Here is a 72,089-nt window from a genome sequence, read left to right on the forward strand (position 1 = left end):
TTAAAAGAAATTATTTTAAAACATTTTGAAATTGTTGTTTTTGTATTTGTTATAAAATTTTATTGAAACTACTTTTATGTCAATAAAAAGGGGTTGAAGGGATTTTATTTCCTATATTTTTGTTTTTGCTTTCCCGGTCTTTAAAACCAAAATTTTTACTGATTGGGGGCTTAAACCTCTTAATTTGTTTTTAAAAAAAGGTGGTGTTTTTTTAAAAAAAGTTAGATTTATTTTTATGGGGTTTTTTTTTGGAAAAAAGGGAATAGAAGTTCGAAAATTTTTGGGATTTTTTGAATTTGAAGAAAAAAAAATTTGGGGAAAAAGTTTTATGTTCCCCAAATCACCATTGAAAAAATTAAGCCTTTTTTTCCCCTTTAATTTTTTTTTAAATATAAAAAAAAAAATTTTTTAAATGATTTTTGTTAAAATTTGGGGGCCCAATTAAGTAATTCCCCAAACCAACGAACCCTAGGTTTTAACAAGAACTATTTTTAAAAAGTAACTTTTAAAATTCCTTTTTTTAAAAAAAAAATGCTACCCCAAATTTTTATGTAAACCCCTTAAAAGGTTTTTAAAACCCATCTTTTGGGGGTTTTGGGGGCCCCCAAAAAATCAAATTGAACCAAATAGGGGTCCCCGTCAAAAGCGGGGGGGAAAAAAATTTCCCCTTTAAATTTTTTTAAAAAGTAGGTTAAGGAAAAGGTAAAATTTTTTAATTTTTTTTATTTGATCTAATGGGATTTGATTTTTCATAAATAATATTAAACCCCCCATTCAATCCTTAAGAAATTTTACTGCAAAAAAGGCTAAATAAATTTTTATTTGAAAGAAAACCAACACTTGGAGTTTTTTTCAAGAATAAATTTTTATTTTATTTTTGGGGGTTCAAATAGGGTTTTTTACCCTTTTGCATCCCCTGCTAATCAGGTTGATTATTAATTTTTATAATTAAAAATATAAAGGTTCAATTCCCAATTTTTTGATCTAAGATTGGGTAAAAAGGGGAAATTAAAAAAAAATGAAAAAAAATTAAAAATTAGAAAAAACTTTGTTAAAAATAAAAAAACATTAAAAACCCTTGCTCCCCTTAAATTTGTAATCCCCTTGAAAAGTCATTGTTTTAACCTAAATTGTATTACTTTTCCATTAAAAAAAACCCAAGTCAAAAAGGTTTGGATTTTTAAAAACTCCCCCAAAAAGAAACTTTTTCTGTTTTTAAAAAAAGTTTAAATTTTAAAAAAAATTTTTTTTTTAATTTTCCCAAAATTTGGTTTTACCCCTTTTGGGGGGAACCCCCGGGGAAAAATTAAATTGAAAAATTTTAAAAAAAAAGCTTTTTAAACAATTTTAAAAAAAAAATTTTAAAATTTTTGGATTTTTTTTTTTTTTTTTTTTAAAGCAGGGTTTGATCAAAAAAAGGAAAAATTTTTTATTTTTTTAAAATTTTGAAAAATTTAAAAATTTGTTTTTTTGTTTATATAAAAAAAGGATACAAAAAAATTAAAGATTTTTAAAAGGGCAGCTTTTAGTAAAATTTTAATAAATAAAATATATGTCTTTTCTTTTATTTTTATTTAAAAACCAATAAAATACCCTTTTTTTTTTCAAATTTTTTTTTTTAAAAAAATTTTAAAAATTTAAATGGGTAAAATTAAAAAAAAAATTTTTTTAAATGGAAAAAAAGGGGGTTTTGTATTCCTAAAAAAATTCAATAGGTTAAGAATTTTTTTAAAAAAAATTTTATTTATATAATTTTAAAAATTGGCCCATAAAATTTTTAGGGTTCGGGAAAAATTAACCCCCTTTTTGGTTTAAGTTTTTTTCCTTTTGTTCTTTGTTAAAAAAAAAAGACTTAAATTAAATTCAACAAAAAAAAATTTTTGCTTAAAATTTTGAATAAATTTCTTTGGTTTTTTAAAAAAATTTAAAATAAATTTTTGTTTGTTCACGGGGATCAAGGTTAAAATATTAAAACTTTTTTGGTTTTTTCCTTTTTCCCTTTTTAAAAATATGGTGTCCCCTTTTTTTATTTCAAATTTCCCCTTATGAAGTACATGAAACTAAAAGTTTTGGAATTAAATAAATTTCATAAAAAAATAGAAATCCAATGGTTAAGTATTTTTTTAAAAAAAAGGGGTTTTAGGGAAGGGAAAAGACCTACCCCCCTGCAGGTTTTTTTAAAAATTTTAAAGGGGAACAAAAAAAAGGGGGGTTTTTTAAAAAAATAATTTTAAAAATTTTAAAGGTGGGGTAAAATAAAAAAGGGAAACGTGATTTTTTCCAAAAAAAATTTTTGGGGGGGGAAAGAAAAAGTAATTTTATAAATTCTTTACAAAATTTTTAAAAAATTTTATTGTAAGTATCCCTTTTTTTCCCCAAAAGGAATTATTACCCCAATTCACCCAAATTTTAGATTTTGTTAAAAACCCCTAAAAACCATTATCGGGGTCCAAAAGGGGAAAAAGGGGGGTTTTTGAATTTTTAAAATTGCTGGGCAAAAAATCCCCAAACCACCTTTTAAATTCTTTCCCAAAAACCCAAAAGGGGAAATTGAAAAAAAAAAACCGGGTTTAAAAGTCCCCAAATTTTTGACCAGGGGAAAAAGATTAAAAAGTAAATATAACAAAATTTTTGGGAAAAATCCGGGTACCTTTCCCCTTTTTAAAGAAAAAAAATGAAACCCACCCCAAAGGGGATTCCCAAATCCCCCCGGGCATCCCCCCCAACCCAACTACCCCCCCCAGGAGAAAAACTACCCCCCCCCGGAGCCAACCCCCCCCCATGGGACCCCCAACATATAAAAAACCCCCATCCCCCCCCCCTCGGGGCCCAAACCCCCAAACCTCCCCCCCCCCAAAGAAACCCATCCCCCCCCCCCCGGGAACCCCCCCCGCCCCCCCGAGCCCCAAACCCCCCAAATTTTTGGCCCACCCCCCCCCCCATTCGAGAAACCACCCCCGGCTTGGGCCACAAAACCCCCCTTTCCCCCCACCCCCCCCCCCACCCGGACCCCCAAACAAACCCCCCACTCGAGAACCCCCCCCTTTTCAAGCCCAACCCCCCCCACCCAAAACCCCCCCCCCACCAAGCCCATCCCCCAAAAACCCCTTTTTAAACCCCCCATAAAAACCCTCCCCCCCAAAACCCCCATCCAATAGACCCCCTTTAATGAGATCCTTTTAAAACCCCCTTTCTGCCCCCCTTTTGTTCCCCCAAAATTCTCGCAACCCCACCCCCCAAAGCCTTCCCAGGGGTGGAAGCCAAACCCCGTTTTTCCCCCAAAGGGGTTAAACCAAAGCAGTTTAGAAAAAGGGGGGAGGGGAAAAAGGTTTAAAAACCGGGCCCCCCAAAACCCCACCTAAATTACGAAACCCATTTTTCACCCATCATACGTTAAAACCCCGGCTCAAAGAACCCCCCGTGGGAAAAACCCCCCCCCGTAGAAACGCCCCGAGTCCCCTGTCCCCCGTCCCCCCCGGGTTTTTTTAAACGGGATGGGGAAAAGGTATCCCTGAACACTGAGCCCCCTTACCCTCACCAGATTCTTTACCGCCTGCCGACAAGGAAAAGGAGGAGGGGGAAAATTTTAGCAACAAGAGGAGTGTTTCCCCCAACACCAAGCTCTCTCCAATCTCCAAGGGCGCCCCCGGGGCCCCGGAATTACCTAACTTTTGTACGGAAAAACATTTTGTGATCTGTTTTTAAATTTTGTTTTTTTCTTTGGGTATAAATTTAAAATTGGTTTTTTTATTTTATTTTTATTTTTTGAATTTAAATTTTTTTTTTTTTATTTTGTTCTAAAAATTTTTTTTAAGGGTTTTTTTTGTATGAATTGTTTTTTCTTTTTTTTCTGTTTATATTTTTTTTGATTTTTATTTTTTGTGAATTATTGTTATTCCTTTTTATAATTTTTTTTATATGTTTTTTATTGTGTTTTTGTGAAATGGTTTTTTTATATCCCCTTTGTAAAAAAATTTTTAAATAAAAAAAATTTTTTGGGTTTTTTTTACTTTTTGGGGTTTTTTTAATTTTTCCCTCAAAAAATTTTTTAATATAAGTGGAAAGTTTTATACATTTTTCCTCTTTAAAAAACATTTTTGCATTGTCAAATTTGTTTGAGAACCCCTTTGGGGTTTTCTTAAAGATCCTCCGGGATACAGGTTTTTAAAAAAAAACCCCCAATAAATTAGGAAAAGTTTTTGACTAAAAATTTTTTTTACCTTTTTTTTAAAAAAACCTTTGCCAAAAAAAAGGTTAAAAAATTTAAAGGTTTTTAAACCCGCCTTTTGTTTTCCAAAAAAATGGCCTTTCTATTTTAAGGCCAAAATTGTGGGTGGTAAAAAAAGGGGGGGGGTTAAATAATTTTAAAAAATTTTTTTTTTAAAAAAAAAAAAAATAAAAAAATTAAAAACTTTTTTTTTTTTTTGAAGGTAAATTTTGATATTAAAAGGTTTCAATTGGGTTTAATAGATCTAAAAACCCCTCAAAATTAGTTAATCAAAAAAAATTTTTAAATTCAAAATTTTTTTTAAATTTTAAAAAAAAAAAAAGAAAAACAAGATGGTTGCTAAATTACTGTTGTATCTTACTCATTTGAATGATGTCTGTTTAATGTTACCTGAGATGTGTTATCTACCATGTAATTTTCTATGTTGTGTGATTGTTGGAAATTAGTGTTTTGTTCTTGTTTGATGATAACATTTGTAAATAAAATCTTCACATTATTGACCTTTGATTTATTGTTTTTTTTTAGCTGTGATTACTAGTTTTAGGTAATGGCTCCTCTCAAAATTTTTGTAGGTGGAGTGAAGATAGGATGTATATAGAGCATGAACCCTACTTGGTCCTTAATCCAAATCAACATGGTTCAGCATTGTACAAATTACCCGGTTGATGAACCATTATCAGGGAGAGTCATCCATTACAGGTATTAAGATAATTCCTTGTTTTATTTTGACAGGCGATGACAATGAGTAGTGAGATGCATAAGAGTACTACATTAGGAGAAACGGTGAACCTGATGTCTGTAGACTGCCAACGTATCCAGGACACGTTTAACTTCCTCTGGTCATTGACTACGGTGCCACTCCAGACGGCCATCGGTATCTACCTACTGTGGACGTACGTGGAGCTTGGCCCCTCCTGTCTGGCAGGACTGGCTGTCCTAATGTTCATGGTTCCTCTCAACTCATTTGTGGCTGTTAAACAGAGGAAGTTTCAGAGCCTTGTCCTTGCTTACAAGGGTCAGCGCATCAAATTGTTCAGTGAGATTCTGAATGGCATGAAGGTACTGCAAGTCCAATTGATTCATTATTTTGAATATAAATGTATTGAAGTGAATAACTTAATGATAAAAGTGACATTTTGAAAATCTTTAGAATATGGGCATTAATTCAGATTATTTGGTGAGTAATTCAAAATTTATATATTCATGTCACCATTTTATTGTAGTTTCCCTGAGATATCAAAATGCATTTGTTAATTGTGTCCCTCAGGCTCATAGTTCCTCGTAGATTTTAGGAATTTACTCTCAAGGTTAGGCAAGTTCTCGGGCATCCTACTTTTAATCTTTGTAGAATTGCAGTTCATGAACATTTTATTTAATGCTGGTTGTATATTATAGTTATTGAATCTCAAAAGATATGGATATATATCTACAATAATAACAGATTTTATCCCTGTTTTGCTACAGGTACTAAAGATGTATGCATGGGAGCCATCATTCACAGAGAAAGTGTTGGAGATCCGCCAACAGGAGTTGAGGAGACTTAAGCACATTGCCTATCTTCAGGGGATTTACTACATTCTGCTTTTTACTTGCTCCTTTTGTGGTAGGTATTTTGAACTAAATTCAGTATTAGGTCTTGCAAGGTCAGATCTAAAGACATTAAAGGTCAAATCTTAGTTCAAGGTCAGATATGAAGTAGTTCAAGGTCAGATCTGTTGTACAATATGTCAGATTGTAAGTTCAGCTCTGTAGCATCTTTCACATTTTTCAAAGATAACTTTTCTGGAACAGGATAGAACCATAGGATATGCTATCAAAATATGCAGTGCCTGACTGCAAGTCTTAGGCTGGTAGGTTGATTCTTCTATTGGTACCGGATATGAAATTCTTAAGAGAAAACCACATTAAAATTGAGTTAATTTTGAAATGTAAATTTTAATATCTTGATAAGCTTTGAATTTAAAGTGATGGCTTTTGGTTAATAGCCAAGTATAGAAATCGTGCTACTCAGAAATATAAACAAATAAGATATAGAATAAAGATCAGGGGGAGATAACTCAATGTTATCTCCTCCACCCCCTAATTTCTGGTATTTTTGTAAAAAATGAAGAAAAAAAGGCCGAACGAGAAAAAAAATTAGGAGTGGAGCCATTATTTAGATAAAAGAGTCGAGACACAGAACACGGAACCGGGCAAGTGACAACAAAAAATAACCAGATATATCACCAAACACTGAACTGGGGTAGTGACAACAGAACAACCAAACATATCACCGAATACCGAATCGGGGTAGTGACAACAGAACAACCAGACACACACCCACACATTGAACCGGGGTAGTGCCAGCAGTACAACCAGCATACCACCGTACCCCGAGCCACGATATATACCGCTACAATTGAAATATAGAATGTATGTCCGTATCTGTCCGGTCTATGGTCCTCCTTGTAACACTACATGTGTCATTTCCATCATCAATCCCCCCTGAATCTCAATTTCTCTCTAAATTCTGCTACAATGCCTCCAAGATGAGAATCCCGTCCGAAAATGTGCTAGTCGGTCCCATCATCTGGTTTCCAGGGACGCTAGATGGCACAAAATGTCATATGCGTAGCTATATGTAGAGACCAACCAACCAATTGTTTTCCCATAGACCTTAGTGTTAACGTTTTGGATTATTTCATTCAAATTCTTGAATTGAATATGACGATTATGGTTTATAACAAAAGTTTAGGGTCTGATATAACACCTAATCAAAAAAAAAAGTTGGGTCCTTCAGCTCAAATTTTCTCCAGGGTAGCCATTTTGAAAATAGGTGAATTTCGCAGTAAAAATTCTCAAAAATCTTAAATGTTTACCTGTTTACTATTATTACGTGAACTTTTGGGAAAAAAACCAATCGGACTTAAGAAATTTATATCAACATTTCTTATTGATAGTTACCTATCAGGCTACATATCTATTTTCTCACTTCATAACATACTGGCCAATCAGTGGCTGCCAGACATTTTATCCTTGGCACAACGTTCTATACACAGGGGCTGTTTCAAAACTATATTTTTTCAATTGGTTGGTTGTTCCCTTAAGTAATGGTACATGGTCAGAACATTATTGCAATAAGTTGAGATTATTGTTCAAGGTTCAAAGTCAGATCTTAAATGTATGCTTAAGTTTTCATCAATACCACACTAAACATGTCAATGTTAAATCTCATACAAGATGTGAAAAGCTTCACTTCAACTTAAAAAAAACCCTGGTAAAGTCAACCTCATTACAATATATATTCAATACTAAAAGATCAGTATATATTAAGAACGTGTACATTTTTCCAGTAAAAAAAAAGAAGACAATTTCTTTTAGAGTGATAACATTTTATATTGCATGATTGCATATGTTATATGTTGAAAATATGTATGAAAATAATTATTATCTTAGCATCTCATGAGTCAATTTTGGCTGGGTTGGACAAAATATATAGTTTTTTATGTTTTCATAGGTATCTTTTATGACATGTATGACCTAAAGATTGTAAATATATATTGTGTGGCTCTTTAATAAAAAAATGATGATGATGATGATGATGAATCGATCAGACTCCATGTGTTTTAACATATGTAGGCCGACTTTGGTCAGCTAATAGTAACTGGTCTGTCTATTAAAGAAGAAGTGACCACACTTTGATTACATTTAAAGTGCCTGTGTAGAAAGAAAAGAACTTAAGATGTGTATGTCTTGTTGACTTTGGCGCAACCACCAATTTACTTTGGTCTGACTACATCAGCTACACTTCATTTGCACATTGTGTCCCCATTTCGAAGCACAGCAGTGATTGATTGTTGTTTATACACATATATAATCACATTAGACGGAACAGCCTGACTGTAGTAAATAGTTGATGCTCGAAGTAGGCCATAATATACCTCATTTGTACTCAACACAGTCACAAATGAAGCTCAGTACTTCAGCAATTGAGATTTAGTGTTATGACAACTGACATTTTGCTAGCTTGAAAAGTTTGAACTCATGAGAACAATTTGAATTTTGTAATACCAATTTTATGGTTGCCCTTGGTTGCAGGTGATGCTGGCGACCTTTGCGACTTATGTTGTGACCTCTGACAGCCACACACTGAGGGCAGATCAAGCTTTTGTAGCCTTGGCACTCTTCAACATCTTAAGGGTTCCAGTAAACCTACTGTCTCAACTCATCTCCTACGGGGTCCAGGTAACCTTATCTTTTTCCTGTGAAATGTACCCGCTATCTTAAACGTGTTTTACCTTATATTTATCTTTAGTCAACTTTGAATAGAAGGAGATATGTCAGGACCATCGAATAGCATTTCAAAGCATTTTCACTCAAACTGCAAAATAATGTTGAGTAATTTTGTTTCCAGATGTTATAGTCGTTTTGTATAATTAAATATGGTCATAGCTATGTATTTTTGTTTGTATCCACAGGCAATGGTATCCATCAAAAGAATCAGAAATTACCTAAGTGGTAGTGACCTTGACCCCAACAATGTGCACTTTACAGATAGTAATGGTAGGTGATATTTACGTCAATAATTGTTGTAAATTAATGTACTCACAAAATTATCATTGACATGTAAAAATGTAAAGGCGAGCTAGGTCCACCTGTGAGGAATAATTTACCAGAATCATTTTGTCCACTTGTCCATTTTCTGTATATGACTTGCTCATGAAAGATGATTGTTTTTAGCTCAACTGGCCTGAAGGGCCGGTGAGCTTATGCCCTGGTGCAGTGTCCGTCTGTCGTCCGGCATCCATCAACATTTCTTTAAATCCCTACTAGTCCTTAATACCTGAATGGATTTTGATGAAATTTGGTCTGAAGCATTATTGAGCAAAGGAGATCAAACGTTGTATAATTGGAGGATGTGGCTCCCCTGGGGCCGAAGGGGTAGGGCCAAATAGGGGAAATTGAGATAAATCGTTTAAATCCCTACTTGTCCTGAATGCTTGAATGGGTTTTTAGGTCACCTTAGACGAAGTCTCAAGTGATCTTTTCTAATCGCCTTTTGTCCGTCATCGTCTGACGTCCGTTGTCCGTCGTGCGTCCATAAACAAACTTGGCTGACATTATCAGCTTGGGATGGCAGTTTGATGGTGTGCACATGTTGGCCCTGACTGGCCCCCAGGGGCTGAATTAGGTGGTGCTAAAAAGGGTCAAATTGACTGAAATTTCCAAATTCTTCTTCTCAAGACCCAAATAAGGTAGAATCAAATACTCTTCATAGATGGAATGGCTTTAAGGTGCTTTACAAAAATTATGAATGTCATGACCCTGGGGTCACACATTTTTCCCTGGGGAGGGGGTAAATTTAACTATAATTTATATATATTAGGGAAATCACAGTTTTGACTTTGACTTGTTTGATTGGAATTCATTCTAACTTTGTTAACATTATCAGCATGGGATGACATCTTAATGGTATACAGATGTTGGCCCTGACTGACCCCTAGGGGCTGATGGTTGGGGCCAAAAAGGGTCAGTTAAATTAACTGAAATATTTCAAATCTCAGGTGACCGTTAAGGCCCATGGGCTTCTTGTAATGAAATTTGGTCTGGAGCATCATGGGACTAAGTTTTTTTTATATACAGTATCTTTTAAATCATTGGGATCCTCACTCCATAACCATGTACATGTATAGCATTGTTGGGCATATAGAGATAAACACAATCATGATTGAAAAAATATGCCCTGGGGTCTTTTTCCACCCCTAAGCATTGCTTGACATCAACAAATATAGGTATTAACAATTAGAACATGAACATTATTTTGATGTTTGGGCAAATCCAACCAGGTCAGCGATACAGGCCCTATGGACCTCTTGTTTTTTTTCTCACCCAAACTCTTTAGGTAACCATTGTTAGTCATGTTAGGGCCATATATGCTTTTCGATAATTCATGGTTAAATATATTTGTTGAATTTAAACCAGTATGAATTAAACAAAGTATATATTTGTTGAATTTAAACTAGTATGAAAATGAACTTGGCATTTAGGATAGTTCTGTTGGTTTTAAGTTGATGTTTAGTAGAAGGAAGCTCAGGTTTGATTCTGTCTACAGATTATGCAGTAGAAGTAAATCATGGTACATTTACATGGGACAGAGAGATGCCTCAGCCAACACTTAAAGAGTAAGTATCAGCTTTTCTCTATAACATTACATAGTCCTAGACCGAGGATGAAAATCTACAAATCAGATGACAGTAATACATGGCAGTATTTCACAGACCGAGGATGAAAATCCACAAATCAAATGTCAGCAACACATGGCAGTATTTCACATATACCAAGGATGAAAATTCATCAATCTAATAGTTTACATTTCTCATTTATGTACAAGACTAGAAAAAAATCTGTGAGAATTAATAATTGATAGAAATCATTTGTGATGGGAATATTCTCCAGTTAAATGCTTTGTCTTTCACCCCAAGCAAATAGTGGTACAATCATTGAAAACAATTATCTGATAAAAAAATATGGCACTTTTTTTCAAATTCTGCTGATTGTCAATTTAGAGCTGGTAGGTTGGAAAACATTTTCAGCTCACCGGTTACGAGTAACCGAGAGCTAATGCTGTCACCCCGGCGTCGGCGTCCCACCCCAAAACTTTAAAGTTTTTGGAGTAAGTTTTTGGAAAGCTTGTAAGTCCAAAAGTATACACCTCATGCCCTTCTAAGTTGGTTTATACATTCATTAGAGGTCTAGGTATGATATTATGGCAAAATCATGCAGAAAACAATTGTGATTTTTTCGCATTTTACCATTTTGTGGACTTTTTTTGCACCAAAACTCACTTTAAAGTTTTGGAGGTAAGTCCAAAAGTATACACTTATCACCCTTCTAATTTGGTTTATACATTCATTAGAGATCCAGGAGTGATGCTGTGGCAAATCATGCAGAAAAAAATTGGCATTTTGGTATTTTACTATTTAGTGGACTTACTTTTTTTGACACAAAAACTCACTTTAAAGATTTTGGGGGTTAGTTTTGAAAAGCTTGTAAGTCCACACCCTTCTTATTTGGTTCATACATCCATTAGAGGTCTAGGAGCGATATTATGTGACATACAATTTCAAAATGACATGCTTATACATACATGAAAAATGAATGCATAGTGTGATTGCTGCCGCCGGTGAACTTTCGCAATCATTGATTGCACTTGTTTAGCTCACCTGCCCTAAGCGAGGCGTCCGTCGTTCGTCCGTCGTTCGTCCGTCGTCAGGCCAGCCGGCGTCAACTTTTCCATTTAAACAACTTCTTCTCAATAACCAAAAGACCCATGGACGTGATATTGGGTCTGTAGCATGCTGGAGTAAAAGGCTACCAAGTTTGTTCAAATGAATGTCCTTGCCCTTCATTCAAGGTCACAGGGATCAAGTAGGCTGAAATCATTAAACGACTTCTTCTCAATAACTAAAAGACCCAGGGACTTTATATTGGGCCTGTAACTTGCTGGGGTGGGGGGCTACAAGGAGTGTTCAAATGAATGACCTTGACCTTCACTCAAGGTCACAGGGGTCAAATATGCTAAAATCATTTAAACGACTTCTTCTCAATAACCAAAAGACCCAGGGAGTTGATAGGTGAAGGGCTACCAAGTTTGTTGAAATGAATCACCTTGACCTTTCAAGGTGAGAGCAGTCAAATAGGCTAAAATATTTCTATGACTTATTTTCAATAACTGAAAGGTCCAGAGACCTTATATTTAGCTTTAAGCATTCTTGGATGAAGGCTATAGTAAGTTTGTTCAAATGAATGACCTTGATCATAATTTAAGTTTGAAAGAGTTAAATTGGCCAAAATATTTAAAAAACACACTTTTTCAAATAACTGCCAGGCCCTGAGATCTTATACATTTTGTATCTGGTCTCTGATACACCTGTTCTTAATTATGTTTATTTATGAAAAGGATCACTAGATAGCAGGTGAGCGATTCGGGCCCATTGGGCACTTGTTTTTATTATTATTCTTAGTATCATCTGAATGGAAAACAAATGAATATTTCCCATTGCAAATTTCAACCACAAACAAATTCCATTGGATGCTGAACCTTGGTTATTGAATTAATAAGTTAGGGCATGTTTACCTCTAAAACTGAGTTATATGCATGTACAGTTAAAAAAAAATTGGAAAGATAATTGCATTATTATACCTCCAACCTCAAAATTCAATGGTCAGGATTTGGAAGCCAAAAATGTAATCATGGAGAATAATCTATATTATTTGATAGTCTATAGATGTACATTATTATGAATGCTGATTGTACAAAGACATATGTTTTGCCTACTGAATTAAAGAATAAATAAATAAACATAATATTATACATTATTAATCTTTTATTGATTTCTCTAAGTTTACACAAAGCTATGGATTTCTATAATTCTTGCGTCTGCTGTAGTATTCACTTTCACATCCCGGACGGCCAGCTAGTTGCAGTGGTTGGACAGGTCGGGGCCGGCAAGTCTTCTCTCATATCCTCCTTACTGGGAAACCTCAACAAGCTCCAGGGCAATGTCACAGTCAAGGTCAGTTTAAGGTCAAGTCTAGTATATAGGGGTCAGTATTAATGTTTGTACATAAGATTTAAAATCCGTTACTATTTACTGAATGATAATAGAATATAAGAAAAGTCAGGTTCTAGGTCATTTTTAAAGGCCAAACATATTAAAAACTGAGTCAACGTTAAATGCTAATATATGGAAAGAATCAGTGGATTGTTTTTGTTAAACTGCTGAACATTGTGATACTGTAGTGAGATTATGTAATTTTCAGTTTTCATCCTATAATTTTAGATATGAATATAGAGTGGTAGGCTGGCCACCAGCCCTAAGTGTTTTTCCTACAATTTGTTTGTTTGTTTGTGTTTTATGGCCCATCGACAACTAGGGTCATTAAGAGCCAAACAATATACCGTATTTGACCTAATAAGGGCGCCCCTACCTTTTTTTTCAAGGAAATGAATCTTTGACTGAGTGTCAAAATGGTGTTCAAAAGTAATAATTCATAATAAATATTTTGTTACTTTAAGTGTTCAATTTTCTTCAGCATATTAAGTAACTGAAACCCAAGTTTTGGCCACATTTTGTCTATTCCTACAGATGACATGTCAGTGCAAAGAGCATCTGAAACTAAACACACATACAAATAATAACTTACCATCTTTATTTGTAGATAAAGTAAATGACTTCATTCTTGTTGATAAATAACTTTTGTTCAGAACAGAAAGCTAGTAAAAGACATTGTAAATCAAGTATTAGGTCAAAGAAAACAATGTCTGATATGATCTGGGAAATCACCTGTGTCTATATATATAAATAGAACACAAAAGAGTTCCATTTGAACATAAATGGTGGAACACAAGTTCTCTGTTCTAAAGATCAGCTGGCATGGTTTACAAGTTTACAGGAATATTCAAGTGATGTTAAAGCTTAATATATGATAATGAATAGATATCTTCATCTGGAATATTTTTTTGACTGAATATTTTACCGTTTCCACAGCCTTGGGTATTCTGCTATAAGGTATAGTCTGTTTCATAAAACTTTAGAATAACTAATCTTAATAAGGGTGCCTCCACTGTCAATTACCCGCGCCCTGCGCCCTTAGGTCAAATAAGGTACTATCGTTTTTATTTTTTTCGTTAAAATCAGATAAAATTGGTCATTTTTAAAAGCGTTTGTATTGTATATTTAGATCATTATGATAAAAAAGTTGATTAAGAATGGTAAAATATATTATGTATACGAATAGAGTGATATATATAGAATGTCAAAGAGAGTAACGTAAAAGACATTTTGCTACAAATTGCTCCTGACAGCTAAATTGTAATACATTGTACTACATGTAGTTTATCTTCCCTTGGTTTGACTAGAGGCCAAAAAACCATAAACCTCAATTTCATTTATGATCTTAATATTCTAGAGACAGGGCCAGTCTAATAGAGAGAGGTATTGTCCCCCATTAGACAGCATTTTGATTTTCAAATGCTACATTTTCATATGTGATGTGACCTATTTTTCCTACTCCTGCAGGGAAAGGTAGCCTACGTACCACAGGAAGCATGGATTCAGAATGCCACACTTATGAACAACATCCTGTTTGGTAAACAACTGCTGGCCAAAAAGTACAAAAAAGTCATAGAGGCATGTGGACTGGGACCGGACCTGGAGATGTTACCTGGTGGAGACCAGATTGAGATAGGCGAAAAGGTAGATATAATTAAGGAAGATGTCAGACTATTTTCATGTTTATGAAGCATCAAAAAACTTCAAGATAATCTCTGCTGACTATAGACACATGCTAACAATACAAAATGTACTGAGTGTTGTTATGCTGATAACTGGTGATGTACTGGATACTGTTAGGCACATTATTAGCTCACCTAGTCCAAAGGACCACGGTACGCTTATGCCATACCTTGGCATCCGTCGTCCGTCTTGTCGTCCATCTTGATATAAACAGCTTCTTCTCTGGAACTAAGCGATGCATATAGCTCATATTTGTCTTGAAGCATTGTTATGTGGTGGGGATTCAAAATTGTATAAATGGTGGGACTGACCCCCTGGGGGCCTGAGGGGTCGGCCAAAAGGGGTCAGTGTGGCTAAATTGCTATAATCAACTAGTTGTCTTGAAGTAAGCGATGAATATCTATCATATTTGATTGGTATCATCCTTATTGGGTAAGGGTTCAAAATTGTACAAATTGTGGGGCTGACCCCCTGAGTGCCTAAGGGGCGGGGCCAAAAGTGGTCCATTTGGCAATATTGATATTAATGACTTCTTTTCTGGAACTAAGCAATGTATGACATTGATATTTCTGTGGTAACATCCCAAGGAGGCTGGGATTCAAATTTATACAAATAATGGCTATTAGCAAATAGAACATAAACATTATTTTGATGTTTGATCAAATAAACCAGGTGAGCGATACAGGCCATCTGGGCCTCTTGTTGGTAATAATTGTCAGGATCTACTGCCATTGGTATGGAACTTCTGTATGACAAGCCAAGTTGTCATTTATTTGTGGAGCAATGTTAAACGTTAATAAGATATCTTATATGTTTGTAACATGTATTATTTAAAGTTTATTAGATATCTTATGTAATATACAAGATATCTCATAAAAGATATAATATCTAATAAACTTTTCTTTGTGATATCTGATATAATATATAAGATATCATATATATTATATAAGATATCTTATATATTTTTTATAAGATATCTTATAAACTTTTCTTTCTGAGATATCTTATATATTATTTTAAATATCTCATTAAAGATATAAGATATCTTATAAAGAAAAGTTTATGAAATACAACAAAAATGTATCTTATAAAGAAGGAGACTCTCGCGAGACCAACAAAAAATAAAAGTCCGAAAATGAATGCTCCCATTGTAAGGTCATTTCCGTTTTTTGTTGGAAGGCCAGAAGTATGGCTAAAAGAGTGGCGACTGCTGCAATAAACTGAATACAATGATAACATTTTATAAATATGACAATTTTAAATCTGTATCAAACCATTGTATGATGTTTCAGCTTCTGTCATGTGTTCCGATAAGATTTTCTCGGCTCCATCATCGAGTGGAGGAGAGGAGTGTTCCTTATCTCAAATTCAAATATCGTTCTTTTTAAATATCTTTTAAAGGAATTATATAAGATATCTGATATAATTTTCTTTATAAGATATCTCATTTAGTTTTCTTTATAAGATATCATAACTTTTATGAGATATCTTATATATTACATTATATAAGATATCTTAAATAATATATAAGATATCTCATCAAGAAAAGTTCATAAGATATCTTATAAAATATATAAAATATCTTATATAATATATATGATATTTTATATATTATATCTGATATCTTACACAGAAAAGTTTATTAGATATTAGATCTTTTATGAGATATCTTGTATATTACATAAGATATCTCATACACTTTAAATAATACATCTGACAAACATATAAGATATCTCATAAACATATAAGATATCTTTGTTATATGATTTGGAAAATTCCTAGATCAATGTTGCTACGTGAATAAATGACAATTTGGCTTGCCATACTTCTGTGTCACTTGACTATGACATAAGCCTTTACAGAATATTTGAAAATACCAAGATATTTACATTAAGAAAATGACAAGGGACCATTAAACCCCTTAAGACAATTAACATACAAGGCCATTGAAATCTAAACACACAGAGGGTGTTAAAAACACAATCTAGTGCGCTTCATGGAATTTGCCTCTGTCCAGTTGGCATTCATATTGACTATGAATGCCAACTGAAAGCCGTTCAATGCTTAAGTGACAATGATGGTGTTATAGTGTCATTACTGTTCATTGGGAAACTGGAAACTGGTGTCATTTAAATTTTAATGAATGGATATAAATAAATAAATGTAACATTGGCATAATTTAAAGACCACACCAACAAAGATGAGAAAACTAGTCTCTAGTTTGTTGGGACTGCAGATGTACGCCTTTTCAAAGTTTTACCCTTACTCTCCAATCGCCATGCATACCATAAGATAACGGAAACACACTGGGACAACCTATCTGCCACTTATCAACCCTGCATTGGCGCTATTCTAGGACTTAAATGTAATGCAATATCTGGGTATTTGATTTGTGTTTTCTACAGTAACATCATTCATTCTGCTTTTATTATCTTGTGTAAAATTAACATTAACACATTCCCAGTAGGGAGTAAGAGATACACAACTGATCACAGTAAATCATGTTCCATATGTGTTCAGGGTATCAACATCAGTGGTGGACAAAAGCAGCGGATCAGTTTGGCACGGGCCGTGTACAATAACTCTAACGTCTATCTCATGGATGATCCTCTCAGTGCAGTTGATGCTCATGTCGGCAAACACATATTCAACAAAGTAATAGGAGCAAAGGGTCTGCTCAAAAACAAGGTATATATATAGCTCGACTGGAGAAATAGTGAATATTCTCCTGTCTGAGAAATCATGTTTAAATGTACATGTACATACCAGGTACAAAGGATTGGAAGTTAATCTTAAAAATATACTGATTCCCTATGTAGACCAGGGTTTTGGTGATACAGGCCTGTCAAGCATATTCTTTGTAATGTTTACTGATTCCCTTCATGTAGATAAGAGTTTTGGTGATACAGGCCTAACAAGCCTTTTATTTGTTATGTTTACTGATTGTCTTTGTAGACAAGAGTTTTAGTCACCCATGGTATCCAATGGCTGCCAATGGTGGACAATATTTTGGTGATGGTAGATGGCAGGATATCCGAATCTGGTTCATATGAAGATCTCATCTCTCATGATGGACCCTTTGCACAGTTCCTCAAGGAGTACTTCTTAGAAGATGAGGAAGAAGATGATAAAGTTGATCCTGAGTGTATGTGTCAATTGTAATGAGGTTTTTGGTCTCCAAATCAAGCTGCAATAAGGACACTAGACTGTTCTCATATAAATCAGAAAATACTTGGTACTTTTATATGGGATCATTATAACCTCATACTCTTGTTTTATAGTGTTTTTTTTTAAAAATTTGTAATGCTTTTGGTAGCTGGTGGTATCTCCACCATTTATTGAATTAAGCATGAAGCATTCATAAGACATAATAGGCTACAGACAGGTCTGATGATGCAGATTTGTCTGTTTGTAAACTGATTATACTATATTTTGTTTCCATGTAGTGAGAGCCATCAAGGACAAGATATTTCAGCAGGTAGAGACTGTGACCTCTGAAGGTCTAACCTCTGATGACCAACGCAGTCTTCCTCTTAGTTTACGTCGGTATGGGTTCTTCTAAACACCTCAACAAATTAACGGAACTGTATTTTCAAAACATGTATCTATAAAGGTTTGCTGAATGAAGAAATATTGACAACTATAGCAGATTAGGCTTGATAGATTTTAATTCTTGTTGACAATTATAAATAGGATTGACAGTATTGAACTTAATTGATTTTGGACATACAAGTTATGTTTTGTAATCAAATTAAAATATAATTGACATGAATTTACAGTGCCAGTGTAAGTCGTCGAGGAAGTCGTCTTCTCAAACGAAAGGAGGAGATTCGCAAACCTATAGTGGGGACAAAACAACAACTAACCCAGCAGGAGACTGCAAAAGTTGGAGGGGTGAGTTAAGGTCTCGTATTATAGTAAGGAGACTACTGAAACTGATGTTGGAGGGGTGAGCTAAGGTCTGGTACAGTAAGGAGACTACTGAAACTGATGTGGGAGGGGTGGTACAATAAGGAGACTACTGAAACTGATGTGGGAGGGGTGGTACAATAAGGAGACTACTGAAACTGATGTGGGAGGGGTGGTACAATACGGAGACTACTGAAACTGATGTGGGAGGGGTGAGCTAAGGTCTGGTACAGTAAGGAGACTACTGAAACTGATGTGGGAGGGGTGGTACAATAAGGAGACTACTGAAACTGATGTGGGAGGGGTGGTACAATAAGGAGACTACTGAAACTGATGTGGGAGGGGTGAGCTAAGGTCTGGTACAGTAAGGAGACTACTGAAACTGATGTGGGAGGGGTGAGCTAAGGTCTGGTACAATACGGAGACTACTGAAACTGATGTGGGAGGGGTGAGCTAAGGTCTGGTACAGTAAGGAGACTACTGAAACTGATGTTGGAGGGGTGAGCTAAGGTCTCGTACAGTAAGTAGACTACTGAAACTGATGTTGGAGGGGTGAGCTAAGGTCTCGTACAGTAAGGAGACTACTGAAACTGATGTGGGAGGGGTGAGCTAAGGTCTCGTACAGTAAGGAGACTACTGAAACTGATGTGGGAGGGGTGAGCTAAGGTCTCGTACAGTAAGGAGACTACTGAAACTGATGTGGGAGGGGTGAGCTAAGGTCTCGTACAGTAAGTAGACTACTGAAACTGATGTTGGAGCGGTGAGCTAAGGTCTCGTACAGTAAGTAGACTACTGAAACTGATGTTGGAGCGGTGAGCTAAGGTCTGGTACAATAAGGAGACTACTGAAACTGATGTGGGAGGGGTGAGCTAAGGTCTCGTAAGGAGACTACTGATGTAGGAGGGGCGAGTCCATTGACTGTCTGTCCAGCTGTCCAGTATCATACATAAATGAAAGGCTACCAAGTTTGTTAGTTTGTTATTTGGTCTGTAGCATGCTTGGGTGAAGGGCTGGAACATTTGTTTTAATTTTTCTAATGAATGACCTTGACATAGATTCAAGGTCACAGGCTAAAGTCTCAAAACGACTTTTTCCCAATAACCAAGAGGCCCAAGGAGTTGACCTAGCCTACTCTGATATTTGAATAAAGTGATAATCAGCTTTAAGTTAGTATCTGCAGAAATGACCTAGATCAACTTCAGAGTTGTGTAGTATTTGGTGAGTCAGTCTTGTTTATCTGACAGGTTTTATGTTCCCTATCATTCCATTACGGCTTTTCAGCTGTTCCTAGAGGTGCAGGACAACAGCTTTTATATGAGAAGAGTATAGTGTGAAATGGATAATATTAGTAAAGAAAACATCATTTGATACACAGTATGGAAATCATAAGTATTAATTAATTCCCTTGTTAATAAAAAAAACTTTTCTGTCATAACAGGTGAAAATGGATGTGTTCACATCATATTTTGGAGCAGCTGGGTGGTGGTCAGTGGCTGTAATCATGATCATGTTTGCTGGGTTCCACACTACCAGTATATTCTCTAACTTCTGGTTGACATTCTGGACGGAGGACACAACACTTCTGAATCTCTCCTTACAAGATACCCCGGAGTACATAGATAGGTCCTACAGCTATCTCCTTGTGTATGGTTTATTGGGTGTTATACAAGGTATGTCAATCTGCAAACATGAGTTCAAGCATTTTAATCATCATGCCACAGTTTAGATCTGGTTCCTGGTAATTATTATTTAATTCTTGAATTGCATTTGACATCTACAGGTTAAGGATTGGGTTACACTCTGGTAATAAGTCAGAATTAATTATGTCATGCTACTTATTCTAGACACAAAGGTTCTTTTGATGTCTTGAAGCATAAATTTATTGTGAACATCAGTTTAGTGTTGCATTGCCTTACAGCTGTACTGGTTTTGATCTATGGGCTCATGCTGGCTGTGAGAATGGTGATCGCTGCAGGTAAACTCCACAAGAAAATGCTCCTCACTATTATGCGGTGCCCAATGTCATTCTTTGATACAACACCAATCGGTAGGATTATCAACCGTTTCTCAAGTGACGTGGATATCATGGACAACAGTCTGCCCATCACCTGTCGTATCTCACTGAACACGTTCTTCCTTTCACTCAGCACTGTGATCGTCGTCAGTGTCAACACACCTGAGTTTCTCATTATCATTGTACCTGTGGCTGTTCTTTATTTCATCATCCTGGTGAGGAAATCATTGTTATTGAAGTAAGATTTAATGTTCTTAGCAACGAAGGATGACTTAATAATCCTAGCAATGAAAGGTAATTTAATATCCCTAGTAAAGAAGGGTGATTTAATATCCCTAGCAACGAAGGTTGATTTAATATCCCTAGCAACGAAGGTTGATTTGATATTTCTAGCAACGAAGGTTGATTTAATATCCCTAGCAACGAAGGTTGATTTGATATCCCTAGCAACGAAGGTTGATTTAATATCCCTAGCAACGAAGGGTGATTTAATATCTCTAGCAACGAAGGGTGATTTAATATCTCTAGCAACGAAGGGTGATTTAATATCCCTAGCAACGAAGGGTGATTTAATATCCCTAGCAACGAAGGGTGATTTAATATCTCTAGCGACAAAGGTTGATTTAATATCCCTAGCAACGAAGGTTGATTTAATATCCCTAGCAACGAAGGTTGATTTGATATCCCTAGCAACGAAGGTTGATTTGATATTTCTAGAAACAAAAGGTGATTTAATATCTCTAACAATGAAGGGTGATTTAATATCTCTAACAATGAAAGGTGATTTAATATCCCTCTAAGAACAAAAGGTGATTTAATATCCCTAGCACCGAATGGTGATTTAATATCTCTAACAATGAAGGGTGATTTAATATCCCTAGCGATGAAAGGTGTATACTGAAATTTGTTTCTCACTTTGTTGTAGCTAGACATTATCAACCTCTGTCCGAATTTATTTTAGTTTGTTGAAATTATAGAATTAATGGCATAAAGACATAAATAATAATAATCACTGACATTATAAATCCCCACCTCATGGCAGTTGAAAACGTGAAATAAAGGTAGTTTACTGTTTGAATAATTATGCATTCATTATTTAAATTCATAGCTTACTGGCAATATTTCATGAACTCTCCTCAGAAATACTACATTCCTACATCAAGGCAGCTTAAAAGGTTAAATAAAAGGTAGTTACTTTTTAAATAATTATGCACTCCATATCCAAATAGATAATTAAATTTATAGCTAACTGACATTATTTCATGAACTCTCCTCAGAAATTCTACATTCCTACATCACGGCAGCTGAAAAGACTTGAGTCGATGACAAGGTCGCCAGTCTATAATCACTTCAGTGAAACTGTTTCTGGGGCAAGTGTGATCCGAGCCTACCGAGCGCAGGACCGTTTTATCAAGGAGTCAATGGACAGAGTCGACCAGAACCTGGTCTTCTATTATGGATACTTTGTATCTTCTAGGTGACTGTTCTTGATTGTTTTACTTCCCTTTCTTACTACTTAAACAGAATCAATTGTATTTGTATAGTGCCATAGGCTTTAAGCTACCTGAACACATGATTATTATGAGTATTCTGGACAGATTTCACTCATATTTTTCAGTCAAGGTTAAATCACACTTGACCATTTTTAGCTCACCTGCCCGAAGGGCAAGTGAGCTTATGCCATGGTGCGGCGTCCGTCGTCCGTCCGTCCGTCTGTCCGTCCGTCCGTCCGGCCGTCCATCCGGCCGTCCGGCGTCAACTTTTTCATTTAAACAACTTCTTCTCAATAACCAAGAGGCCCAGGGACTTAATATTGGGCCTGTAGCATGCTGGGGTGAAGGGCTACAAAGTTTGTTCAAATAAATGACCTTGACCTTCATTCAAGGTCACATGGATCAAATAGGCTATAATCTTCAAACAACTTCTTCTCAATAACCAAGAGGCCCAGGGACTTGATATTGGGCCTGTAGCATGCTGGGGTGAAGGGCTACAAAGTTTGTTCAAATAAATGACCTTGACCTTCATTCAAGGTCACATGGGTCAAATAGGCTATAATCTTCAAACGACTTCTTCTCAATAACCAAGAGGCTCAGGGACTTGATATTGAGCATGTAGCATGCTGGAGTGAAGGGCTGCAAAGTTTGTTCAAATAAATGACCTTGACCTTCATTCAAGGTCACATGGATCAAATAGGCTATAATCTTCAAACAACTTCTTCTCAATAACCAAGAGGCCCAGGGACTTGATATTGGGCCTGTAGCATGCTGGGGTGAAGGGCTACAAAGTTTGTTCAAATAAATGACCTTGACCTTCATTCAAGGTCACATGGGTCAAATAGGCTATAATCTTCAAACGACTTCTTCTCAATAACCATGAGGCCCAGGGACTTGATATTGGGCCTGTTGTTTGCTGTTGTGAAGGGCTACAAAGTTTGTTCAAATAAATGACCTTCACCTTCATTGAAGGTCACATGGGTCAAATAGGCTATAATCTTCAAACGACTTCTTCTCAATAACCATGAGGCCCAGGGACTTGATATTGGGCCTGTAGCTTGCTGGGGTGAAGGGCTACAAAGTTTGTTCAAATAAATGACCTTCACCTTCATTGAAGGTCACATGGGTCAAATAGGCTATAATCTTCAAACGACTTCTTCTCAATAACCAAGAGGCCCAGGGACTTGATATTGGGCCTGTAGCTTGCTGGGTTGAAGGGCTACAAAGTTTGTTCAAATGAATGACCTTGACCTTCATCCAAGGTCACATGGGTCAAATAGGCTATAATCTTCAAACGACTTCTTCTCAATAACCACGAGGCCCAGGGACTTGATATTGGGCCTGTAGCATGCTGGGGTGAAGGGCTACAAAGTTTGTTCAAATAAATGACCTTGACCTGCATTCAAGGTCACATGGGTCAAATAGGCTATAATCTTCAAACGACTTCTTCTCAATAACCAAGAGGCCCAGGGACTTGATATTGGGCCTGTAGCATGCTGGGGTGAAGGGCTACCAATTTTGTTCAAATAAATGACCTTGACCTACATTCAAGGTCACGGGTGAAATTTGCGATAGCCAAGAGCCTCCAAGACCTGATATTAGGCCAATAGAATGCTGGAATGAATAAAACTAGCTTACAATGCTATTATTGATTAAAGAGGTAATCAACATAGTATCTTTAGAAATGACCTCATCAACTTCAAAGTTGCTGTAGAGCCAGGTGAGCGATACAGGCCCATTGGGCCTCTTGTTAAGATAAAAAAAAGTTGTGTACACAATATCTCATGAACCGCAAAACAGATTTAGTTCATAACCAAAAACCATTACATCACAGCAACAAGTTGTACCCCAGATTTCTTTGATCAAACAGATATTAGTTTTTAGATTACCTGAGACAAAGTCTCAAGTGACCTATTCTAATTGCCTATTGTCCGTCGTCGTGCGTTGCTGCGTCATGCGTCCGTAAACAATTTACATTTTCGTCTTCTTCTCCAAAATCCCTAAACAAAATTCAATGAAATTTGGCTGGAAGCTTCTATGGCTAAAGGTCAACCAAAATTGTGAATTATATGGTCCCCACCCCCAGGGGCCTGAGGGGCGGGGCTAAAATGGGTCAAATTGACTAAAACTTCAAAAATCTTCTTCTCTACTCTCAGATATAGTGGAATCAAACAATCTTCATAGATGGAAGGGTCTTAAGGTGCTTTACCAAAATTGTGAATTTCATGACCCAGGGGTCTCACGTTTGCCCCTGGGGAGGGGTCTCAAGTTTGCCCCTGGGGAGGGGGTAAACTTTACTATAGTTTATATAGGGAAATCACATTTTTGACTATAATTTGTTTGATTTCGATTGGAATTCATTCTAACTTGGTAAACATTATCAGCATGGGATGACAGTTTGATGGCATGCACATGTTGGCCCTGATTGACCCCCAGGGGCTGATGGGCAGGGCTAAAAAGGGTCAAATTGACTGAAATTTCACAAATCTGCTTTTTAGCTCACCTGCCCAAAGGGCAAGTGAGCTTATGCCGTGGCGCGGCGTCCGTCGTCCGTCCGGCCGTCCGGCCGTCCGTCCGGCGTCAACTTTCCATTCAAGCAACTTCTTCTCAATAACCAAAAGGCCTAGAGACCTAATATTGGGCCTGTAGCATGCTGGGGTGAAGGGCTACCAAGTTTGTTCAAATGAATGACCTTGACCTTCATTCAAGGTCACAGGAGTCAAAAAGGCTAAAATCTTTAAACGACTTCTTCTCAATAACCAAGAGTCCCAGGGACTTGATATTGGGTCTGTAGCATGCTGGGGTGAAGGGCTACCAAGTTTGTTCAAATGAATGACCTTGACTTTCATTCAAGGTCACAGGAGTCAAAAAGGCTAAAATCTTTAAACGACTTCTTCTCAATAACCAAGAGTCCCAGGGACTTGATATTGGGTCTGTAGCATGCTTGGGTGAAGGGCTACCAAGTTTGTTCAAATGAATGACCTTGACTTTCATTCAAGGTCACAGGGGTCAAAAAGGCTAAAATCTTTAAACGACTTCTTCTCAATAACCAAGAGTCCCAGGGAGTTGATATTGGGTCTGTAGCATGCTGGGGTGAAGGGCTACCAAGTTTGTTCAAATGAATGACCTTGACCGTCATTCAAGGTCACAGGAGTCAAAAAGGCTAAAATGTTTAAACGACTTCTTCTCAATAACCAAGAGTCCCAGAGACCTAATATTTGGCCTGTAGCATGCTGGGGTGAAGGGCTACCAAGTTTGTTCAAATGAATGACCTTGACCTTCATTCAAGGTCACAGGGGTCAAAAAGGCTAAAATCTTCAAACGACATCTTCTCAATAACCAACAGTCCCAGGGAGTTGATATTGGGTCTGTAGCATGCTGGGATGAAGGGCTACCTAGTTTGTTCAAATGAATGGCCTTGACCTTCATTCAAGGTCACAGGGGCCAAAAAGGCTAAAATCTTTAAACGACTTCTTCTCGATAACCAACAGTCCCAGAGACCTAATATTTGGCCTGTAGCATGCTGGGGTAAAGAGCTACCAAGTTTGTTCAAATGAATGACCTTGACTTTCATTCAAGGTCACAGGAGTCAAAAAGGCTAAAATCTTTAAACGACTTCTTCTCAATAACCAAGAGTCCCAGAGACCTAATACTTGGCCTGTAGCATGCTGGGGTGAAGGGCTACCAAGTTTGTTCAAATGAATGACCTTGACTTTCATTCAAGGTCACAGGAGTCAAAAAGGCTAAAATCTTTAAACGACTTCTTCTCAATAACCAAGAGTCCCAGAGAGTTGATATTGGGTCTGTAGCATGCTGGGGTGAAGGGCTACCAAGTTTGTTCAAATGAATGACCTTGACCTTCATTCAAGGTCACGTCGATCAAGTATGCTTAAATCTTTAAATGACTTTTAGTGAAAAGCCAAAGTGCAGAGAGACATTATATTGGTCCTGTAGCATGCTTTCAAATAACTGCAGGATCCATATATGAAAAGATCACTGCATTGCAGGTGAGCGATTTGGGCCCATTGGGCCCTTGTTTAGTCTACTCTCAGATATGGTGGAATCAAACACTCTTCATAGATGGAAGGGTCTTAAGGTGCTTTACCAAAATTGTGAATTTCATGACCCAGGGGTCACACGTTTGCCCCTGGGGAGGGGGTAAACTTTACTATAGTTTATATAGGAAAATCACATCTTTGGCTATAATTTATTTGATTTCGATTGGAATTCATTCTAACTTGGTTAACATTATCAGCATGGGATTACAGTTTGATGGCATGCACATGTTGGCCCTGATTGACCCCCATGGGCTGATTGGTGGGGCCAAAAATGGTCAGTTAAATCAAGTGAAATATTTCAAATTTCAGGTGACCGTTAGGGCCCATGGGCCTCTTGTTAAGTTGTTTTATCTTGGTGCATTTGCCTGACTACTGATGAACACAGTTGTATAAATTTGTGTGTATATCGGCACTACTTGTAATTCATAATCACTTTTATGTTGTAGATGGTTAGGAGTCCGCCTGGAGTTGTTGGGAAATTTACTGATTCTGGCTGCAGCTTTATTTGGCGTTTTCTCACCTGATCAGTCAGGAGCAATTGTTGGCCTGTCTATATCCTATGCTTTACAGGTAAATGATGTTGTGTACAATCAACACACAAAACGTCTTGTCCTTCCAAATAATCTATTACTGAAAGGCTTTCAACTCTCTTTTAAAATTTGTATAATTGGCTGTGTATTCACATTTTCTAAGAATAAAGTGGTCTTGTAGACTCTTGTTCATCAACTTATAATAAAAACGTCCATAATTTTGTTTTATTTCCTTGTGTTACAAGATGCATGAGAGAGTAGACATATACACATACCTTGTGAATACAATAATGCAATTGTACAGATAGTGTTGGACACTGATACTATTATATCAATCTACAAGTTATATATAATTATTATACAATACAATGTATTTATATATCTTTCTACAGAAGAACACATTGCATGGTATATAATTAAGTAATAGCATAATGCAATACATTAGTATTAAATGTATATTTGGATTGCACATATGTTAAGGATGTTTCCCTAGATTAAAACTTCATTGTTATATCTGTTGGCAGGCGACGAGTGTGCTGAATGTTTTAGTGGTAAACATTAGTGATCTACAGAGTAATACAGTGTCAGTGGAAAGGATCAAGGAGTACTCTGAGGTCGAGGCAGAGGTACTCCGTCAAGACAATTGTCTATTCTACATATAGAATTGCTCCGAGGTCCAGACAGAGGTACTCTGTCATGACCATTGGGGCTGTAATAGCACAGTCGGTTAATGTGCCGAGCTCGTTATCTCAGGTGAAGATGCGAGGTGTATGGTTCGATGCTCCCTACCCCAGTGGGCACACAACGTCTGGAGAACGTTGCAGTTACGTCAGGATGCAACGTTGCATTTAGGTTGTAGTAACGTTGCAAATGAAAGTTTGGGGAACGTTTTCATACAACGTTCCCACAACGTTACTGAGTTACGATGTGGCAACGTTTTATTTACGTTGTATAGACGTTGTCACAACGTCGTATTATTTTATTTTCTACTATTGTTACCTATTATGTACAACAAAAACTCAAGTTTTTTTAAACATTATTTTAATGTCTTTATTTCCATGTGTCCATGTGCTTGCACTCCTCCCATCACTCATATCTCTGATGTCTCCGATTACCTCGGTGCATCCAGTTATCACCATTTAATCTGTAAATAGAAAAATAATCAAACAATTATTATTGATATACCGTAAACTTTTCCGCAATATATCATAACGTGCTCGGTTAACAAATATGCGTGAAACTAAACTTATGCCCGGTGATACCAAAAACGTACATCCGTTGTACGTACGTACGTGAAGATAAATCATAGCATGCCTGATCTGTTTGTAAATAAACACAAGTCAATTTCAAACGCAGTGTAATTAACAAAATACGAATCATATAGAACTTACCTTGAATTACTGATCTGTATTCGGGAAGAAAGCTGATTCCATATGTTATTTTGAAAGCAAATACATAATCCAGTATAGCAAGTCAACAGTCCGATTGAAATGTGTGTGTGTACGGCCCACGTGTGTTTGCAGAACAAAGAACCGGAAGTTAAAATTACCGAGCAAATATCAATACTCTTTTTTCTTCTCTCTATCTGTTTCTTTTCCCGAAAATGATTGCAACGGTTTCAACCAAAACACGATATTTTCATGCAGTTAAAACTGAAATGAAAGTCGTTTAAAAAAAAAAAATGTTTTTGAAATGAATGCGAATGTTTGCATTGCCCCCTGGCGGATATATATTGCAACATAAAAGGAGGTAACACCGATTTGTTATCGTAACCTTGTAAGTTCGTTTGATCACATTTATTTGTATAAAAGGAGGTCTTACAGCAAAATTGGATCAGGAAAGGATCAATGATCGATATTATATCATTAGGGCACATTATAGGCGACGTAGGTTGCTTTTAAACTAATCTAAACATATTCATTATTGAAAAATAAAATTTCGAGCAAATAATTAAATTTATCTTTATCATGAAATTTCATGTTTTCGTTCGGTATGTCTTTGGCATTTATGTAAACTTGCAAGCCGTTTAAAATTAACAACAAATACACAAAGTTTGCATTAAAACCTTGTTACAACGTTGTCACAAACGTCAAAAGCTAACGTTGCACTAACGTTTGACATAAAACGTTCTCACAACGTTGTAGAAAAGTCCCGGACGTTGTGACCTGAATAGGACGTTTTCCGGACGTTCTCCGAACGTTTTGTGTCCACTGGGACCTGTCTTGGTTTGTATTTCTTGGGAAGCTGAGAAACAGGCTGGCCAGTTCTGTGGTTGTGTCCTTGGGCAAGACTTTAACCTTAGCTTATAGCTCTGGATTGCATTAAACAGGTCTCTGGTATGTTGTTCAGTGAGGTAGTCACCAACTACGTGAGGTAGTCACCAACTACGTGAGGTAGTCACCAACTACTACAAGGAGACCCATCTCACAGTGACTCTGACTGTTCACAGAGCCATACACTCAGCAAATAAACAAACCAATTATGACAGATATTGCAAACAGAACCTTTTTTTCTCTGAATATAATATAATGTTTAATTGATTTTTCTAACAGATACATTCTGTATAACCAATTGTGGACACAACATTATTGTCTAGACCAGTGATTAATTAATGGTTTTAATCATTACAGGCAGAATGGTACTGCAAGAAACCACCACAGTCTGGCTGGCCTCGACAAGGGGAGATAATTTTCCAAGACTACAAGATGAGATACAGACGTGACCTTGACCTTGTTCTCAAAGGCATCTCGGTCCATATACACCACGGGGAGAAGGTGATTTCTAGTTACTGTTGGTTAAAGTCAGGGACGTCTGGCAGGCATCACTGAAGGATTATAAAATGTCTGTTTCACTTGTGCATGTTTCCTAACACCTGATGTATGGAGCTACCTCTGTAATAATACTAACATTTCTTTTTGACCTGTCCAAAATATAACAACTTGCGTATGAAATTGTTAAGAAAAACTTGCAACGAATTGGCTCCAAATGTAAATCCAGATCTCATTGTAAATCTTATGCCTGATCTTCTTTGAAACATTATATTGCATGGCTCCGACAACAATACCGATTCCTCAAACAAAAACATTTTTGACTTTGTATTTGATTATATTGTTGATTCAAAAAGGTTCTAATTTCATCTTATAACACCTCAACCCCCCCCCCCACCCCCCACCCTCCCACACCTTCACTCTCTTTGCTTTACCACTTTCCCTCTATCCTCATCCTTCCTCTCCACCACATCTTCTTTATGTTATGGAATGTATGTGTGCGTGAGAGAGAGTGTGTTATGATTACATCTTGTACATACTGTATTGTTTGATGTGTTGAGGAGAGCATCTCGTAGCCCTAGGGCTGTTTGTGATCCTCATTAAACAAATAAAGAATTAGAACAATAATACTAACAGTAAATTGCAATTAACATCTTGTCTATTTAAATCAGAAAAAACAAGTACCTTTGAAAATGGTCAATGCCAGAGTCAAAGTCTTTGATGAATAGTCAGTCATAAATCAACATTTCTAGAAGAACTGGTTTTGAAATGATGTAAACCTACTGATGTTAATGCACTACATTGTATTTAGATTTTCGAGTTGTTCGAGGAATTATTAAATCTGAGCCAACTTAGGAATCAATCAATCTTAGCTGGAATCCCAAAATTATTTTTTTCTGTGTACAGGACCATGATAAGTGTAAGAAAATAACAGTGAACATACATCTTAATTAGAAGGATAACATATAACAAGATTTAGGTGTGATTTTTGTGTCGCCTACAAAGGATTTCCAAAAGGCGACTCATAGGCGCTGCTTTTTCGACAGCGACGGCAGCATCAACAATGTTAAGGTTTTGCGTTTAGCTCTGTTTCTCACAAAGCTTGATTCAACAAAACCTCAATAATAGGTGTAGCATGGATAGTAGAGCCTACTACACTAAAGGCATTTCATGGATTAATGTAGTTTTTGGAATAAAAACCTCAAATTTCTGGAATTACAACAAAATTAAGGTTAAGGTTAAGGTTAAGGCCTACTGCACTAAATCCTTTTCGGGATGTCTGCAGTTTGTAACAAGTTAAGTGTCTCAATTTTCTGCACGTACAGATGTACTTGTAATGCATGCTGCATATACAATTCAATAATTTCTGCCTTTCTCACACCTATTATCCAATGACTATCTGGTTATTTAGCACTTTACGATATGACCTTCAATTTCTTTAGTCTCTTCAAATAAATCCCTGGGTACCCATGAAAAATGCTTATGATTGTGACAATGCAGGAAGGGTGACACATATAATTAATTATGCATAATTATACCCCCCGCAACGAAGTTAGGGGGGAGGGGGTATACTGGAATCAGGTTGTCTGTCCATCTGTAGACACAACGATGTACCGGCTACTCCTCCTGAACTACTGAGGGAATTTCAACGAAACTTTATGGCAATAACCCTTATACATTGTAGATGTGCTTAATCTATATCATACTTCGTTTTTTGGGTGAGGGGGAATTTTGTCAAGTCAACTCCCCATAAACCTGTGAACTGTTTCAAGTCAAACTACACAGGAGTGATAGGGAACATGTGTAAATGTGCATGCATGATATTTCTGTACAGAATTTTTGGTTTCCATGGTTACGAGGTTTTAATACCCATATTCTTGTGGAAAACTTTGTCAAGACAACTCAGACAACTCCTATATAGCTATCAACGGATTTCATTTGAAATACACAGGAATGTTAGGGACTCATAATGTGTACATATGCATGCAGGTTTTCCCGCCACAAATTAGGTTGCCGTGGTAGCCCAATCACTAAAAAAAGTTTTTTTGGCACAAGTTTGACAACAATCGGACCAATTCAATTGTATTGCATAGAGTTATAGCCCTTTGTTGGATGAGTTTGAAAACCCACACTACCTGTCACTTGAAATTCATATACTTGGGATGAAAGATTCAGGTAGATGAGGCAGTGTGTCTTGTACCAAAAGTAGGTTACTCTGACCTACATTCTGACCTTTGGCTAGGGCATTGACTCACTTGATTGAGGGTTTTGTACATCATATAAACAAAATGTCCCAAGCTCTGTCTCCTCCATGATTTGGGCTTGGATTCACCTAGGTGACATAGAGCTTCATGAGCCAAAAATGAGCCAAAAATAGTCAATCTGATCTACATTTTGACCTTTGACCTACATCAAAGAAAAAAAATAGTCCAAGCTACATCTACTGCAACACTTGTCACTGGAACTTCCTACTTGAAAAATGGGTTCATCTTACTTACGGCGTAGGTTCACTTGCATTGAACTTTGATATATCTTCTAAAAGGACCTTTTTCATGAACAATTGAATTTTGCCCACACATCAATTTGACCAAAACCAGATGTTATCTGTAGCACCCTTAGAGTGAACACTTGAAATAGGTTTCAAAAATTCGAAAGGTCCCATGAGCCTGTGTTATGGCCAAAATAAACTTGTCCATCAGAGATGTATGACTGGGTTCACTTTTTTCATCCAAAACACTATCAAAACAATATTTTATTTGGTCAAATGATCTAGAGTAGGATTAACTGCAAACTTTGATCTTACATATGTAGCTAAATATCCCACAATAAAAATTCAACACAATATGATATTCCTCGATTTATCAACATTTATGTTTTCATGCCACCATCACAAATGCAATAATTATTATTTATTGAATTATTGAATATGATATGTTTGTCAAACATTCAGTGTGTAAAATTGATTGATACATCTAATACATAATGATGTACAAATGTACAAAACTTCTAATTTTACGATTTATTTAACAGATTGGTATTGTCGGAAGGACAGGAGCTGGGAAGTCCTCCCTGACACTGTCACTGTTTAGACTTATAGAGGGCACTGGGGGCAGCATCACCATTGATGGAGTAAGGATCGCAGACATCGGTTTACACAACTTACGAGAAAAACTCACTATTCTACCACAGGTAATATAATTTGTATATTTTAAAGTTGAGCAGTGTGTTGTGGCAAAGTGGTTGTATTTTTGTGAAATTGGGACTACTTATCATCATTTGTTACTAAGTTTGATATTTCATGTCTAAGGACCCTGTGCTATTTTCCGGGACATTACGCATGAACCTTGACCCTTTTGACAAGTATAATGATGACCAGCTATGGATTGCATTACAACAAGCTCATCTGAGTGAGTTTGTCAAGACATTGCCAGGGTCACTGAGCTACCAGTGTGGAGAAGGGGGCCAGAACTTCAGGTACTAGCCATTGTCATAAGTAGAATTAGTTATGATAATGATGTGTTATTACAGTGTTATAGGTGTTGCTGATAATTTCATAATTTTTAAGGTAATTTGTTTTGACGTATTGTCTATACTCCTTATTATTATCAATTTGAAGTATTGTTACCGTTGATAGATTTATATGAATACTGAGGGCAGGTGAGCTTATGCCATGGCGCAGCATCTGTCGTCCGGCCAGCTGGCATCTGTAAATATTTTCTTTGAATCTTTTCTAGTCATGAACACAGAAATGGATTTTAATGAAAATTGATCTGGAGCATTATTGGGCATAGGAGATCTGATGTTTCATAAATGGAGAGTGTTACTTCCTTGGGGCTGGAGGGCAGGGCCCATTAGGGAAAATTGAGATTAATTCTTCAAATTGTTACATAAACTATAGTCATGAAAAAATGATTAGATTTTCATGAAACTTGGTCTGGAGCGTTATTGAGTAAAGGGGATTTCATGTTGTAAAAACGAAGGATGTGGCACTCTGGGACAGGAGAAAGTGGGCCTAATAGGGGAAACGGTATAGCATAGCAAAAAAAAAAGAAAGAAAAAAACAACCTTTGTAATCCCTTTTCTTTTTCAAGAATGGCAATAGGGTACACCTGTAGTTTGAACCATTGTTAAAAGAGCCAATTCAAATGTAGGAAAATATTTGAAATATAGCTTAAATTAGAGTATTATGCCATTATTACTAAAATATACAGATGAGTGATTCAGACCCTCTGGGCCTCTTGTATTTTTTAATAGGAACTAGTATATTATATGTCTGGTCTATATGTCATGTTTTATATCCTCCATATAGGGATACTATAGTAATCATTCTGTCACGTGTACTTCTGTTCACAAGTCTTTCCATTGCAAAATGTTTATATAAGTGTTTGTGTATTTTGAGCATATAATTAGCATTACTTTAATTCATTATCAATGTAGTTCTAAGGTTAAGCTCTAGTTGGAAAAAACATATTCTGAGGATCTTTCTGGCAGTTCTCTAGATAATTACAATTCTGTCCTATTATCCTATTATCTAAAAGATATTTTGAAATAGTTTATGATACTAAACACCATAATATTTACAGTGTAGGGACAGCGACAGTTGGTGTGTTTGGCCCGGACGTTACTTAAGAAGACAAATGTGCTGATTCTGGATGAGGCTACTGCGGCTGTAGACATGCAGACTGATGCTCTAATACAGGAGACTATACACACAGAGTTCTATGACTGTACTGTCCTGTCTATAGCCCATCGGTTAAATACTGTACTCGATTATGACAAGTTAGTCTAATTGTTTTATTCATATTTTAATTCATTTGATACTATAATGATGGTATCCCAAGGAAGGAAGTTTCAATGGATATTTGGAGATTAAACCTGATAAATGATAAGTTATATTCAGAAGTTTGAATGAGATGGTGAGTATGATACAACAATGGTTATTATCCAAGCAAGGAAGTGGTATTCAGTTACTTGTCTGACCAAAGTCTTGTCTATCTTTAATGATATCATGCACTTATAAAAGACATGTTGCATTTGAATATACTGTTGACGTACATATGTTAGAGTTAATCCCATTTTAACCTTTATAGATCTCAAAACATTGTGCTAAAATATTATTGCGCTAATTGCATTTTCTATGTGCTATTCCTACAAAAAATATCAGAATGAGCTAATTCTTCATTGCGTTATTTTTTTATACAAAAATATGTAGTATTGAAAATGTGCAAAAATTTTAGTGCACCAAAATGAATGCATTTCACTGTGAATTCACAGTTACTAATGGGATATTATTAAAAAAAAATAGAAAATGTTTATTAGTCATTTATAATGAAAAAAACATTCAGAGAAATAAACTTAATTTCCTACCCGATAAACTGATGTGATGACTAATCACTTGTGGCAAATGATGTAAGGTTTTAATTTTTTTACAGGGTGATGGTCCTGAGTAATGGACAGATCGCTGAGTTCGATTCACCATCTGCTCTCCTCTGTAATCATGATTCCGTGTTTTATGGAATGGCGATGGATGCTGGACTTGTTACCAACTACCAAAATGGCGGGAAAAATGGTTCTTGATGATTATCAGCCAGTATCACTTACATAGAATCTAGACCAGTCAATCAGCACACAATGTGATGAATTACATAGAAACTAGACCAGTAAACAGCACACAGTGTGATGAATAAGATGGTTTATTGAATTTTTAACTCGCCTGCCTGAAGGGCAAGTGAGCTTATGCCGTAGTGCAGCGTCAGTCGTCCATCCGTCGGCTTCAACTTTTTCATTTAAACAGTCAACTTCTTCTTAATAACCAAAAGGCCCAGGGAATTGATATTAGGCCTGTAGCATCCTGGGGTGAAGGGCTAAAAAGTTTTTTTTAAATGAATGACCTTGACCTTCAAGGTCACATGGGTCAAATAGGCTATAATCTTTAAACAACATCTTCTCAATAACCAAGAGGCCCAGGGACTTGATATTGGGCCTGTAGCATCCTGAGGTGAAGGGCTACCAAGTTTGTTCAAATAAATGACCTTGACCTTCATTCAAGGTATCATGAATCAAATAGGCTAAAATCATTAAACAACTTCTTCTCAATAACCAAGGGGCCCAGGGACTTGATATTAGGCCTGTAGCATGCTAGGGTGAAGGGCTACTTAGCTAGTTTGTTCAAATAAATGACCTTGACCTTAATACAAGGTCACATGGGTCAAATAGGCTATAATTTTCAAACAGCTTCTCATCAAACACCAAAAGGCCCAGAGATTTGATATTAGGCCTGTAGCATGCCGTGGTGAAGGGGTACCAAATTTGTTCAAATGAATGACCTTGACCTTCATTCAGGGTCACAAAGGTCATATAGGCTATAATCTTCAAACGGATTCTTCTCAATAACCAAGAGGCCCAGGGACATGATATTGGGCCTGTAGCATGCTGGGAATGAAGGGCTACCAAGTTTTTTTCAAATGAATGACATTGACTTTCATTCAAGGTCACAGGACTCAAATAGGCTATAATCTTCAACCAACTTCTTCTCAATAACCAAGAGGCCCAGGGACTTTATATTGGGCCTGTAGCATGCTAATACCTGGTAGCCTACATTTATATAAAGGGACATCACTCAAAGGATTAAACTCCAATGTCACAATCGAAAAATTCACTGCTAAAATGGAAAAATTATACAAGGAACAGGAGAATTCTTACCGGGAGAAACAAAACTTTAAATCAAGACAGAGTAAAAATAAAAAATCATCAATTATTGTTTGTAACCTAAAGATTGAATCCTCAATTAATAGAATGCCTATATGTTCTTTACCCTGATCTCTAAAATGGTTCAGTTGTAACACTCTATAACGGGTAATATAGATAATATCATTGTTTTTGTTTTTTATCATATGTTTGTTATATTTGTTTGCTGAAAGGATGAGAGAGTTAAAAATGCTCAACTGTTTGATATTTACATGTCTATATATAACTGCCATGTATGTGCTGTCTAACAAACAAAATTTGGACATGTATTGTTTTTGCTCCATTAATTATTTCTATTTTTTCACTTTCTTCCGCCATGGTAGAAATGTTTCTTGAAAATCAGAGAGCGGAATTCACCGAAACTTTACATGAATGTGTATGACTTGTGGTGCTTCTGATAGGTCAAAATTTAGAAATTGTCCGATCATGAAATTTGTTATATTGGTACAACATTACAAACACAATTGTAATATCTACTACTTTATTTACGAGGGTTACTTTAGGGATATATGTAACTGTTCCCATTACACATACTTGTTTAATATATTTCAGTTTATTGTATAAGCAGATTACAAAATAATGTATTTATACCTTATTGCAGGTTGTTTAAGGTACTTGGATATGTACATAGCAATGTTTGATTAAAAATCATTAATGTTTTTTAAAAGGCATTGATATACTCTTATGAAACGTTCAACAAATATTAAGCAGGTTGTTTCATGGCTTGAAATTTGAGTATTTGAATAACTTTGATTTAATATTCAAGGTCAGATGGTTAAACTTTTGTTAAAACATCAAACAACTTTTAATTCCAATGAACTTGTTTTCTGTCGGTTGTCATAAAGTAACGAAAGCTCACAATAGATTCTTGATTGATTTAAACGTATAACAAAGGGTTGAAAACAAGTTATAACAACTTATCTACAGCTTTTCCCAACATACATTTCATCCTAGAAGACAAGTGATACAATGACAGTATGCATGTTTCTTCAATAATCCAATATGAATTACTATCAAAATCTATTCCTAGGTTTGATTAGTAAACATCTACACATATCTAAAGACATTTGGATTCAGTTCCACAGTAAGATGCAGGTTTCAGAACAAAATTGTTTCTCAGTAGATCGCTTGACTAACAGATGACTATTTTCATTGAATTAGTCCTGCCCTGACACCAGACTTAGAAACTCTTACTGATAGATGTCTTGTCTGCATCTACTTGTCAGAATATCCCAAGTCTGGGGGGAGCATGGCTGTAGGAAACTCGGGCTATCATTTAATGTATAGTCCGACCAGAATGGCCTGTCGTGTTGAACTTTGATTAGCATATTGATTACAGACGAGTCTATAGTCATTGAGGGGAAATAGGTACTTTGTATATGTATATGTAGTTGTTTATAATGTATCAAACCTTATCATCAGCTGCATCATTTGTATTTATACTGGTCTAGATTTAGCGACAAAACTGTTAGCATGTGAATAATTGATCACATAGTTACTTGAATATGTGTAAACCATGCATCAAAAATAAATGTCATACAATCCCTGTGTTGTCACTATAAAATTGTAACAAAAACGAATAGTCCAAAACAGCACCCTGCTGAACACAGTAGTATTCCAAATCAATATGTTTTGTTAACACATCTGTGCACAAATGGAACTACCCACTTTGAATATTCCACGGAAAGCTCAACGTGACAGGTCATTCTGGTTTGACTATACTGTTGGAGAAATTAGTTTGATACAGTTTTAATAATACAAGTTAAGAAAAGCGTTACACTATTAAAGAAATGCAGTTTTAAAAGTGTCTGTATCCCCCTATGGGTTATCTTTGATTTTCATCAAACCAATCAATGTGAACCAATGCTGCATGTGCTTATACAGGGAGTTGAGCGCCATACATTGTATTTGAGATTTCTATAATCAGTGGGTAGTTTCCCGATTTAAATCGTCATTAGGGAATATATTTCAACATATTTTTGTATTTTCGTAATAATTTATGTTATGAAAACAGAACCTTTAATATTGTCATTGGTAAACAGTTCCTTTGTTTCTCTCTCCATATACGTAGAGTTGGTGGCATCCTTCATTACCAATTCTAATGCTTGAACCTTCATTATTTTAAACAATGCAACAAGGTTTAAACTGGCCAGAAAGTAATTCTAACAAGAATGTTAGATATTGTAGTAATATGATATCAGTGTAAGACCACCTGCTAAATGAATGGAATAAAAAAAATAATGTCAGTTTAATTACGATTTGTGTTTCATTTTGCTTTGATTTCAATTTGAGGAATATATCAACTGATGAAGTAAATGCTGAGTTAGTGTTCCCCATGTTGTCCATACAATTGTCTCACCAGCAGGATACATTATTTTATAGCCATACATTGTGGTACAAACATATTGTCTTAATAATCACATATTTGTATATATTGTATTAGAAAGGTGGGGTTTCAAAATGGCCCAAGAGGCAAATACCATAGCTTGTATGACGCGTGCCATTGGTAGCCTCCATAGTCCTATATTTATAAACAGGCATTTAAATCCAAACATGCATACACATGAATATAGCGCCAATTATGTGCCAAAAATGAAAAAAGGTATGCTTTTTCGGGAAAATGCTATAATATCAATTATTAATTTTTTTGAAAAAACTAAATATGAAGATGTTAATAATAGCAGTGTCAGATATATATGCAAAGTAAGAAGTTCCAATTTTGAATACATTAGGAATAAGAGACAAAATGTGATGGATTTCTAGTAAGAAAATGCTCTTTTACATAAAGTGAAATTTTCTGATGGTCAAAAAATACAACTTCCTATTGCAGTCCATTCGTAATTATGTGCTAAAAACATCTCCAAACAGTATAAAATAAATTGCGCAAAAATAGTAATTAGGGGCTTTGTGCAAAGTGATGAAAATTTATTGACAATATTGCTATGTAATTTTTAAAAGAAAAACCAACATTGGAGAAACTGTTTTGCATTGAATATTGAATACTTGGTTTAACTGTTTGCATTGAATATTGAATACTTGGTTTTTGTACACAGGCACCGACACCTACAAACTAAAGTGAAATTTTCACTTTCAAAACGGCCGCCATGTTCCCTGATAACAGCAAATATCAAATGTTCTTACAACTACCGAATCAATTTTCTGACAAGAACTCTACTTGATAGATTTATGTTGGTTTATATATTAAACCACCTAATCTGGAATCCAATATGGTTTCCTCGTCCTAAATTCTGATTGGCCATTACATCATAGTTCTGATATTCCCAGTCGACCATATCGAATACTAAGCAGGAGTAGCAACTACATGTACCATTTTTAAAGACTGTCATGCTGGATCCAAACATTGTACTTTACATTGCTCTTATGCCTCGAGTGAATCTGAGATCGTTCAATGTCCCGTGAGTTCCGATAGATCCAGATATCGTATTTACCATCATCACTTAGTTGCTTACTGATGTAACCAGTTGCGAGTGATATTTGGTATGTACCACAGGAAATTGTCCAAAGGCATTCTATGTCTAACTTTGGAAAGTTACAATTAGCTGCAGTTGCATCTAGTTTGACAAATAGTGACTCATCATTTCTGGTAAGATCTGGCTCATCTTTCACACGCTGAGCTATGGTGTTGTGAACACAAAGGCGCTTTCATTTTGTCAGCCAGCATTCTATCCTTTGTGTCTCGCTCCGGTGTGTTAAATTAATATGTATGGGTCCTCGGATTCCATTCAGATAGACTGTTACTATGCTAACGAGTGCCCGATGACATCAATGGAATAGTTGGAGGCAAGTTGTGTTTTGAAAAACAGCCATTGCTTGAAGCGTGTGTGATATTTGGTTTGTTTTTGTTTAATGTCCTATTAACAGCCAGGGTCATTTAAAGACGTGCCAAGTTTTGGAGGTGGAGGAAAGCCGGAGTACCCGGAGAAAAACCACCGGCGTACGGTCAGTACCTGGCAACTGCCCCACGTAGGTTTCGAACTCGCAACCCAGAGGTGGAGGGCTAGTGTTAAAGTGTCGGGACACCTTAACCACTCGGCCACCGCGGCCCCCAGCGTCTGTGATATGACTCCACTATCCATCTAGATTTAGTCATCTTTGTTGTCAAACTAAGTGATTCCAAATCTGGCAAAATATCTCTAAAACCTCAATACTCGTGATTTGGAGTGTAAATACCAGTGTCGATAGAGGGCGAACAATGTGAAATAATTTCTAGAAACTGTTCTTGTCCAACCTGTCCAAGCTTTATCATCTGCATCATCTAGAGAGGAGAAATGCCGACTAAAAAAAGACTCCTGCTTTTTTTCTAGCAGATTTCTTGGTTCGCTGAGAACGGTACTTGTTAGGTGTTTAAAGACTCCGTCAAACGCGATTTTATAAATTGGATAGGGCAAAGAAGTTATTTTTTATAAAGAATGGAGGGTAGTAAGGGGCGATAACTCTGTTATCGTTCCTTGCAGAACGTATTGAAAGTATGGGCTAATTCGCCCATTTTGCCGGCTATTGTAGCGATTTGAGGGTGGAAAAAATAGCGCATACAATTTTGATGGTTTTTTGAACCATTGTAAAACTCGACTCGATCTAGGTCTGGATGTGTCTGGTATCCCTATGGAAATTTTTATTTATGAGATATTTTGGGTCAAACATGCCAAAATCGACATTTTGACTAAGAGGTTCTGTTTAAATCGCCCTCAAAATTCAAAAGAAAAAATCCAGAAACATATATAATGCACATGTAAATAGATAAATGATTCCTGAAGAAAACGGTCTGTTTAGTTTTTCGATATCTTTAACAGAACGGTCACAAGATTGTTTTGAAAATGGCCTATTTTTTCGACTTCAGTATTTTCCCACTCGACAGGGGTATTTTACTATAAATAGACAGTCTGCTTTGATGACGCAAGGATAACGCCATCCTGAACTCATCGGGTATTGCTGAAATGACAATCTGAACTCCTCGTCATTTTGCATACGTTCGCAGACGGAGGCGTAATCGGAACCCCTCGTCATTTTCTCCGAGGTGTTCTGATTGACGGAGGCGAGGTGTACCGATTGTCTGAAATGATTCCTAGACTGGATTACCTGCCTTAGTACCATTTCTCTCCGCTAGGCTGCGCTCATGAATACTTGTATTTTCGAAGCGAAGCCTAGCGGAGAGTAGAAAACTACGGCAGGTAATCCAGTCTAAAATGATTCCCAGATGAGTTCCAGATGGAATAACAACGGAGACTTCACACCGCTTACTCGTTCAACTCAAGGCTTAAGCTGCAGTCAAAGTGAGTTGTATGACATTTTACCGTCAGCACCAGGACTTTTTAATATGAGATCATATTAAAGGCGACATTGGAGGTTATAGCTGTTCTACTATGACCAAATTTGTTGCTTGACATGATCAGTATTCATCGTCAACCCAGACTAGCGTTCAGTTCTTTTCGTTAACAAATCTAAACTCGCGTAAGCTTCGAGTAGGCCCAGTGTAAATGTCATACATGTTCATTAACATTTTAGAGACGGTCGACATTTAAATATGTAATATTTATTTTCTGTATTGTTTGTTTGTTTAATGAAAGTACTGTTTCGTTAGGCCTAGTTGATATATGTTTATGTTTTGATATCTTGATCAGCTGATATTTGTTTATGTCGAGGAGCAACGTTTCGAGAATCATATCACATACATGTACATATTACATTGTAGCTTACGATGACACGAACTTTCAAGGAACTACGCACTCTACATGTACATGTACTTCAGTACACACTAGCAGTGTATTGAACAATTTGTTTTCATTAAGTTTTTTTTTCAGATTTTTAATGAAATATTTATATTCAAATGCTTTAAATTTTGAAATAAAAGACTCTGACCTGCCTTTTTTGAGATGGTTCTTAGGACAGTGTCAAATTATATAATCTTTTGCATTAATAAATAAATGAAGTAAATTTTCAAATAATTTGCCTCAAATACCATACAACATATTTAAACCTTTCACTTTATGTACCGAAGAAAATAACATGTAAGAAAGCTTTTCTGACAAATTTAAGCTAACATTTTGTCAATTACTATGTCGCATTTAGTAAAATTCAGTTACTTTGGGTGTAGAAAGATGTCGTGTTATTTTTATAATCTTTTGAAATTAAATTATGAATTGATTCATTTTGTCGTATTTAATTAGATTGTTAGAAACCTGTTATAACAAAATTATACTAAAACAACTTAATTATTATGTAACATTAAGTTGAATTCAGTAATTTTGGGTTAAAAACAATGTTATAAAGGTAACATAATTTGTTTTGATACTTTGATTTTAAAATAATTTCAACTTAATACAAAAGGTATTATAGAAAATAACCAGACAAAATTAAAGAATTAATAGGATTTACCTAATGCTATTAATCATAAGTTTACAAAATAATCTCCTTGAAAATGTCTGCGCACAGGTAAAAATCAGTTAATTTTGAGAATATCATTTGCCTCAAATATCTTACTTACTGTAACTTATTTAATTAAACCTTTCGCTTACATATGTTGAAGAAAAGAATGTGCAAGAAATAAATTCTGACAAATTAAAAGATTAAACTTAAAAAAGAAATTGAACTTTTATTTATTTATTATATCTCATTAAGTCAACTTAAATTATTATAGGTATGGAACCATATACTGTATACTTTTTATTACTTTTGTATTTAGATTTATTTTAACTTACTACAAATGTTTTATAGAGATTATTTGACAATATCAAAGAATTAAATAACAGGATTTAATTATCAAAATTTTACAAAATAGTCTTCGAAATGCATCTGCACACACTGGTCACAGGTAGAATACAGCTGCACAGGGAACTGTGTAAACAGTTCGCAATGGATGTTTCTGTTTTAAGGCCCACACTGCCACGGAAAATATATTTACATCAGGAGGCGCATTCTACTTTGCAGGCCTCTGACCGCAATCAATGACCCTCTGTGTTCTACTGTTTGTTTGTTTGTTTTTGTTTAACGTCCTATTAACAGCCAGGGTCATTTAAGGACGTGCCAGGTTTTGGAGGTGGAAGAAAGCCGGAGTACCCGGAGAAAAACCACCGGCCTACGTTCAGTACCTGGCAACTGCCCCACGTAGGTTTCGAACTCGCAACCCAGAGGTGGAGGGCTAGTGCTAAAGTGTCGGGACACCTTAACCACTCGGCCACCGCGGCCCCTCAGTGTTCTGCTGAAGAAAAAATACTGTAGAAACAAGAAAAATAAGAAGTTTGAACAGTTAATTGCAATTGAAGGCCTCACACTGCAGTAATTTGCGGTTGTCCTTGGACAAGACACTTTGAAGTACTTTCATTGCTGTTGATGGCGTGCGACGGGCCTCCAATGTGTTGTTCAGTGAGGTAGTCACCAACTACTACAAAGAGACCCACCTCAAAATAAAAGGGTGATTATCACAGCAAATATAGAAAATCAAACATGTAAGAGTAAGATATTTATTTTCAGTGCTGTCATGGTTGTGTCTTGGATGCCGGCATACGACAGCCCACCTGCATGTTGTTCAGTGAGGTAGTCGCCAACTACTACAATGAGATCCAGCCTCAAACTAAGAGATGCCAGTTATTTTTCAGAAACCGGGCAAACTGCTATCTGATAAAAGGGTTGAAAAAACTTATCAAAAAAGAAAAACGTGATTTATTATACTTGATGAAGCTTCATTTACATAAAGTATTGTTCAAATTCACTTAAAACAATTTAAAACTTGCTAATTACCCAATTCTCATCAGGGAAAGATAAAGGGAGATATCTCGCCCATCTGGTCATGATGTTTTAAAATTAATTATAAATTATAAAGTAGCAATTATTGATATTTCCCTTTCTATTCATGATTGATCGATCAAGAACTTTATAGTGATTCCAGACACTACTTATAAGAAAATAAAAAAATGATTATAGACATTTTCTAATTTGCTTGACATGGACCACTGACACAGACACTGATCATGACTTTGAACAAAAGGGAAATTCTCAAAATGCCATTTTTAAAAAATAGATTTAGCAAAAAAACCAAACAATTTTCCTTTTCCTTTCTATTTGTATTTTGATTCCACTGGCAAATAAAAAAAAGGGGGATTTTCCTCACACAAGTATGAATTATTAACCTTTTCCTTTAAGATTGAAATTGGGATGAGTTAATTCCCATAAAATCATGAAGATTTACATCTGAACAAGTTAATGCCTATATTTTGAGGAAATTGGTCCAAATTTAGATATTGTCCAATTGCAATGAAATTTGGTATGTAAGTACATCATGGGACATCAGTTACTTTCGTTACCTGACTTTAACTTTTTTTTTTAACAAAGTGGCCACCACTTCCTGACTTCTGATTGTTCCTAATTAAGATATTGTCCTATTTTAATGACATTTGATTTGTATGTACATCATGGGAAACCAGTCACTTTTCGTAACCTGATTTTCACATTTTAACAAAATGGTCGCCATTTTCTGGCCTCTGATTGGTCCAAATTAAGATATTAATGAAATTCGATATCTGGTTACATCATGGACACAGTTCCCTCTCGTAACCTCAATTTCACGTTTTAACAAAATGGCCACCATACTGAGCTCTGATTGGTTCAAATTTCGAAATTGGCCGATATTGATGAAATGAGATATGTAGGTTGTAACCTCACTTGCACATTTAAACAAAATGGCCGCCATTTCCTGACATCTGATTGGTCCGGATTTAGATATCGTCCGAATTTGATGAAATTTGATATGCAAGTACATCAAGGGACACCGCTACCTGTCGTAGCCTCACTTTCACGCTTTAAACAAAATGGCCGCCAATTTCTTGCCTCTGATTGGTGGAAATTTAGAAAAAACAGCAGACCTGTCAAGTGCCCCGCATTTTGCGGGTCACTCCCGGAAAATCGGTCTATAACCCGCAGACAGAAATAGCTCCTGACGGGTGTTTTGAATCTCCCGCATTTCAGTAAGATCTCGTTTTCGTTCGAGCTACCTCGGATTTTTTCTTTGACGCGTAGGAACACAATTTGAGACACCGAACAGATAATCCAACAACAACAAAAATGGTGTGTACGAAGGCTTGCACAGGTAAGTGTTAATACTTTCTTTTGTTTTCTGAACGATGTTCACTATTTAAAAAGAACTATATAGGCATAATCAATAGCTAAATGTATCACACCGCAGTTAGACATCTGTAGGAACCGATCAAAATGTCTACAAACAGAAAGTGAAATTTATCGGGACCGGCTGCCGTGAGCAGTCCTAGTAAAAGAAAAAAATATGTATGTAACTATCAGAAGGCATGGGAAAAGGATTTCTCATGGATCAGGAAGAGTGACGTTGGTCCACATGATGCTTTTTGTAATTTATGCAATACAAATTTTGGGATCGGTTTTGGAGCAAAAAACGATGTCACATGTCATGCCACGTCGATCAACCACACCAAACTTGAAAGAATCAAAGTCGATTCTAGATCGATTTCTGCATTCATATCTCCTTGTAAAGATCCTGTACAGGATAAAGTTACTTTGGCAGAGACTTTATTTAGTTACTTTGTGGCAGAACATAACCTCCCTTTTGCAATCGCGGACCATTTTACAAAATTAACTAAAAAAATGTTCCCCGATAGTGAAATTGCCTCACAAGTTAAATGTGGGAAAACAGATGCAGGTAGATGTCATGTTATTGATTACAAAAAATAGCATTATCAATAGGCATGACATTTGTTTTTCATTTTTTCTAAATATTGAAAACAAACATTATATTTCATTACCTATATAATGTCCTTTTTATTTCAGTAATAAGACTTATTAAGAGATTCCCATCTTTGTCAACTGAGGAAAACCTTCAACAGCTGCAGGATCAGTTTGATGATTACATGCTACAAAATAAACTGTGACAGTTATTGCTGTGATTATCAACCTTCCACCAATGTTTTGAAGATGGCAAAAACAGCTACAACAACTTACAATGTAAAACATTCATGTAAATGAATGAAGTATGCATAGAAATGCTTATTAAATGACACATGTTGATAAATTTTTTCAGTTTTATTGTTTTTATTTCTAGTGAAATGCCGTTACGCGCAATGACCTGCATTGGAGTGCTATGACCTGCATTTTTATGAGTAATGACCTGCATTTTGTTCATGAGAACTTGGTCTGATACAGTAGTTCGATTTCCATTTAACTTGATAAAAGATCAGGCATCGGGGGACTGCAAGTTCAACTGTATGTTTTTTTTTTGTCTTAGGAACCACAGTCTTTTTATTGGTCGAAATTTAGATATTGAGCAGTTTTGATGAAAACTGCTGAAACAGAGTTATCGCCCCTCACTATGCTTCATTCTTTCTGTGACACCCTTCAGGTGTCACCGCGCTAGGTTAGAAGAAAATGCATGTAAAAAGTAATGGCAACTATGAGATTGGGGTATATGGGATATAGTGTTTCAAGATTTGTTAGCCACTCGGTCATGTAATATATCGTAAGTAACTATAATTAACAGCGATGGTCATTTACAGACGTGGTCTCAATATGACGACATTACTTGTATGTGTGCTACAGGTTGTTCTATATTAAGAAAGGCACAAGTATATATATCAACGTTAAGTATAACAGGTTGGTCTGTTATGCTCTCTATCGTTCAATAAGTTTGGTTTGGTTTGGTTTATTTAGTTTAACGTCCTATTAACAGCTAAGGTCATTTAAGGACGTCCTCCCGTGCATGTGACATGCATGCGTGTGGTGAGTGCGTATGTGTGTTTTTGGTGACTGTGGTATGTTCGTGTTAGGTCTCCTTGTGATAGACCAGAACTTTTGCCGATTTATAGTGCTACCTCACTGAAGCATACTGCCAAAGAGACCCAGCAGCACAACCCACCGGGTCACATTATACTGACAACGGGCGAACCAGTCGTCCCACTCCAAATATGCTGAGCGTTAAGCAGGAGTAGTAACTACCATTTCTAAAGACTTGGTATGTCTCGGCTAGGGGACAGAACCCAAAGCCTTCCTCACAGCGGCGAACGCTCAACTAAAGGCCAAAAGTGAGGCATTGTCAAGGGAGACATTAGGAAGAAGAAAGTTGTTAAGAAAGAAGAGAAAAGATAAGATTCCAAATTTAGTCGCCTCTTACGATCATGCAATGGGGACAGAAGGTACAATTCTTACGCCCTACCTGCAGGGCAGTCGAAAGTCTGAAAAGGGATGGATTTTCTTTAGTCAGACAAGGTCGAGAACATTTTTTTCAAACGAAAATGTCTATTCGCTACACAGAGAACGTGACGGTCTACAATTACAGAGTTTGGTGTTAAATAAATGGTCAAAACAAACTTATTCACTTGTCTAACGCTTCACTCCATTTATCAGTGTCCATTCGACGGACATCTTGTCATTGCCAATAGCCGACCAATGAAATCACGGTTTACGAAACTTGAATTGCAAGTGGCTTTGTTTGTTTGTTTGTGTTTTACGGCCCATCGACAAATAGGGTCATTTAGGGCAAGTGGCAAGATGACCGTTGACTTGACATGATACCCTTCGATCCAGAAAACTGCCATGGGGAGCACGGGAGGAGATATGGAGTGAAGCGTTAGACATATGACATTAGAAAATGTTGTTGTTCCTGTTGAAATGGCTGCAGGCTAGGTACACAATGTGGTTAACTAGGTCATAGGGATGTTTGAGATGCTCCCAAAATCTGGGTCCTGAAGCTGCTTGATTAATATTGGGGAACAACCAACCAATTGAAAAAATATATTTTTGAAACAGCCCCTGTGTATAGAAAGTTGAGCCAAGGATAAAATGTCTGGCAGCCACTGATTGGCCAGTATGTTATGAAGTGAGAAAATATATATGTAGCCCGATAGGTAACTATCAATAAGAAATGTTGATATAAATTTCGTAAGTCCGATTGGTTTTTTTCCCAAAAGTTCACGTAATAATAGTAAACAGGTAAACATTTAAGATTTTTGAGAATTTTTACTGCGAAATTCACCTATTTTCAAAATGGCTACCATGGAGAAAATTTGAGCTGAAGGACCCAACTTTTTTTTGATTAGGTGTTATATCAGACCCTAAACTTTTGTTATAAACCATAATCGTCATATTCAATTCAAGAATTTGAATGAAACTAGAACACTGACACGTCAGAAAGGGCCCCGCTATGTGTCTGACCCTTCAGGGTAAATGTAATAATTATTGTCAAGTGTTTTTCCTGCCTATATACCTGGGTGCGCCAAACGACCCCATTCTCAATGCGTTTTAGCCTGATTTTTTCCCAAAATCAACTCGAAAATTCCAAATAACATTTGTATGACGACTTTTAACAATCAATGAAAAAATTCCCAGTTTCGTTTTTTAGGAATACACTGTGCACTGTAAAATTGGTTAGCATAGAAAATTCAATGTGTGTGTTTGGGTGTAATTTACAGTTTGCGCTCAAATTTTCCCAATTTGGCATATTGAAGTTTTCCCAAAATACCCAGGAAAACACTGATTGTAATATATTGACATGAAACTATTAGATATATGTTTTTGATTAACCTTTGCTATTGTTTCATTAATGTTAGCATTAATAGGGCCACTGACAATACTGCTTATTATTATTGTATGGAAAAGCTAGCTAAAAGAATTCTACAAGCATTACACTTTTCAAATTTGTTTCAAATCTAATATCAAGGAGCACACAAACTGATATAAACTCAATGCAGTTATTCTAATAAGGTAAACTTGAGAGGGTTTTCTGAAAAACAAAACATACCAAATGTGAAGAAAAGGGGAGAAAAAAAGGATTTTTTAAAATATTTTAATAATGTCCTTTTTTTGTCATTTGAGGTATAAGAAATCCAAACCAGTACTTTTTTCACCTTTTTTTGTTTTAAAACTTTTTATATTTAGACCCAATCAACTTCAAAATTTGGTCGCTTGACACCAACTTACCTTCATAATGTCATAACAAAATCTTTAATACCATTTAAAAAATGTCAATCCGACCTTAATATATGACCCATTGACTTTGAACTTTGGTCAGTTGATATCTTGTTTGATTGTGACCAACTTTGCATAAGTCATAAATTATGCTAATGGAAGACTGTAATAGTATTGTATATGTATGTGTGTATTGTGGTTTTATGTCAATATGTAAAATGTTACATCATCAAAAATCGGCTTCCCTCAATACCTGTATGTACCAATTTTCGCCGCAATCAAATATCAAAATTTCTACCAATCAGAAGCCTCTGTTTCATTCCCATGACAACACAGGTTTTTGGAAAGGTGAACCTTTTTGGAAAGGTGAACCATTGTTCCCTCAAAACCCCTATATACCAATTCTCTCGCCAAAATCGAACAATAACTAACTTTTGACCAATCAGAAACCTCCATTTGTTACCATGGCAACAGACGGTTTCGTAAGTGGTACCATTGTGTTTGGCTTCCCTAAATACCACTATGTACCAATTTTCACCGAATCGAACAATATCGAAATTTCAGCCAATCAGAAACCTCCATTTGTTACCATGGTAACAGACGGTTTCATAAGTGGTACCATTGTGTTTGGCTTCCCTAAATACCACTATGTACCAATTTTCACCTAAATCGAACAATATCGAAATTTCAACCAATCAGAAACCTCCATTTGTTACCATGGCAACAGACGATTTTGTAAGTGGTACCATTGTGTTTGGCTTCCCTAAATACCACTATGTACCAATTTTCACCGAAATCCTTTAACTCTTGTCAATAATTTGGCGCAAAAGGAAAAAAAACGGACAGACGGACAACCTGATTACTATAGGGCACCGCATCTTTGATGCGGGGCCCTAATAAACAATTCTGCAATCTGCTATAACTAATGTTTCAAATTTATATAAAAGCATATCAAAAACAAGATCATTCATTGATAAGAAAATGTCAAAATTGTTTTGACTGCTAAAATCCAAAAGGGTCGATTACCTGGCATTTTGAAGCCGACCCAGGATGACCTTGACCGTTGACTTTTGAACTTGTGACCTTGAACTATGAGTTTGATCATTCTGTCAGTTAACTCTTGGTTTATTTCTTGACAACTTTGCATAATCGAATAGTGAACAGTTAAAAACAACAAAGATCCAGTATTTTCATGTTAATGTTAAAATCCAATATGGCCGCCTAACAGCCATTTTGAATCCGATTTGCATGAAATACAACACATCTGATCTAGGATGCATGAGGAATCATCAGTTCCAATTTGATACAAATGCTTCATCTCCTTCAATCATTTTTGTGCAGAAGAAAAAAAACGGACGGACAGACAGACAGACAGACGGATAACCTGATTACTATAGGGCACCCGCATCTCTCGATGCGGGGCCCTAATAATCCAAAACGTTAGCACTAAAGTCTATGGGAAAACAATTGGTTGCTTGGTCTCTATTAAAGGAAACAACCCCATTGATTAGGTCTTAAGGGAACTTGCCCCACTAATCTGGTACAGCCAATAGGCTGTCCCAGAACATGCTTGTTTTAAAAGAACATTTATCCTATATGAATTGATAAATGCAAATACATTGTAATTTAGCAAAAGATAACAACATAGAGGGAACTAAATCGGCAAGACAGGTAAGAGATAAAATCTACGAACAAAAGAAAAAGCAACAACCTACAAAGACTTTAGGCAACAACAACATAGCTGACGGGGTATCAATCTTGGTCGAAAAATTAAAGACAGACCCTTGCGTTAGAAAATTAGATTTCGGGCCTGATCAGCACATCTTGCTAAACGTCATTGTATACACTGACGAACATTTGGTTTGGTTTGGTTTGGTTTATTTTGTTTAACGTCCTATTAACAGCTATGGTCATTTAAGGACGGCCTCCCGTGCGTGCGAAATGTATGCGTGTGATGAGTGCGTAAGTGTGCCCTGGGAGGCTGTGGTATGTTTGTGTTAAGTCTCCTTGTGATAGGCCGGATCTTTTGCCGATTTAGAGTGCTACCTCACTGAAGCATACTGCCGAAGACGCCCAGCAGCACACCCCACCCGGTCACATTATACTGACAACGGGCGAACCAGTCGTTCCACTCCTAATTTGCTGAGCGCTAAGCAGGAGCAGCAACTACCATTTTTATAGACTCTGGTATGTCTCGGCCAGGGGACAGAACCCAAAGCCTTCCTCACAGGGGCGAACGCTCAACTAAAGGCTAAAAGTGAGGCATTGTCAAGGGAGACATTAGGAAAAAGAAAGTTGTTGAGAAAGAAGAGAAAAGATAAGATCCCAAGTTTAGTCGCCTCTTACGATCATGCAATGGGGGCAGCAGGTACAATTCTTACGCCCTACCTGCAGGGAACACTGACGAACAACTGACAGACTTCCTGGCAAACTGTGTAGGTGAGGGGGTCGTATAGTTGGCATTGAAAGGACGTTTAATCTGCGGAAGTGTGTTGTGACGCCACTTACATACAAAAATCAAAGGGTAGAACACCGTACGACGAATGAAAAGCCAATCATGTTATGACCGCTTTATTTTCAGGACTTTCTTTAATCATATAAGGGGGAAAAGGTAGGAAAACAAAAACTGACGATAGGTACCGATGAAGAAAAGGCGATGACAAACACACTGCATGACATCTTTCAAGACGCAACCTTTAAAGACGATGCCTTGAAAAAGAAATGAACAAAAACAAATTCAAGCGACGAAATGACCTTGACTTTGAAGGGTTTGGTTGGTTTGGTTTATTTTGTTTATCGGCCTCCCGTACGTGCAACATGCATGTGTGTGGTGAGTGCGTATGTGTGTTTTGGGAGGCTGCTGTATGTTCGTGTTAAGTGATAGGCCGGAACTTTTGCCGATTTATAGTGCTACAATGTACCTCACTTAAGCATACTGCCGAAGACACCCTGCAGGACACCCAACCCGGTTACATTATACTGACAACGGGCGAACCAGTCGTCCCACTCCTAATATGCTGAGCGCTAAGCAGGAGTAGGAACTCTATTTCTATTTGATTAAATTCATATCAACAGCTAAGGTCATTTAAGGACGGCATCCGGTGTGTGCGATATGCATGCGTGTGATGAGTGCGTATGCGTGTTTTGGGATTTGTAGGGAGTGAATTAATATGGACTCGGATCCAATTTCAATTTGTTTATTAACAGACAAAAATAAATTGTGTAGGGAATGGACAAATCAAAATTATACATTAAATCATACTTTGCCGTAGTTGTGTAGCATCATATATATATTTACTCAGCATTGATTAATCGTTGAAATTAGTTGTACATAGTAATTGGATCCACTTGAATACAGATGATTTTTTTCCAGTAGTACTTTTTAATACATCTTGATCTTAAGGTAAAAAAATTAACAGAAAGTGATACTCGTCTTCTATGTCGCCAGACGATAACGTCCTGTTTCAACAATTTCAATATACCAATATTCTTTTATGTACAATTTATAGACCGGAAAATGATGTGAACCCATGTATTTTGCCCAAACTTTCATTTTTCCATTGAAAGAGCACTTGACATTTCACCAAATTAGTCCTTAATAGAGATCTGAATGTTGACATATTCACTATAACTCCTCGGCATGCTCTGTCTGATATAAGCTTCAACGGTTGGTTTTGTTAATGTCATTGACGAACCTAGAACTGGTCGTACCAGAACAAGTCTTCTTGATCCGATTTTATTGACGGAATCCATTCTATAGAAAGATAATATAGTGACCACGATTGTAGATTGTGTCTATGGAGATTCCCTATAAATTACGTCTATTTATAAACGCAATATATGGATGTAAGCACGCATATTTAAATAACGGCTTTTTGTTTTTTGACTGGCAAAATATAATAATGATGTGTTCTTCTTCTCAGTTTGATATAAATAAGTATAACGTTCAGAGGAATAATGTTAATAATATGAAGAAACATGCTCGTCAAGGTTTTCACGGACTAGTTGATCAGTATTCTTCCTCTGATCCTAAATCTTATTGGAAACTAATCAAGAAACTCATGAAATCGGTAGGAAATTCACAATCTATCCCTACACTTAATGACCCAGCTCAAGGAAAAATAGTGACAAAAGATGGTGACAAAGCTAACATTTTGAATAAGTATTTTTGCTCTTTAACCGATGTTGACGATAGTAACTCAGATATTCCTATTCTAGAAAAAAAAAAGATATACTAAAAACGTTGAAATGAGGTAAAGCCTCGGGTCATGAAGGAATAGTCATATGCTCAAATATACTGCTCAGTCAATTATTAGTGCTGCAACGCTTGAAATAATTTTTAATCTGTCACTTTCTTCTGGTATCTATCCAAATCTGTGGAAAATGGCAACTGTAATGCCATTGTTTAAAAAAAGGTGATAGGCATTCTAGGTCCAATTATATACCGATGCCATTATTATCAACACTAGGTTAAGTTTTCGAGGGTGTATTTTTTATACATATTCGTAATTACTTTATGGAAAACTCTCTATTCTACAAGTGTCAATCGGGGTTTATGCCAGGTCACTAAACTGTTCATCAGTTATTTGAAATTTATCACATCTGTTTAGCATAAGAGGAGAAAACGCACGCTTGTTTAGTATTTTGTGACATATCTAAAGCATTTGATCGTTTTTGGCATCGGGGTTTGCTAATTAAATTAACAGAAAACAAAAGGTATTCATTTCAAATTCATTTTCTGACACTGGTGTTATTAAAGGGAGTGTCGCAGGGTTCTATCTTTGGTCCTCTACTATGTTTTTGCTGAAATTTTGCAGATACTTCACCTATGAGTACATCTTCCTCTTGAAATATAATTGAAACAAACATCAACCAAGACTTAGAATGATTGGTACCCTTTTTCAACCCTAGTAAAACAGAAGTGATTTTTACTTCGAATTCTGAAAATTTACATGGGGTAAAGAATTAAAATTTAATGAGTTTCTAGACATTAGTAATTGCCACTTAAATATTTAGGTGTTGCTTTTAATTCGAAAGATAAATGGGACGACCATATTGAAAACACCTATTCTTCTGTTCCTAAAAACTTAAATGCTCTTAGGAAATTGAAATATATGCTTAAACGTGGTACACCATTAAAATTATATAAAACTTTTATCTTACCGGTTTTGGAATATGCCTGCGAGTTTTGGGATGGGTGTAATGTGTAAGTTTCCAATTTATTAGAAAAGGCCCAACGTGAAGCGGCGAATTCTTTATATTTTGAATAGACGGAAAAAAATTGCAACCACTTATACAAGATGAAAAATAATTAAACTCCAGACTTTTTGAATTCTACATTGCCTCAAATGTTTGGTCAATATAACCCGGATGTACCGAGAAATAGAAATGATTTTGTTATTCCTTACTATAGGCTAGTACAAATGCTTCCTTTCTACCTTCAACTCTTCGTCTATGGAATGAACAAGATGATACTACTAGATCTTCATCTTCATTGAGCATATTTAAAAACTCTATTACTCCAGATTTAAATGCATCAAAACCTCCTAGTTATTATGGCATCAGCGATAGAAAATATTTAATTCATACGAAGTTAAGGTACCAAAACAGTTCTCTCAAATATGATTTATGTCGAGTAAACGCAAAATACACTTGCGGTAACCCTTGTGAAAATGCCATCAATGTTTTTCTTTGATTGTCCACATTATGTCATGCAGAGGTGTTTACTTTATCTTAGTCTCCAAAATTTAGACGTAGCTATTAACGCAGAGTTACTTCTTTCTGGAAATGAACATCTGCCCTTAGACAAAAATATGATTATTTTCAGAAATGGGCACATATTTATAAAAAACAACAACGGTCATCTGACAACACTTACAGCAGGGACACGCTCTTCAATCAAGCATCATTACTATACATTTTTACGCAGCCATTAATGTTTCACATAAAATTTGGTTTTTATCTATTTTGGATAAAGGAGGAGCAGCCTCTGAAAAGCAAAATTTCAGCCAAGTTCCCAATTTTACTCCATGTCCCTGTCCCCATGGGTCGGACAAGTCTCATTTATATCAAATAGGATTGATATCGTTTTAAAGCAACATTTCAGCAACGTTCCTCTTTTGGGCCCCTCTTCTCTGTCCCTAAGGGTCGGACCAACCTCATTTATATCAAATATGATTGCCTTCCCCACTGATGTTTCACGCCAAATTTGGATGAAATCAACCAAAGGGTTAAAAAGGAGAAGGATTTTAAAGCAAAATTTAAGCAAAATGAATCGCAGCCATGACAATGACAGACTTTTAAACAGGAACATTGTCCTGATGGAATAACACATCTTTAGTGAGCTTTCCGCGGCGCTTAAGTTTAACATTTTCCCGTAATTGCCTCAGAAGTGAACCATTCTATGTACCATTTACTGTTTGTCCCTTTTGGAGATAATATATCAGCAGAATACCATCTACATGTACATCTCAGAAAACCGAGGTCATAACCTTCCCAGCTGATGGAACAGTCTTTGCCTTCTTTGGAGGGGGAACGCCAGGGTGCTTCCATTGTTTCGATTGTTTTTTGGTTTGGTTTGGTTTATTTTGTTTAACGTCATATTAACAGCTAAGGTCATTTAAGGACGGCCTCCCGTGCGTGCGACATGCATGCGTGTGGTGAGTGCGTATGTGTGTTTTGGGAGGCTGCGGTATGTTTGTGTTAAGTCTCCTTGTGATAGGCCGGAATTTTTGCCGATTTATAGTGCTACCTCACTGAAGCATACTGCCGAAGACACCCAGCAGCACACCCCACCCGGTCACATTATACTGACAACGGGCGAACCAGTCTGGCCTCTGGGGGGAAATGATGGACCGGTGTTTCATGAATAGTAACAAATCTCTGAAGAAAGTTGACAGGATCTTCCTCAAAAAGGTTAAGATTAGCACGCGATTATGTGCGCCTGGTCTGCTTCTGATCAACTGTTGTCTTGGTACCCATAGGGCCGAAAGCTTTCTCATCGCAAGATCCTCGTCCAGAATGGAATGTACTTTTTCCTTTGAAATGACAACCCTACTGGCTATAATCATGAACTTTATTGACCATTTCTGGGGTTGCAACATTGACAGGCCTTCCAGGACGGGGGTTATCCTCAAGGCTCTGTCGGCCGCGCTTAAATTCCGCCACCAACATTTTGACTGAAACATATGAAGGGACATCTTTCCCTAGCGTTACTACCATATCATTATGGATATCCTTAGATGTTAAACCTTTTTTATGCAAATATTGGATCACTGCTCTTTCACCGATTTTGTCCATTTTGCAAAAGACGCTGGTCTTATTTATCAGAGTGCTACCTCGTCGATATAAACTAACCAAAGGAAGCAAGTCCTTTGGTACACTGCCCTTTATATCAGAGAATAGTAAAAAGAACAGCCTTAAAAACCTCCTTCAATACGAGGCTCACAAAATATCAATCACCCCTCGTATGTTGGTTGGTTGGTTTATTTTGTTTAACGTCCTATTAACAGCTAAGGTCATTTAAGGACGGCCTCCCGTGCGTGCGAATGTGTGTTTTGGTAAGCTGCGATATGTTCGTGTTAGGTCTCCTTGTGATAGGCCGGAACTTTTGCCGATTTATAGTGCTACCTCACTGAAGCATACTGCCGAAGACACCCAGCATCACACCCCACCCGGTCACATTATACTGACAACGGGCTGTACCCAATCTAACGATGTGAAGAAAAATTATTTCCGAAATCCTGAAAAAGAAGCTTCAAGTTACGAAAAAACAAGGAGCCTTGCATCCGAGAAATCGGTTGACTCATTCTATTGATTTCGTTTTCAGACACACAATTGCAGCTTTTAAGAACATTCTCTGATGAAGATGACCTTTATGTTTATTATTATGCCACAGGGTCTATAATTTCAAACATTACTGGCAAGACGCGTCCATACCTACACTCGTTTGTCATCAAACCAAACCCGAAACTCCCATCTGTTTCTTTGGCGGACATGCTATCCACTCATCATCCCATACCATGGACCCAGTTATTCCTCTCGCAGATAAAACGTCCCTTAAACGTTGCGGGTAAAGTATTAAAGAAAGAAGAAAAGAACAACGGATCCAGTTTAGCCTCAATACAAGCATGCCTCCACACTTTCAACAGTTTGAATATCAAAACATTTCTTCAAAAGTTTTGTTTGGTTTGGTTTATTTTGTTTAACGTCCTATTAACAGCTAAGGTCATTTAAGGACGGCCTCCCGTGCGTGCGACATGCATGCGTGTGGTGAGTACGTATGTGTGTTTTGGGAGGCTGCGGTATGTTCGTGTTGTCTCCTTGTGATAGGCCGGAACTTTTGCCGATTTATAGTGTATGGAAATTCTAAAAACATAGATTAATTGGAAAGATTTAACCTCTCCCTCGAGATGTGGAGACTTGGTTTCCGCGGCATGTCTTCCCTGTGAAAAAAATAAATTAAGAACCACTCTTTTCATGTTCATGAAACGTGGGTGATGTTGCGGATATATGGCATTAACTAAAGTGATTTGCTTATATTACTCTCTATGCACGGATATCAATTTTTGGATGTCATACTTGAATAAATCGGCAAATACAAGAGCATGTTGTTTCCATTTGCTGAAGTTTACATAATTGCTATTAGCATCACACCCCACCCGGTCACATTATACTGACAACGGGCTGTACCCAATCTAACGATGTGAAGAAAAAATATTTCCGAAATCCTGAAAAAGAAGCTTCAAGTTACGAAAAAACAAGGAGCCTTGCATCCGAGAAATCGGTTATGACTCATTCTATTGATTTCGTTTTCAGACACACAATTGCAGCTTTTAAGAACATTCTCTGATGAAGATGACCTTTATGTTTATTATTATGCCACAGGGTCTATAATTTCAAACATTACTGGCAAGACGCGTCCATACCTATACTCGTTTGTCATCAAACCAAACCCGAAACTCCCATCTGTTTCTTTGGCGGACATGCTATCCACTCATCATACCATACCATGGACCCAGTTATTCCTCTCGCAGATAAAACGTCCCTTAAACGTTGCGGGTAAAGTATTAAAGAAAGAAGAAAAGAACAACGGATCCAGTTTAGCCTCAATACAAGCATGCCTCCACACTTTCAACAGTTTGAATATCAAAACATTTCTTCAAAAGTTTGTTTGGTTTGGTTTATTTTGTTTTTACGTCCTATTAACAGCTAAGGTCATTTAAGGACGGCCTCCCGTGCGTGCGACATGCATGCGTGTGGTGAGTACGTATGTGTGTTTTGGGAGGCTGCGGTATGTTCGTGTTGTCTCCTTGTGATAGGCCGGAACTTTTGCCGATTTATAGTGTATGGAAATTCTCAAAACATAGATTAATTGGAAAGATTTAACCTCTCCCTCGAGATGTGGAGACTTGGTTTCCGCGGCATGTCTTCCCTGTGAAAAAAATAAATTAAGAACCACTCTTTTCATGTTCATGAAACGTGGGTGATGTTGCGGATATATGGCATTAACTAAAGTGATTTGCTTATATTACTCTCTATGCACGGATATCAATTTTTGGATGTCATACTTGAATAAATCGGCAAATACAAGAGCATGTTGTTTCCATTTGCTGAAGTTTACATAATTGCTATTAGCATCACACCCCACCCGGTCACATTATACTGACAACGGGCTGTACCCAATCTAACGATGTGAAGAAAAAATATTTCCGAAATCCTGAAAAAGAAGCTTCAAGTTACGAAAAAAACCAGAAGCCTTGCATCCGAGAAATCAGTTATGACTCATTCTATTGATTTCGTTTTCAGACACACAATTGCAGCCTTTAAGAACATTCTCTGATGAAGATGACCTTTATGTTTATTATTATGCCACAGGGTCTATAATTTCAAACATTACTGGCAAGACGCGTCCATACCTATACTCGTTTGTCATCAAACCAAACCCGAAACTCCCATCTGTTTCTTTGGCGGACATGCTATTCACTCATCATACCATACCATGGACCCAGTTATTCCTCTCGCAGATAAAATGTCCCTTAAACGTTGCGGGTAAAGTATTAAAGAAAGAAGAAGAAAAGAACAACGGATCCAGTTTAGCCTCAATACAAGCATGCCTCCACACTTTCAACAGTTTGAATATCAAAACATATCTTCAAAAGTTTGGTTTGGTTTATTTTGTTTAACGTCCTATAAACAGCTAAGGTCATTTAAGGACGGCCTCCCATGCGTGCGACATGCATGCGTGTGGTGAGTACGTATGTGTTTTGGGAGGCTGTGGTATGCTCGTGTTGTCTCCTTGTGATAGGCCGGAACTTTTGCCGATTTATAGTGTATGGAAATTCTAAAAACATGGATTAATTGGAAAGATTTAACCTCTCCCTCGAGATGTGGAGACTTGGTTTCCGCGGCATGTCTTCCCTGTGAAAATAATAAATTAAGAACCACTCTTTTCATGTTCATGAAACGTGGGTGATGTTGCGGATATATGGCATTAACTAAAGTGATTTGCTTATATTACTCTCTATGCACGGATATCAATTTTTGGATGTCATACTTGAATAAATCGGCAAATACAAGAGCATGTTGTTTCCATTTGCTGAAGTTAACATAATTGCTATTAGCATCACACCCCACCCGGTCACATTATACTGACAACGGGCTGTACCCAATCTAACGATGTGAAGAAAAAATATTTCCGAAATCCTGAAAAAGAAGCTTCAAGTTACGAAAAAAACCAGAAGCCTTGCATCCGAGAAATCAGTTATGACTCATTCTATTGATTTCGTTTTCAGACACACAATTGCAGCTATTAAGAACATTCTCTGATGAAGATGACCTTTATGTTTATTATTATGCCACAGGGTCTATAATTTCAAACATTACTGGCAAGACGCGTCCATACCTATACTCGTTTGTCATCAAACCAAACCCGAAACTCCCATCTGTTTCTTTGGCGGACATGCTATCCACTCATCATACCATACCATGGACCCAGTTATTCCTCTCGCAGATAAAACGTCCCTTAAACGTTGCGGGTAAAGTATTAAAGAAAGAAGAAAAGAACAACGGATCCAGTTTAGCCTCAATACAAGCATGCCTCCACACTTTCAATAGTTTGAATATCAAAACATATCTTCAAAAGTTTGGTTTGGTTTGGTTTATTTTGTTTAACGTCCTATTAACAGCTATGGTCATTTAAGGACGGCCTCCCGTGCGTGCGACATGCATGCGTGTGGTGAGTACGTATGTGTTTTGGGAGGCTGTGGTATGCTTCGTGTTGTCTCCTTGTGATAGGCCGGAACTTTTGCCGATTTATAGTGTATGGAAATTCTAAAATCATAGATTAATTGGAAAGATTTAACCTCTCCCTCGAGATGTGGAGACTTGGTTTCCGCGGCATGTCTTCCCTGTGAAAATAATAAATTAAGAACCACTCTTTTCATGTTCATGAAACGTGGGTGATGTTGCGGATATATGGCATTAACTAAAGTGATTTGCTTATATTACTCTCTATGCACGGATATCAATTTTTGGATGTCATACTTGAATAAATCGGCAAATACAAGAGCATGTTGTTTCCATTTGCTGAAGTTTACATAATTGCTATTAGCATCACACCCCACCCGGTCACATTATACTGACAACGGGCTGTACCCAATCTAACGATGTCAAGAAAAATTATTTCCGAAATCCTGAAAAGAAGCTTCAAGTTACGAAAAAACAAGGAGCCTTGCATCCGAGAAATCGGTTATGACTCATTCTATTGATTTCGTTTTCAGACACACAATTGCAGCTATTAAGAACATTCTCTGATGAAGATGACCTTTATGTTTATTATTATGCCACAGGGTCTATAATTTCAAACATTACTGGCAAGACGCGTCCATACCTATACTCGTTTGTCATCAAACCAAACCCGAAACTCCCATCTGTTTCTTTGGCGGACATGCTATCCACTCATCATACCATACCATGGACCCAGTTATTCCTCTCGCAGATAAAACGTCCCTTAAACGTTGCGGGTAAAGTATTAAAGAAAGAAGAAAAGAACAACGGATCCAGTTTAGCCTCAATACAAGCATGCCTCCACACTTTCAATAGTTTGAATATCAAAACATATCTTCAAAAGTTTGGTTTGGTTTGGTTTATTTTGTTTAACGTCCTATTAACAGCTAAGGTCATTTAAGGACGGCCTCCCGTGCGTGCGACATGCATGCGTGTGGTGAGTACGTATGTGTGTTTTGGGAGGCTGTGGTATGTTCGTGTTGTCTCCTTGTGATAGGCCGGAACTTTTGCCGATTTATAGTGTATGGAAATTCTAAAAACATAGATTAATTGGAAAGATTTAACCTCTCCCTCGAGATGTGGAGACTTGGTTTCCGCGGCATGTCTTCCCTGTGAAAAAAATAAATTAAGAACCACTCTTTTCATGTTCATGAAACGTGGGTGATGTTGCGGATATATGGCATTAACTAAAGTGATTTGCTTATATTACTCTCTATGCACGGATATCAATTTTTGGATGTCATACTTGAATAAATCGGCAAATACAAGAGCATGTTGTTTCCATTTGCTGAAGTTTACATAATTGCTATTAGCATCACACCCCACCCGGTCACATTATACTGACAACGGGCTGTACCCAATCTAACGATGTGAAGAAAAATATTTCCGAAATCCTGAAAAGAAGCTTCAAGTTACGAAAAAAACCAGAAGCCTTGCATCCGAGAAATCAGTTATGACTCATTCTATTGATTTCGTTTTCAGACACACAATTGCAGCCTTTAAGAACATTCTCTGATGAAGATGACCTTTATGTTTATTATTATGCCACAGGGTCTATAATTTCAAACATTACTGGCAAGACGCGTCCATACCTATACTCGTTTGTCATCAAACCAAACCCGAAACTCCCATCTGTTTCTTTGGCGGACATGCTATTCACTCATCATACCATACCATGGACCCAGTTATTCCTCTCGCAGATAAAATGTCCCTTAAACGTTGCGGGTAAAGTATTAAAGAAAGAAGAAGAAAAGAACAACGGATCCAGTTTAGCCTCAATACAAGCATGCCTCCACACTTTCAACAGTTTGAATATCAAAACATATCTTCAAAAGTTTGGTTTGGTTTATTTTGTTTAACGTCCTATTAACAGCTAAGGTCATTTAAGGACGGCCTCCCGTGCGTGCGACATGCATGCGTGTGGTGAGTACGTATGTGTGTTTTGGGAGGCTGCGGTATGTTCGTGTTGTCTCCTTGTGATAGGCCGGAACTTTTGCCGATTTATAGTGTATGGAAATTCTAAAAACATAGATTAATTGGAAAGATTTAACCTCTCCCTCGAGATGTGGAGACTTGGTTTCCGCGGCATGTCTTCCCTGTGAAAAAAATAAATTAAGAACCACTCTTTTCATGTTCATGAAACGTGGGTGATGTTGCGGATATATGGCATTAACTAAAGTGATTTGCTTATATTACTCTCTATGCACGGATATCAATTTTTGGATGTCATACTTGAATGAATCGGCAAATACAAGAGCATGTTGTTTCCATTTGCTGAAGTTTACATAATTGCTATTAGCATCACACCCCACCCGGTCACATTATACTGACAACGGGCTGTACCCAATCTAACGATGTCAAGAAAAATTATTTCCGAAATCCTGAAAAAGCTTCAAGTTACGAAAAAAACCAGAAGCCTTGCATCCGAGAAATCAGTTATGACTCATTCTATTGATTTCGTTTTCAGACACACAATTGCAGCCTTTAAGAACATTCTCTGATGAAGATGACCTTTATGTTTATTATTATGCCACAGGGTCTATAATTTCAAACATTACTGGCAAGACGCGTCCATACCTATACTCGTTTGTCATCAAACCAAACCCGAAACTCCCATCTGTTTCTTTGGCGGACATGCTATTCACTCATCATACCATACCATGGACCCAGTTATTCCTCTCGCAGATAAAACGTCCCTTAAACGTTGCGGGTAAAGTATTAAAGAAAGAAGAAGAAAAGAACAACGGATCCAGTTTAGCCTCAATACAAGCATGCCTCCACACTTTCAACAGTTTGAATATCAAAACATATCTTCAAAAGTTTGGTTTGGTTTATTTTGTTTAACGTCCTATAAACAGCTAAGGTCATTTAAGGACGGCCTCCCATGCGTGCGACATGCATGCGTGTGGTGAGTACGTATGTGTTTTGGGAGGCTGTGGTATGTTCGTATTGTCTCCTTGTGATAGGCCGGAACTTTTGCCGATTTATAGTGTATGGAAATTCTAAAAACATGGATTAATTGGAAAGATTTAACCTCTCCCTCGAGATATGGAGACTTGGTCACATTATACTGACAACGGGCGAACCATTTGTCCCACTCCTAATATGCTGAGCGCTAAGCAGGAGCAGCAACTACCATTTTTAAAGACTCTGGTATGTCTCGGCCAGGGGACAGAACCCAAAGCCTTCCTCACAGCGGTGAATGCTCAACTAAAGGCCAAAAGTGAGGCATTGTCAAGGGAGACATTAGGAAGAAGAAAGTTGTTCAGAAAGAAGAGAAAAGATAATATCCCAAATTTAATCGCCTCTTACGATCATGCAATGGGGACAGCAGGTACAATTCTTACGCCCTACCTGCAGGGCAGCAGGTACAATTCTTACGCCCTACCTGCAGGGCAGAGCATTAAAGTTAAAAGAATCGATGTTTTCAGATGCCGGTCAAGAAACAAATATTGATAAATTGGTCTATGCATATTTCTTTACTAATTTAAACTTTTAAATTTTGAAATTCCATAGACTTTTCTTAAGTGTAAATCAAAATCGCTTCATGTAGATTTCCAATTACAGCTACTAATCACAGTGAATATCTTAAGAGACACAAATATTTCTGAGAAGACTACTTCAAACTACACAATTCAATAAATGGATATTGATTAAGTAATAATTATAAATAGTAGAACATGTATGGAAGTAAACATTTTCAAGCAGAAAGTTTGATTCATAGAAATACCAAATGTTCACTACATGACGCAATCCAATTATGTTGTGTCATGTAACATACGTTGTTCAAATCGTCTGCTGTGATGAGAATTTGTTTTGTTTCACTTACATTTAATTTTGAGTGTACTCAGGAGCAGACGTAGACTTACGTGTAGATTTAAGTGTAACTTTACGCTTTGCGGAGTTACGACTTTTAGTGAAACACATTTTAGACTAAAGTTGCGTCTATATCCACGTTTACGTCTACGTGTAGACTTACGACCTTTAGTGAAACTGCGTCCTGGATAGTAACAATATTTCTTTAATGACTGCCGAACTCATAGCTAGAGCATTGGAAATTAGAAATGGTTATGCCATTATCTGAAATGGGGGATAAACATGTTTTTTTCCCCTCAAATTATAGACCTATATCATTACTCAGTACTTTATTTACTTGAAACTCACTTACATATAAATATCAGTCTTAGTCTAATTTCCAACCTGGTCACTCTACCGTTCATCAAATGATAGAAAATCATACTGTTCGTGAAATGTTTGAAAACAAAACAACCAACGTGTCTAGTTTTTTGTGATATCTCCTAAGCGTTTGATCGTGTGTGGCACAAGGGACTGAATGTAAAATTAGCAAATAATGGAATAAATGGAAAACTTTAAATGGTTAAACAATTATATCAGTAACCGGAACAACAAGTTTTTGTAGGAATTAGTAAATCTTCCGTCAGAAGTACTAATGATGGCGTCCGCAAGGTTCAGTATTGGGTCCTCTACTTTTTATCCTATATATAAATGATATATCAGATAACATAGAAAATCTTTTCCAAATTATTTGCTGATGATACCTCCTTATTGTTCTTGTCGGTCGGCTTTGAAAAATTAAAAACATAATAAATAACGACTTTGTTTAAATTTAATCCTCTGAAAACGGAAGCCTTACTTATTTCAAATAACGAACATGTTGTAGATATAAGGTTAAATGATGTAGATGTAGAACTTGTCGATAACCATAAACATTTAGGAGTTACTTTAGATGCAAATTGCCGATGGTCCACTCATATTGACAACATTTGTAAAAAGGTATCAAAACAGGCAAGTATCCTCCGTAAGCTCAAATATATTTTAAACAGGCATTATTTGAATACTGTTGCGAGGTTTGGGACAGGTGTTCTCCCGAATCGGAGTGTGACGATTAAACAATACTAAAACCAAATAATTCAATGTCATTTCCAAATTTTAAAATGTATTATTTTCATTTTAACAAATAATTTGGACAAACTCCAAGATATCTGGTCTTGCCTCATTTGGAGAGTAGGGATTGGTACGGGGCTTTCAAATGTCCCCAGGAAAAAGGCAATAATCACAAGAACCAATGCAACAACGTAGAATAAGGCCAGATGGGCGAGGTAGAGAAAGAACGAGAATTTGGCAAGCTGTAAGAAAACCATAAGCGACATAACACTACCAATGATTCCAATGGATGAATACGTTGAATCCCTAAAACAAACATTCGGTGAATAAATAGGCAAGACGATATGCAGGCAATGTAAATGTTTGTATAGGTATCTCGCTCTCATGGCAAGTGTTGATCTTTTTAATGTTCCATCTATGAAATTATTTTATTTACATAATGTATGTTGCAACTATTTGATATCAGTAATTTTTAAATTTCTTACATTTTATTTTTAAATGTCTTTTATTGTATTGTTTAACAGCCCATCGCCAACTTGAGTCGTTTAGGGCCTAACAAAACCAGATCAGAAGGACGTTTACAGAAATAAAAACACATCAAACTCAAATGTTAAAAGGTAAAAATCTCAACAACAAGAAAGAGGAAAAAAGAAAAAAAACACTTAAGATTTTATTTCAAATGTCTCGCGATTCTGTTTGAAATCATAAAATGCTTTACAGAAAAAGTTTGGTGGTAGGCATGGCAAAAGGGGAAATGTTTAATTATTTCCTGTCTGTGTGCACTTTAAACTGGTGTTGTTTCGTTTTAAATAACTCAAATAGTTGGCGATGGGCCGTAAAACACTACAATGCATTTTAACTAAGGTTTGCTATTTATGGTTTGGTTTGGTTTATTTTGTTTAACGTCCTATTAACAGTTTGCTATTTAAAATATCTGAAAGTTAGTCAGGGAATATTATAACATATTTAGGATATAACTGGACACTAACTATAAACATAATGTGATATGTTGAGGGCTGCAATTCATTTTGTTGACAAAAACAGTGTTCTTATTACTGTAAGGCAGTCTTTGTTTTTTGCAATTCTCTTTTAGATACAAGAAAAGCAAATGTGATTGTTTTGTGCGTCAATTGAACTCACCGTGAACCTATCGTAGTCTATTTTGCTCATCCAGAAAAGTGGTGATCATATGGATCATCAATAATATGAACTAGCAATAAAAACAGTTTCAAAGAATATTAACGTCTTACTAATTAATTTCAGTAACCTAATCTCAAGTTTTGTCTTCCGATGTTTTGGCAGAATATCTTGTTACTCATATTTTCTTCACATAGATAAAATAACATTACTCTAGCGAGATGATTAAAAGATCCAAGAAACTACCCAATCCGCTAGCTGCATTCTAGATTCTTGATATGTAAATTGTCCTGTCATGCTTTTAGTATTTCTGTCTGGCAACATCCACCGACATTCGTCCATGTTTGCAGTTTATTAACCCGCGGCGGTTTTAAAATCTGGACGCAATCCTAAGGGAAATGGTATAAGATTATGCCAATATGTCAAAAAAATGTATTTGGCGCTGTGCTATTTGGTTTGTTCTCTTAAGTTTTGACAACGTGACGACTATTGCTGCAGACGTATTTTTTAATATTGATTCCCCCTTCAGTGAGGTAGCACGATAAATCGGCTAAAATTCCGGCCTATCACAAGGAGACTTAGCACGTACATACCACAGCCTCCCAAAACACACATGCGCACTCGCCACACGCATGCATGTCGCAAACACGGGGGTTTGGTTTGGTTTATTTTGTTTAACGTCCTATTAACATCTAAGGTCATTTAAGGACGGCCTCCCATGCGTGCGACATGTATGCGTGTGGTGAGTGCGTATGTGTGTTTTGGGAGGTTGCGGTATGTTCATGTTAAGTCTCCTTGTGATAGGCCGGAACTTTTGCCGAATAAAGTGCTATCGCACTGAAGCATACTGCCGCCGACATCCAGCAGCACACCCCACCCGGTCACATTATACTGACAACGGGCGAACCAGTCGTTCCACTCCAAATATGCTGAGCGCTAAGCAAGAGCAGCAAGTACCATTTTTAAAGACTCTGGTATGTTTCGGTCAGGGGACAGAACCCAAAGCCTTCCTCACAGTGGCGAACGCTCAACTAAAGGCCAAAAGTGAGGCATTGTCGAGGAAGACATTAGGAAGAAGAAAGTTGTTCAGAGAGAAGACAAAAGATAAGATCCCAAATTTAGTCGCCTCTTACAATCATGCAATGGGGGCAGCAGATCAACATGAACAAATTAAAAGGTACACACGCATTAAGAAGATAAGAATGATTAGATTTTTTTTCTGACTTTCGATTATCTTCTACCAAGTGCTCAGACATTAATATACCACCAAGATACAGATTAGACCACTCGGTATCAAGATTAGCGATTTCAATTAAGTATCCAATGTGCCAAAGATATTCAATATGCTTTGCTCCTATATACATGTAAACCAGACTAAAGACAGAATACCTGATAAAGATATACGATATGCCATTGATGAAAATCTAAAAACTCTTTCGATTGAAATGAGAGAGAAAAAACATCGTCATATTCAGCTTCTAAGAAAAAATGCGAAATACGAGAAAAGAAGTATGAATTAAATAAATTGATTTACTAGAACCAAGTGATAACACAGAATGGACATTATCAGACGCAGACAAACCGGACATCGAGAGATTGAGCAACATGAGATGAAGGATAACATTTTGAGATCAAAAGTAAAATGAGGGAAGAATAATCTGGTTATATTACAAAACTAAATCAAACAGAATCACAAGGTCTGGAATAGTGTATAAATATCAACAAAGCTTCTCGCATGCTAATCCGGATGGATTCTAGGTAGATTTTGAATGATGGAAACATATTTTTTTTTTCGTTTTTAGATCAATCATTTATAGTTTAAGCATTCGCACATTACCTGTATGTCGATGTCAAAGTGATAATTACCTGTCTTCCAAAGGAGATAACCCCAGATAGTAAATTTAAAGCTCTCCATGACTTTGCACCCAATTTAGATCCTCTATACACGTGTATATGAAGCAAGGGAATCAATCTTTTTTTAAGAAAAAAAAAACACTTTATGCAGAGACTAGACAATCTCCGCATGAAAAATAGCCAGTATAGAGCATGATGTCATGATACTAAGGTTTAAATATCGACCAGATCTGTTGAAAGTTTCATGAAATTTCTTGTTCACAACTTTTACTTTGATAGATGACCACATAATGTGTTTGGATACTATAGCCTAAACATTAACAAAACCTATTGAGTTCTCAAGAAATGGCATTAGTTTAAACCCCTAGGGACAAATTGGGCCTCATACAGAAGTGGTCAAATGTAACCTTTGAACTTTTAATCTTGACTAATAACCATATATGGAATATGTTCAGGTTTAGAACTTGAGATATTTTGCTTTTAATATGAACCAAATCTGTTGAGGATCTCATGATGAGATACATGAATCTGGGAAGCAATGTCATGTATATATTTTTTATAATTGAATAATATGTAAAAGATGTATGTTTTTAGCTCGTCTTTTCGAAAAAGTGTAAGGTAGAGCTAATGTTGTTACCCCGGCGTCGGCATTGTTTTTGATATTTTTTTTTAGGTTTTGTTGCAAGTGTTGAAAGACATTAACTCTTTCACTGTCGTTGTCGACTGTAGCCAATATAAAGATAGCTCCCTCTTCCCCACTATAGTCGACAAGTTGACGTTATTAAAGTGTTGAAAATATCACCCGATGTATACAATCATCCGATGCAATGACAAATAAAAGGTGGTCAACACTTTCAGAACAAACATTTTGGTTAATATTTTCGTCTTGATTTTGTTTGGGTTAAGTGGGCTTCTTCCCGTTAGAGTAATGGTGATATTTTCTTAATATGTTGTTAATGTAAACAATATGGCGGCTTACTAAAATTGAATTTAACATAAGTGTCTAGGGCGTTCGCCCCTGTAAGGAAGGATTTGGGTTCTGTCCTCTTGCCGAGACATACCAGAGTCATTAAAAATGGTAGTTGCTACTCCTGTTTAGCGCTCAGCATTTTGGGAGTGGGACGACTGGTTGGCCCGTTGTCAGTATAATGTGACCGGGTGGGGTGTCCTGCTGGGTGTCATTGGCAGTATGCTTCGATGAGGTAGCACTATAAATCGGCAAATATTCCGGCCTATCACAAAGGAGACTTAACACGGACATACGGTAGCCTCCCAAAACAGACATACGCACTCACCGACGCATGCATGCGGCAAACACGGGAGGTCATCCTTAAATGACCTTATCTGTTAATAGGACGTTAAACAAATAAAACCAAACCAAATCTAGGGCGTTTCAGAGTGTTCAATCTGACATCTAGATCCTATTTAGTAAAATATTTCTTGGTAATGTACAAAGATAATACTAACCGTTGTGTTTCTATATGAAAAAAAAACATCACATCAAAATGCTCATGTTGGCTGCCATTTGTTTAAACTTCTTCAGGCGAGACTAAGAACTACTTCCGGTACGGAATCCGAAAAAGAACACAAAGTACGGAAAGAGTTAACGCATCACTTTATTATTGCACTAGGGTAATGACTTTAGACTCCCTGATGGGTTTAACAATCCTCTCTTGGAATCGAACTAAAGTATTGTGTTTGGGAAAAAACCCAGTTTTTGTCTCTACATGTTTTGGACTTGGATAAAATCCCTATTTTTTTGTGCAAGTGTTGAACGGCATTAACACATCACTTTTTAATTGTTCTTGAAATTAAAACTGCTTAAGACATGTTTTGGACTTAGACATTCTTCAAATTTTTCAGCTACTTAGCGGAAAATATTATAAAAAGGTAATTGTGACTTTTGTAAGTTGTTTCTTGTGTTACAGATTGACGGCAATCGGAAAGTTCATAATTTTGCATATGTTTACATTTTCGAACTGCAGTTTTAAACATAGAATACTGCTTAAGACATGCGCTAAAGTGAGGTAGTTCCTCACGTTTCAATTTGTATGGCCTATCCTGATACGGGTAAGGACAATCTCATCTCGGCAGCTGTCTCTATAGGAGGGATACCATTCACCAATTAACCTAAAACAAATTACAACAATTGCAAAAACAAGGTATTTTAACTTAAATAAATAATTCCCGCTGGCCCGGATGGAAGCACGCGATGGGTCTCGCTATGGAAAAATTCGATGCACCCGGAGGAAAACCAATGTGGTCAGGCAGGTGATGACCCAAACTTTTTCACGTCCAATCGAAGAATCGAACACCGGTCACCTAGATGGAAGACACGTGTGTTACATGTACCGCTGTGTCACCCAACCATCCTATCAATATCAATAGAACCTCCACAGTATTCGCAAATGTGGTTAAGCGATATTAGGAATAAGTCATATGTATACATTTTTCATATCAATAAGCATGTGTATAAGAGAATTGCATCGTGTATCATTGAAAAATATAAAATCTTCGGAAAACACAATCGACCAAGAATAAGCAAGAGCTTATGACTATGTGTCCTTTTAGCGTGATAGTAGTGTTTGATATATACTTTTCTAAACTATTTTCTTCGTCTTCCTTTTATGATGCCTTTTTGTAAGTTTTATGATGTAGTTTTCAACATGCAATGACGGTTTGATGTTTGATCGTCACTAATGATAACTTCCAATCACTATTCAAGCGCTTCAATGGAATTTACTAGTTTTGTTCGTGATGTTCAAAATATCTTTAATGAAGTCGCTTTCAATCAGTCATTTATGTCTTTTATGGGTTTTTTAAAACAGATCCGTTCGTGTTACTGGTAATTATTGCAACCCCGACGTAATTCTGATATTGCGGTAAAAAGTAGAAAGTTACTATGATGAAGCAATATGGTGTTTCCATGCTACGTTGCTGTACAGTGTACATGTAATAATAAAATGTTAGGTTAAAATACATACATACGAAGAACCAAGGTGAGCTTATGCCATACCGTGGCGTCCGCCGTCCGTCCGTCAACAACTGCCCTGCAGGTAGGGCGTAAGAATTGTACCTGCTGCCCCCATTGCATGATCGTAAGAGGCGACTAAATTTGGGATCTTATCTTTTCTCTTCCTTCTTAACAGCTTTCTTCTTCCTAATGTCTTCCTCGACAATGCCTCACTTTTGGCCTTTAGTTGAGCGTTCGCCCCTGTGAGGAAGGCTTTGGGTTCTGTCCCCTTACCGAGACATACCAGAGTCTTTAAAAATGGTAGTTGCTACTCTTGCTTAGCGCTCAGCATACTTGGAGTGGGACGACTGGTTAGCCCGTTGTCAGTATAATGTGACCGGGTGAGGTGTGCTGCTGGGTGTCTTCGGCAGTATGCTTCAGTGAGGTAGCACTATAAATCGGCAAAAGTTCCGGCCTATCACAAGGAGACTTAACACGAACATACCGCAGCCTCCCAAAACACACATACGCACTTCCCACACGCATGCATGTCGCACGCACGGGAGGCCGTCCTTAAATGACCTTAGCTGTTAATAGGACGTTAAACAAAATAAACCAAACCAAACCAAACCCGTCAACAAATTCTTCAAACGACGTCTTAACCAATATTTGGAATGGAAGCATTGTCACCATGTTATTTGTAATAACGAAGCAATTTGTTATAAAAATGTTTAAGTCTCTTTTACCGGGTCAATTGTCACCAGATTGAAAGATCATTTTCACTTTGTACATGTGTAAACCTAGTTCTATTAAAATACGAAAAACAAAAACAAACTAATTAATAACTTATAATGACATTTGGAAATATTATTACAAATTGCGTTGAGTTGCACATGCATATCACATTAATTTGGAACAACTTTTCAGTGACAAAGCATCCCTAGTGGGGATTCAAATTTGTTCAAATAGTTGGGCGCGCCCCAGGTGGCTT

At 36.8% G+C, this 72,089-nt stretch overlaps 1 protein-coding gene across 1 annotated transcript; it reads left to right on the forward strand.

Moving 5' to 3' along the window:
- Window positions 1–4,942: 4,942 nt before the first annotated feature.
- LOC117333017 (multidrug resistance-associated protein 1-like) lies at window positions 4,943–34,832 on the forward strand. The gene is given in 22 exon segments (XM_033892127.1): window positions 4,943–5,287; window positions 5,693–5,782; window positions 5,784–5,831; window positions 8,306–8,452; window positions 8,686–8,770; window positions 10,320–10,389; window positions 12,657–12,783; window positions 14,290–14,466; window positions 17,026–17,193; window positions 17,461–17,650; window positions 17,952–18,051; window positions 18,285–18,399; window positions 19,853–20,084; window positions 20,333–20,643; window positions 21,706–21,905; window positions 26,426–26,549; window positions 27,034–27,135; window positions 29,140–29,283; window positions 32,308–32,466; window positions 32,585–32,751; window positions 33,861–34,056; window positions 34,710–34,832. Coding segments are annotated over 21 exon segments (3,126 nt in total). The 5' UTR covers window positions 4,943–4,963; the 3' UTR covers window positions 33,907–34,056; window positions 34,710–34,832.
- The last annotated feature ends 37,257 nt before the right edge of the window (window positions 34,833–72,089 follow it).

The sequence above is a fragment of the Pecten maximus genome, chromosome 8 (genome assembly GCF_902652985.1).
Source record: "Pecten maximus chromosome 8, xPecMax1.1, whole genome shotgun sequence".
NCBI lineage: Eukaryota > Metazoa > Mollusca > Bivalvia > Pectinida > Pectinidae > Pecten > Pecten maximus.